The sequence below is a fragment of the Miscanthus floridulus genome, chromosome 16 (assembly GCF_019320115.1).
Source record: "Miscanthus floridulus cultivar M001 chromosome 16, ASM1932011v1, whole genome shotgun sequence".
NCBI lineage: Eukaryota > Viridiplantae > Streptophyta > Magnoliopsida > Poales > Poaceae > Miscanthus > Miscanthus floridulus.
In genome coordinates, this window is record NC_089595.1 from 54,888,459 (window position 1) to 54,960,547 (window position 72,089).

General features: G+C 45.3%; 2 protein-coding genes across 2 annotated transcripts; both read right to left on the reverse strand.

Annotated features, from left to right (window-relative positions):
* Positions 1-20,292: 20,292 nt before the first annotated feature.
* On the reverse strand, positions 20,293-21,480 carry LOC136510699 (uncharacterized). The gene has a single exon (XM_066505064.1). The coding sequence runs from the start codon at positions 21,478-21,480 to the stop codon at positions 20,293-20,295; it is 1,188 nt and encodes a 395-aa protein (XP_066361161.1).
* Positions 21,481-24,984: 3,504 nt separating this feature from the next.
* On the reverse strand, positions 24,985-29,189 carry LOC136513440 (CASP-like protein 4B4). Its single transcript, XM_066507444.1, has 3 exons — positions 28,878-29,189; positions 28,620-28,752; positions 24,985-25,404 (listed from the first exon to the last, which is right to left on the reverse strand). The coding sequence occupies exons 1-3, from the start codon at positions 29,123-29,125 to the stop codon at positions 25,213-25,215; spliced, it is 573 nt and encodes a 190-aa protein (XP_066363541.1). The 5' UTR covers positions 29,126-29,189; the 3' UTR covers positions 24,985-25,212.
* Between the last annotated feature and the right edge of the window lie 42,900 nt (positions 29,190-72,089).

A 72,089-nucleotide genomic window follows, 5' to 3' on the forward strand; every position in this document is an offset into this window, starting at 1 on the left:
GGTGATCTTGTAATACTTGAAGTAGTGGCGGAGCTTACGCGACGTATTTAGGATGGCATACAGCAACTTTTGGACTTGAGGATAATGAGTCTTGGGCTCGTTGAGAACCTTGCTGATGAAGTATACCGAATGTTGCACCTTATAGGCATGCTCGGCCTCCTCGCATTCGACATAGTGGCTGTGCTCACGACACGAGAAGTAGCGGTGATGTAGATTAGGAGAGTTTCATCTAGCCGTGGTGCTGTCATGATCGGAGGCTTTGTTAGGAATAACTTGAGCTGCTCAAAAGCTGTGTCTGCCTCCTCTAACCAAGAAAAGCGCTTGGAGGCCTTGAGGAGTTTGAAGAATGGTAGCCCTTTTTCGCCAAGGCGCGATATGAAGCGGCTTAAAGCAGCCATGCAACCTGTAAGCTTCTATATATTCTTGACGCATGTTGGTCGTTTCATGTTGGTGATGGTAGAGACCTTGTCGGGGTTGGGCTTGATGCCACGTGCGCTGATGATGTAGCCTAGGAGTATACCAGATGGAACTCCAAAGATGCACTTTGAAGGGTTCAGCTTCTATCGGTACCTTTTTAGGTTGGCGAATGTTTCCTCGAGGTTGGCGATAAGATTATCAGTGGTCTTAGACTTGATGACCACATCGTCAATGTAAGCTTCAATGTTGCAGCCGATCTATTGATCAAGGCACATCTAGATGACCCTTTGATAAGTTGCCCCGGTGTTCTTGAGTTCAAAGGACATGGTGGTGTAGCAGTACACACCTAAGGGTGTGATGAATGATGTCTTAATCTAGTCTTCTTCCATGAGGGAGATCTAGTGATAGTCGAAGTAACAATCGAGGAAGGAGAGCAGTTCACAGCAGGCGATGGAGTCTACAACATCATCTATACGAGGTAGACCAAAGGGGTCTTTAGGGCAGTGTTTGTTGAGATCAGTGTAATCAACACACATTCTCCATTCTTTATTCTTTTTTTGAACAAGAACAGGGTTTGCTAACCACTAGGATGATACACTTCTTTTATGAATCTGACCGCCAGGAGCCATTTTATTTCTACTCTAATCGCCTCCTTCTTATCTGGCATGAATCGGTGGAGTTTCTGTTTGATCGGTTTAGCGGTCGACGAGACATTCAAGGAGTGCTCGATCTTCTCCCACGGTACCCCTAGCATGTCTGTAGGTTTTTAGGCAAACACGTCGGTGTTGGCATGTAGGAAGGAGATGAGCGTGCTTTCCTATTTGGGGTTGAGGTGAGCCCCAATCTTCATGGTCTTGGAGGGGTCATCGAGGCCAAGGCCAACGTACTTGGTTTCCTTGGACTTGGCAGAGGCACAAGGAGGCTCTAGCAATGAGATCTCTAGGTCATCGGTGGGCACCGTCTTGGTGTCGGTGACCACACTAGCCATCTAGATGGAGAGGTCAGTGGCTTCGGTGAAGGGAAGACTCTCTATCTCGTAGGCGTAGGCGATGGAGAGGTTGGCCCGTAGGGCCAGAACTCCTATAGGCAAAGGCATCTTCAGCACCAGATACGTGTAGTGCAGTACAACAATGAACTTGGCCAGAGCTAGCCATCCAAGTATGGCGTGGTAGGTAGTGTTGAAGTCGGCGACATAGAAGTTGATATGCTTGATGCGGTAGTTGCTTGCCGTGTCGAACTATACTAGTAGGGTGATCTCTCCAAGCGGTTTGGATGCCCTGCTAGGTACCACACCCTAGAAGGTGGAGTCTGAGGGTGTGAGATCTGCTATCCTGAGGCCCAACTCCTTTAGGGCTCCGGCGAAGAGGAGATTTAGAGCTCTCCCACTATCAACGAGCACTTTTCTAAAAAGCACTTTTTGGACGGTTGCGTCGAGGATGAGGGGGAAATGCCCTGTGTAGGGGATGTCTGCCCACTGGTCAGCCCTACTGAAAGTGATTGGGACCTCAGACCATGGGCGATAGCTGGGGTTGATGGTGGCGTCTTCCGTAGTGACGGCGAGCACCCATCGGGCGGTGAGCTTTCGTTCTCTTCTGTTCTTGGTGGAGGCGAGGCCCCTGAAGATGGTGGCGACCACCTTGCCATGGTCCTAGAAGGCATTGTTATTGCCCCTAGGTGGTCGGTGGCCTCTGGCTCCATCGTTGGTGTCGTTGTCTAGCTTCTTGTCCTAGAACTCCTTAGCTAAGCCAAGGCAGTCCTTCATCTTATGTCTAGCATTCTTGTGGAGGGGACACGGGCCATCGAGGATCTTCTTATATTGCTTGTCGTAGTTACGCTTGGTGCAAGGTTCATTGATGGCGGTGATTTTGACTAGACTTGGGTCCTTCTAGTCGATCACGACTGCTGTCACGATGGTAACTGCGGTCGTCATAATGGCGGTCGTTGTGGCGTCGATCGTCGGGCGGTCGTCGTAGCGGCGTGTTGGGCGACGAGTACCCACATCCTCGTTGAAGCACACCTTGGCTTCCACGGTGTCGGTGTACTAGTTGGCAGTCGTGATCATCTTGCTAATCCCTATGGGTGACTTACGGTTGAACTTGGAGCGAAGCTTGTGGTGATGAAGTCCTCTGATGAAGGCGGTGATGACCTCTGCTCCCGTGATGTTGGGAATAGAATTCCTTATCTCGGAAAAGCGTCTGATGTAGCTACAGAGGATCTCAGATGGCTTCTGGTTGATGCGGTTGAGATCATGCTTGGTGCCCAACCGAGTACACATAGCCATATAATTGTTGGTGAAGACTTTTTTTAGCTCTTCCCAGGATCCGATGGAGTCCGGGGCAAGGCTCATGAACCAGTTCATGGCGGTTGGCGCGAGCATGATGAGAAGATAGTTTGCCATGACACTGGTGTCTCCTCCGGTGGCACGGACAGCAATGGCATAAGCCTATAGCCACTGTGCTGGGTTCATCCTTCCTCCGGCTCTACCGCGTCCCCTCAGATTTCCATCAGCATTGATTTCACCTTTGCATTAAATAGGGGAAGGTAGAGAGTTTTTTGTCCGAACCTTTCGCCTTTCCTTAGCTGCTGAGCCCCTTCTTTAAATAGGGCGGGGGAAGAGTTCTCATCCTACCTCCTCGCTAGCCTCTAAGCCGCCACCTCTTCTCCTTCCTTTCCACCGAATGCATCGGTTCCTAAGTAAGAGAGGGTAATGCTAGGGAGAGAAAAACTTATAGATCCACTTGTGAATCTAGAGCGTGATGTCGAGCTAGAGGTTATCCAACATAGATGAGATGGCACGGGTCGCCTGTGCTAAGGAGGGGTCACTGCTGCTAAAGCAGGAGGGGCACTGGAGGGTACTAAGCATCATCGACTTTGCCATCATTTATTGCGGCCTTCCTTCGGGGTGAGGCGCTTCCTGCCCCAACGCCGTTGTTAGGGTTGCGACTGATGATGATGGCGTAGTCCCTGGGTGTCCCAGTGGAGGCGCCGTTTGTAACACCTCTGGTGTTTTGACCTAGTACTAAAACTTGACATGTCATCATGTGCATTGCAAAGCATTCATAAAGTAGAAAATTTTGAATGCATTCACTAAATAAGCTTTATTTCATAAGTTGTTATTTTATGTGATGTGATTCAAAACTTTAAATAAAGATCATGACCACAAGGGTCAAATTTCATGCGATCATGTGAGGCCATGTGTCATTTGACTCAAATAACCCTAATGGGCCATGTTACTGGTCAAAAATCAAAGTTAAAATAAAAAGGTAAACAAATCAAATTTGAATTCAAATTTAAATCATAAAAGTCCTTTTTGCCCCTTTTGTCTAATTCAAAATCCATTTGGAATTTGGGGTTGTGACAAAAAGCAAAGTTGAAGCTTATTTTATAAGGATCAACTTTGGTATTCAAAGTTTTTCAAGTTTACATATAAAATTTGGAGTAATTTTGAAATGATTCAAATGCTCAAATGCACCCCAAATTCAAATTTCAAAATGGAGGCAGAATTTGAAGATGTTCCTTGAAGCAAAGTTGTAGAGTTTGAAAAGTTGAGCAACTTTCATTTTTGGAGATTTTCAACTTCTTTAGAAAATTTGTGAGTAATTTACCAAATAAACGCAGTGGCAATTCTATAAATACTTCAAAAATCAAAACCAAGCCGAGCGCCACCTCCCTGCTTGCCGCCGGTGCCACGCAGCTGCCACCGCCGATCAATTTTCACCGCTTTCTCGTGTGGTGACATGCAGCAAGCTCCATGGCGAGCTCGTGCGTGAGCTGTCGACGCCAGGCGCGTTCTTCCCGGCTATAAATAGGAGCACCGCCGTCGTTGTCCTCCGTTTTTCCCCTCTGCTCTGCTTTGCCACCGATCAGCTCCGCCACTCGCCGTAGCCACCGTCGAACCGCGTCCATCGTGCCCAGCTATACCAGCGTGATTGCCTCAACCTTGCGCTCCTCTTTGGCTTGCTCGCGTCGCTTGGGTTGGCCAGAATCGCCCGGCGCAACACGTTCTTCCCCAAGACCGGCCGGAGCTCCGCCACCATCGACCTCACCGTGGCCACGTCATTCCAGCGCGTCTCTGTCTTCACCAAGCACACCAGCGTGATCGTGGTGAGCTCCTAAGTGTGATGCTCGCTTTGCTTTATCCTCTACTGTGTCGTAGCCGAGGTTACACCGTGCGCCGTCATGCCCACACCGCCATGGCCGGCGTGGAGCTCCCTCTGGTGCGCCTACTGCCGTTCTGAGGGTTGGGAAGGATTCGTGGGGTGGCATAGGTGGTGCTGGTGCCGTCTATATTGTCGAAACCTCATCGTCGGTGTGTTTTGCTGGCCGGACCTGACAGTGCCGCCGTATGCTCTGTGTTGAGTCACTAACGAGCGGGACCGGCTGTCAGTGAGAGAGAGGGAGAGAACATTAAGGTTTTGATATTTTCTAAATTGTGAATAGTGCAGCAACTTTGGAAATTTATAGGAAATTAACTACAGCTCCAAAAATTCTAAAAAATTGTATGTAGCTTCTGTACATGTTCTAGTATGGTTTAAAAATATGAAACTTGAAATTTGAATAAATTTTTAATGTTCAAAAATTCAGTCCATTAATTGATAAATGCAATTTCCATGATTTTTGTAGGCCACTGTATAATTCCAAAAATTATGAAATTTGTTTTGGTACACTAATTTGTCATGAGGAAGCTTACATAAAATTTTTAGGTCATTTGGAATAAGTTCATTTTTGGGCTTATTTCCAAATTAATTCAAAAATAAATAAAAGCAAACCCTAAGTGTTAGATTAGTGTTTGATCTTGTTTTGGTCATGTTTTGTGACCAGTAGGGTTTCAAGTCACATGTGTGGTCCTTGATGGTAGAATTGCAAGTTGGTTTTGTTGGCTTGCAACTGTACCATGAAGGACAATTGTATTCGAGGTGTTGTTATATTTTAGGCACCATAAAAGCATCATGTTTACATTATCATCATGTTAAAGCATATGTTATCATTTCATGTAGAATCCAAGAGTGAACCGATCGTAGTTGAGCAAGTTGTTGAAGGATCCCCGGTTGCCTCGGGATTTGATATTTGTGGTATTGATCTAGAACCAGAGATCATCAATGAAGGCAAGCCCCAGTTTATGCATTAAACCATTACCTTGTTTACTTTAAAAAGTTTATCACCTATGTTACCTATTGCATTAAGTTGATTATTTCAAATGTTACCTACTTGATGCATTGCCTACCTTGTTAATTGTTTACCATCCTTGAAGATGTTTTCATTTACAAAGGCGTAGAATGCTTAGTATGCTTTATGGTAGGCTTTCAAAGTAAAAGTTTCGATACAATCAAAGATGGCATACTGGCCAAAGAAAGATAGATGATAGAATGAACTAGAGACTAGTCAGGTGACTTATCTTGAATGTTGGGTAATGTTGCTAACTTTGTCGCTTAAAGGCCACTCATTATGGATCTTCTGAACGAGACACTTTGTATTACTGGTCACATACTCTGGTAAGCCTACTTCGGCTAATCTGATACTAAGACGAATGCCCATGCACTGGGAGTGGAGAGATGGCGGGAGTAGCATGTACCCTCGTGGCTGGAATGTGGCTGGATTTGAGGTGTGCTATGCTCTCGGGTGGCGTGGAGATGGCTTAGTATAGGAGGATTCTGTAGTGAGGTTGATATATGCAAGATTAAGTTCTACATATGTCGTGTGATAAGGAATCCCTAGCTAGGACTTGAATCAATTCGAATTACCGGTGCTCCGCGGATATGGAGACTTGATTCATTATAGAAGCAATGCAGGACTGGTGAATTACTAAAACTTGAGAAAAGGAATGGAATGAGAATGTTTGGAACATGGGATATGAACACTTAGTTTGAGATAATGAACCAAGAAGACTTAGGGGTAAAACATGAAAATAGGATGAAGAATAGTAAGCTTTTGGCAAAGAACTTTTGAATCTTGCTACATCCTTACCTTGCCCCAACACCTGCATCTTTAAATTCCTTCACCCCCTTTTACGTCGGGTCAGTCTTGTTGAGTACTTTTGTACTCAGGGTTTGTTAACCCTTGTTGCAGGTGAGTAGCATGCGCAGGCTTGTTTTGGTCCCTACTGCATGTCTGTGTTTGAAGTCAATGACGATGAGGAATGATGAATGGCCTTTGGATAAGGCACTAGTTTGTATGATAAATAATGTTAATGTAATATTATCCCGCTACTATGGTTGTATGACACTTATGGTATTGTAAGTTTGAAAACAATTGGTTTGTAAACTATGTTATCTTAAGACTTTCGCTATCTTTTACTCTGATGTATATATTTGAATAAACTGTTATAATCTGCAATGTCTGTGATTGGGATCCTATTCGAAAAAGAATCGTGGATGATTCGGGTTTCCCGCGGACACCCGATAGACCTGTTAAGTTGTTGGAAGCTCGTGTATGCTATCAAAGGTCTGTTGAGACAACGATAGGTGCACGTGGGCTCGATTTCTTAGGAGGTTCTGCCACAGCTGGTATCAGAGCAGTTCCTATCTAAGATCATTGTAGGTTACTTTGGAAAACCTTCAAATTGATTTGGATCAAAGAAGGTAAACTTAATATTTTAGAGTTCAAATTTCTTTCTTCTTACCTTTAGTCTAGCCTCAATCCTATCTTATTTGAAAGTTCATGGCGGATAATATGATTATGTTTGTCCTATGTATTAAAAATCTAGTACTTATGATTATATAAATCTTTTGTACCTAGATTCGTAAGATCAATTCATGTGTCATGCTTGAACACCTTGCATAATAATTCCCCTTAAAAGTGGTTGGGTAAGTAATGTCAATCCCATTCCTGCTAACCTCCTTTATCCTTAAGCTATTCTTATAGTCCTACCCTAACTTCTTTAGGCTATGGCAAAGACCAAGATAACCACACGCAAGTCCACCGGACCTCACGGAGTCCCTCGTCACCAGTTGGCACTGCGTAACCGTGAGCTTGGTGAAGGAAGTTCTAGGACCTTAGGAGAAGAAGGATCTTCGAGCAATCCCACCAACATCGAGAACCTTACCATGGAGCTCAACACTCTTTGTCGAGCTCATGCCAAAGATCAAGAGAAGCTGGCAGAAATGCGAAGGGACGTCACCAAGAACACCAAGCTGCGGAATGAAGCCTAGACACGAGAGGATGCGGCCAATGAACGCGTCCATGAGTTGGAGTTCTACGTAGAAGACCTGGAGATGGACAATGCCATTCTTCATGAGAATGTCCACATGCTATACGCTCAACTTCATCCTCCTCATGGGGATGGTGAAGTTACAGATGAAGAAATGGTTGTAGATCTAGGAGAAGTCGAGAATGAAGAAGAGGAGGAGGATCCTGAGGAGTTAGTGTACTTTTCAGATGAAGATGAGGTTTCATCCAGTATAGGCACGGACACCGATGACTGAGAGCTCAGAGTAGTAATAGTTCCTTTACTGCTTTCCTAGTAAACTAGGGTTGTCTTGTGGGATACAAGACATGTAATTTAAATAAGTAACCCTTTGTAGCATGAAACCTTTTAACTGCTTTCAATAAATAATAATGTAAGTAAACGTGTTTATCTAACAGATGCCTCGTCCTATCACCCGAGCTGGTGCTAGTGGCTCGCATGACGATGATGATTACCCAAATCCTCCACCAATGCCTTCGACTCTGGCAGATGCCATAGCCACACTCGTTAATGCAACGGCAGAGAATGCTAGGTTGTTAAGGGAATTGGCGTAGAACCAATAGGCACCATACCCTAATCATGGTCGCTGTCATAATGGAAATGATGAGTCAACTTATGTTGATTTTACTAACACATGTCCACCTGTGTTCACTAAGGCAGAAGAGCCTTTAGAAGCTGATGATTGGCTTAGGACAATAGAGCAAAAGTTTGAGATGATTCACTGTACCGAGATTTAGAAACCAAGGTTTGTGGCACAGCAACTCCGAGGAGCTGCTGGTGCCTGGTGGGCAAATTTGGTAGCTATACAGCCCACTGGTCACCAAATCACTTGGACAGAGTTTAAGGATGCCTTCAGGGTACACTATATTCTAGATGGTGTGATGACCATGAAGTTAGAAGAGTTTTTTGCTCTTAAGCAAGGGGAGCACCCGGTGATGCACTATGTTGGGCGCTTCAATCACCTATCGCAGTATGCTATAGAGTACGTGAATACTGACAGGAAGAAGAAGAATCATTTTCTTAGAGGCCTGAACACTAAACTTTAGACCATGATGGCAACTTGTGGCAACGCAACTTATCATGAGACGGTCAACATTGCTATTGCTTCCGAGGAGAATTACTGCCAACACAAGGAGGCGAAGAAAAAGAGAATATCTGCTTCTGGATCATCAAGTGGAAAGCATCAAAAGATAGTCTACCATCCTCAGAATCATGGCCGTGCACTATTTCGCCCACAACAAGGCCAAGGCAGGCAGCAAATCTTTATTCGCCCTGCAATTAAAATGCCTTATCCTCATCAAGCACCATAGCAGAAAAATAATACAAACAATGCAAACCGCACTGCTACTCCCCAGAATCACAATTATCCATGTTATAATTGTGGTAAACCCAGACACTTTTCCCGAGAATATCCGTATCCTAGGAAGAACAATCCTGATGCACCTAAAGCCCCTGTTACTCAAGCTCAGAATTAGTACAAGGGCAATGCTCAGAACAGTCAGAAGGGTCAGGCTGGGAAGAAAACTAGAAGGGTCTTCTATACTCAGGTGGAATCTATTCTAGAAGGAGAACCACTAATGATGGGTATGTTTCCTATTGCTAAGCATCCTGTAATTACCTTATTTGATTCTGGTGCATCCTATACTTTCATCAATCGTACATTTGTTATGAAGCATGGGATAACTATTGGGGAAACAAAAGAACCCTATCATATACAGTCGCCCGGGGGATGAATCTATACAAGGGAGGTAGTTCAGCATGTACCTATTGATTTAGGAGGTTATGAGTTCCCTACCAATATGCTGATATTAAAGGATCAAGATATAGATGTGATCCTTGGTATGAACTGGTTAACCCAACACGGGGCTATCATAGATGTCCTGCGTAGAACCATAAGGGTAAATGCACCTGACAGCAAAACCTAACTTCTCATCCAACTTCCCTTTCCTAAGAGTATAGTAGAAATAGTCTGTGCAACTACTGTTGAAGAAGCCGAGAAAATTCTAGTGCTATGTGAATTTACGGATGTCTTTCCCGATGATCTGCATGGTCTGCCACTAGACCGAGATGTAGCGTTTAGAATTGATTTGAAATCAGGAACGACACCTATGTCCAGAAGAGCATATAGGATGCCACCCAAAGAACTAGCAGAATTAAAGATCCAACTACAAGAGTTGTTAGACAAGGGTTTCATTCAACCCAGTTCATCACCTTGGGGATGCCCTGCTATCTTCGTGAAGAAAAAGGACCAATCCTTAAGGTTATGTATTGACTACCGACCATTAAATGAAGTCACCATAAAGAACAAATACCCCTTACCCCAGATTGATTTGCTTTTTGATCAACTTGTGGGAGCTAAGGTGTTCTCAAAGATAGACTTGAGATCAGGCTATCACCAGATTAAGATCAGACGAGAAGATGTGCCGAAGACAACGTTTACTACCTGATATGGTCTATATGAGTACCTAGTCATGTCTTTTGGGCTGACCAATGCCCTGGCTCATTTCATGTATCTGATGAACTTAGTTTTCATGCTCGAGTTGGATAAGTTTGTAGTGGTGTTCATTGATGACATTGTTATCTATTCTAAGAGCAAAGAGGAACATACGGAACATCTCTGCATTGTTCTACAAAGATTAAGAGACCACGAATTATATGCCAAATTCAGTAAATGTGCATTTTGGTTGGAGGAAGTATAATTTCTGGGTCATGTGCTATTTGCTGAAGGTATAGCTGTTGATCCGAGTAAGGTAGAAGAAGTCCTTAACTGGAAAGAACCTACCAATGTTCATCAAGTTCATAGTTTTCTGGGGTTGGTAGGGTATTATCGTCGGTTCATCCCTGACTTCTCTAGAATTGCAAAGCCGATTACTGGACTGCTGAAAAATCAAACTAAGTTTGTATGGTCGACAGAATATGAAGTGGCCATTCAAACATTAAAGAAGTTGCTGACAACTACACCAGTATTAGCACAACCTGATATTGATAGGCTGTTTGATATCTATTGTGATGCATCTGGAATTGGTATTGGCTGTGTTCTTATGCAAGAAGACAGAGTCATAGCGTATGCTTCTAGACAACTCAAGAAGCATGAAAAACATTATCCTACCCATGATCTTGAATTAGCCACTGTTTTTCATGCACTCAAGGTTTGGCGACATTATTTATTGGGCAATATCTGTCATATCTATACAGATCACAAAAGTTTGAAATACATCTTCACTCAGTCAGAGTTGAATATGAGGCAAAGAAGATGGTTAGAACTTATCAAAGATTATGACTTAGAAGTGCATTATCATCCGGGCAAGGCTAATGTGGTTGCCGATGCCCTGAGTCGCAAGAGTCATTGCCATTGTCTGATTGTGAAACCTATGCAACAAACATTATGTCAAGAGATGGAGCATCTGAATTTACAAATCATAGAATAAGATTCCCTATCCAATATTGCAGTAGAGTCCACTATCAAAGATTAGATCATTGCTGCTCAACAGAAAAGTAAGGGTATATCCCATATCAAAGATAAAGTTAGATCTGGAAAACCAACATATTTCAAGATTGATGAATCAGATGTTGTATGGTTCAAGGATAGATTGGTAGTACCCAAAAATCTAGAGCTGCGAAAGTAGATTCTTGATGAAGCTCATTCTACAAGATACTCCATTCATCTAGGTAGCAACAAAATGTATCATGATCTGAGAAAGAGATATTGGTGGACCGAAATGAAAATAGAAATAGCTCAATATGTGTCCAAATGTGATATTTGTCAGAGAGTCAAAGCGGTTCACATGAGGACTGTAGGTCCATTACATTCATTGCCAGTTCCATCTTGGAAGTGGGAAGATATCTGTATGGACTTCATCGTGGGATAGCCCAGGACATCTATAGGCTACAATTCAATATGGGTTATTGTTGATCGCCTAACCAAGATAGCTCACTTCCTACCAGTCAAAGATAAATATCGAGCGGAACAGTATGCAAAGCTTTATCTTGATAGAATCTTCAGTCTGCATGGGGTGCCCAAGACCATTGTCTCTGACAGAGGGTCGTTGTTCATATCCAAGTTTTAGAAAACTTTACATGAGTCTTTGAGAACCAAACTTATCTGCAGTTCTGCTTATCATCCGCAAATAAATGGACAGACTGAAAGGGTAAATCAAATTCTTGAAGATATGTTAAGAGCATGTGTCCTTTCCTATGGTGCTAAATGGGATGAATGCCTTCCCTTAGCTGAATTCTCATATAACAATAGCCATCAAGAGAGCATTAAAATGGCACCATTCGAAGCATTGTATGGCCGTAGATGCCAGACACCTTTAAATTGGTCAGAAGCTGGAGAACGTTGGTTCTTTGGGCCAGATGTGGTCAAGGAAGCTGAAGAGAAAGTTAAGCTCATACAAACTAATATGAAGGTAGCTCAATCAAGATAGAAAAGCTATGCTGATAAGAGGAGATGACCGCTAGAATTCAAAGTGGGAGATCATGTCTACCTCAAGGTATCGCCGATGAAAGGAGTTCATCATTTTGGGATTCGGGGAAAGTTGGCGCCCCGTTATGTCGGTCCTTTTCAAATCCAACAACAATGTGGACCGGTCGCCTATCGCGTCAAGCTACCATATCACATGTCAGCTGTGCATGATATCTTCCATGTATCTCAGTTAAAGAAGTGTCTTCAAGTACCTGACCAAGTGATCGACTTTGGTGATGTAGAACTAGAACCTGATTTGACTTATGCTGAGTACCCCATTAGAGTCTTAGATCAAAAAGATCGAGTCACTCAAAGACGTACAATCAAGTTCTACAAAGTATAATGGAATCAACACACTGAAGATGAAGCTACTTGGGAGTCCGAGGATTACTTAGAAGAAAACTTTCCTAACTTCTTCGCTTCTATCTAGTTACAATACCTTGTCTATATTGTAACTTGTCTCGTTTGTCAATAGAATGGAAAACCCCCTCACTAGCCTTTTGAATAAAGTTATAATGTGTTAGCTTGACACATTTCCTTTTCCATTACTTAGCCTTAGGTTTTAAATCTTGGGACGAGATTTCTTTAAGGGGGAAGGGTTGTAACACCTCTGGTGTTTTGACCTAGCACTAAAACTTGACATGTCATCATGTGCATTGCAAAGCATTCATAAAGTAGAAAATTTTGAATGCATTCACTAAATAAGCTTTATTTCATAAGTTGTTATTTTATGTGATGTGATTCAAAACTTTAAATAAAGATCATGACCACAAGGGTCAAATTTCATGCGATCATGTGAGGCCATGTGTCATTTGACTCAAATAACCGTAATGGGCCATGTTACTGGTCAAAAATCAAAGTTAAAGTAAAAAGGTAAACAAATCAAATTTGAATTCAAATTCAAATCATAAAAGTCCTTTTTGCCCCTTTTGTCTAATTCAAAATCCATTTGGAATTTGGGGTTGTGACAAAAAGCAAAGTTGAAGCTTATTTTATAAGGATCAACTTTGGTATTCAAAGTTTTTCAAGTTTACATATAAAATTTGGAGTAATTTTGAAATGATTCAAATGCTCAAATGCAACCCAAATTCAAATTTCAAAATAGAGGCAGAATTTGAAAATGTTCCTTGAAGCAAAGTTGTAGAGTTTGAAAAGTTGAGCAACTTTCATTTTTGGAGATTTTCAACTTCTTTAGAAAATTTGTGAGTAATTTGCAAAATAAAGACAGTGGCAATTCTATAAATACTTCAAAAATCAAAACCAAGCCGAGCGCCACCTCCCTGCTTGCCGCCGGCGCCACGCAGCTACCGCCGCCGATCAATTTTTGCCGCTTTCTCGCATGGTGACACATAGCAAGCTCCATGGCGAGCTCGTGCGTGAGCTGTCGACGCCGGGCGCGTTCTTCCCGGCTATAAATAGGAGCACCGCCGTCGTTCACCGATCAGCTCCGCCGCTCGCTGTAGCCGCCGTCGAACCGCGTCCGTCGTGCCCAGCTACACCAGCGTTATCACCTCAACCTTACGCTCCTCTTCGGCTTGCTCGCATCGCTTGGGTTGGCCGGAATCGCCCGACGCAACATGTTCTTCCCCGTGATCGACCGGAGCTCCGCCACCATCGACCTCACCATGGCCACATCGTTCCAGCCCGTCTCCGTCTTCACCAAGCACATCGGCGTGATCGTGGTGAGCTCCTGAGCGTGATGCTCGCTTCGCTTTAGCCTCTACTGCATCGTAGCCGAGGTTACGCCGTGCGCCGTCGTGCCCACGCTACCATGGCCAGCGTGGAGCTCCCTTTGGTGCGCCTGCTGCCATTCTGAGGGTTAGGATGGATTCACGGGGTGGCATAGGTGGTGCTGGTGCAGTCTGTCTCGTCGGAACCCCACCGCCGGCGCGTTTTGCTGGCCGGACCTGATAGCACCGCGCGTATGCTCTGTGTTGAGTCACTGACGAGCGGGACCGGCTGTCAGTGAGAGAGAGGGAGAGAATAGTAAGGTTTTGATATTTTCTAAATTGTGAATAGTGCAACAACTTTGGAAATTTATAGGAAATTAACTACAACTCCAAAAATTCTAAAAAATTGTGTGTAGCTTCTGTACATATTCTAGTATGGTTTAAAAATATGAAACTTGAAATTTGAATAAATTTTTAATGTTCAAAAATTCAGTCCATTAATTGATAATTGCAATTTCCATGATTTTTGTAGGCCACTGTATAATTCCAAAAATTATGAAATTTGTTTTGGTACACTAATTTGTCATGAGGAAGCTTACATAAAATTTTTAGGTCATTTGGAATAAGTTAATTTTTGGGCTTATTTCCAAATTAATTCAAAAATAAATAAAAGCAAACCCTAAGTGTTAGATTAGTGTTTGATCTTGTTTTGGTCATGTTTTGTGACTAGTAGGGTTTCAAGTCACATGTGTGGTCCTTGATGGTAGAATTGCAAGTTGGTTTTGTTGGCTTGCAACTGTACCATGAAGGACAATTGTATTCGAGGTGTTGTTATATTTTATGCACCATAAAAGCATCATGTTTACATTATCATCATGTTAAAGCATATGTTATCATTTTGTGTAGAATCCGAGAGTGAACCGATCCTAGTTGAGCAAGTTGTTGAAGGATCCCCGGTTGCCTCGGGATTTGATATTTATGGTACTGATCTGGAACCCGAGATCGTCAACGAAGGCAAGCCCCGGTTTATGCATTAAACCATTACCTTGTTTACTTTGAAAAGTTTATCACCTATGTTACCTATTTCATTAAGTTGATTAATTCAAATGTTACCTACTTGATGCATTGCCTACCTTGTTAATTGTTTACCATCCTTGAAGATGTTTGCATTTACAAAGGCGTAGAATGCTTTGTATGCTTTATGGCAGGCTTTCAAAGTAAAAGTTTCGATACAATCAAAGATGGCATACTGGCCAAAGAAAGATAGATGATAGAATGAACTAGAGACTAGTCGGGTGACTTATCTTGAATGTTGGGTAATGTTGCCGACTATGTCGCTTAAAGGCCACTCATTATGGATCTTCTGAGCGAGACACTTTGTATTACTGGTCACATACTCTGGTAAGCCTACTTCGGCTAATCTGATACTAAGACAAATGCCCATGCACTAGGAGTGGAGAGATGGCGGGAGTAGCGTGTACCCTCGTGGTTGGAATGTGGCTAGATTTAAGGTGTGCTGTGCTCTCAGGTGGCGTGGAGACGGCTTAGTATAGGAGGATTCGGTAGTGAGGTTGATATATGCAAGATTAAGTTCTACATATGTCGTGTGATAAGGAATCCCCAGTTGGGACTTGAATCAATTCGAATTGCCGGTGCTCCGCGGATATAGAGACTCGATTCATTATAGAAGCAATGCAGGACTGGTGAATTACTAAAACTTGAGAAAAGAAATGGAATGAGAATGTTTGGAACATGGGATATGAACACTTAGTTTGAGATAATGAACCAAGAAGACTTAGGGGTAAAACATGAAAATAGGATGAAGAATAGTAAGCTTTTGGTAAAGAACTTTTGAATCTTGCTACATCCTTACCTTGCCCCAACACCTGCATCTTTAAAGTCCTTCACCCCCTTTTACGTCGGGTCAGTCTTGTTGAGTACTTTTGTACTCAGGGTTTGTTAACCCTTGTTGCAGGTGAGTTGCATGCGTAGGCTTGTTTTGGTCCCTGCTGCATGTCTGTGTTTGAAGTCAATGATGATGAGGAATGATGAATGGCCTTTGGACAAGGCACTAGTTTGTATGATAAATAATGTTAATGTAATATTATCCCGCTACTATGGTTGTATGACACTTATGGTATTGTAAGTTTGAAAACAACTGGTTTGTAAACTATGTTATCTTAAGACTTCCGCTATCTTTTACTCTGATGTATATATTTGAATAAACTGTTATAATCTGCAATGTCTGTGATTGGGATCCTGTTTGAAAAAGAATCGTGGATGATTCAGGTTTCCCGAGGACACCCGACAGACCTATTAAGTTGTTGGGAGCTCATGTACGCTATCAAAGGTCTATTGAGACAACAATAGATGCACGTGGGCCCGATTTCTTAGGAGGTTCTGCCACACCATTGTCGGGGTTGCGGCTGATGATGATGGCATAGTCCCTGGGTGCCCTGGCGGAGGGACACCGTAGTCACCGACATGGTGCTTGTCGTTGTAGATGACGACGCCTTTGAGGATCCCACAAAGTGGTAGGACGTCGCTGATGGGGAGTAGTGCGCGGCGGTCGTAGTAGACGAACTAGGCCGTGTACGTGCCTGGACATTGTCGATGGAGAGCGTGGCGCGGCGGCCATAGTAGTACTCGTAGCAAAGCTATATAGAGGCTATAATTGAATAAGTTTGTGGGGGAGCCCCCGAGTGAACAGTGCTTTTTGTAAAGAAATCACTTTGTAAGAGAGGTTTTTGTGCCCTCCGACCCTTCCCATGGCTCAAGTTGTAAAAAAACTAGGAGTGCGGGTGAACTAATTCTGATTACGCTGGTGAGCAAAGAAGTCGTAGCCGCTGAGATGTGGGATTCCCGCAGTCCTACTAGTTATACTCAGAATTTGCTCCCCAAATCCTAGCCCATAGGACTTGTTATGGGAAGAGTGGAAAACTTAGAGAATGTTGGAAGTGCTTGCAAGATAAACGTACTTGTATCATTTGTATCAGCCCCCGAATGAGGTCTAACCCCTCATAGTTTGCAGGGGTTGGATGTCACAAAAGATCAGGGATTTGTAAAGACAAGAACTGATAAGAAGAAGTATGCGTTTATTTAAGGGTAAAAACGACATAGCTGCTTGATGTTCTAGGCGTTGGTGAAGACCTCGCCATTGATGGTTTTCAACTTGTAGGCGCCTGGGTGGAGTACTTCCACAATGACATACGGCCCCTCCCAGGGTGGGGAGAGCTTGTGGCGGTCCTTGTTGCTCTGCACGAGGCAGAGGACAAGGTCCCCGACGTTAAAGGCTCGGTCCCGCACTCGTCGGCTGTGGTACCGTCACAACGCCTGCTGGTACTTGGCCAAACGAAGGAGGGCGATGTCGCGGGCTTCGTCTAGCTAGTCCATGGCGTCTTGGTGGGATGCTTTGGCCCCTGTTCGTCGTAGGCTCTGATTCTTGGTGCTCCGTAGTCAAGGTCCATCGGGAGAATGGCCTCGGAACCGTAGATCATGAAGAAAGGTGTGTAGCCAGTGGCCTAGCTAGGAGTTGTCCTTAGGCTCCAGAGCACCACCGGGAGCTCAGCGAGCCAGCATGCACCGAACTTGTTCAACCGGTTGAAGATCCTAGGCTTAAGGCCCTGCAGGAGCATGCCATTTGCACGCTCGACCTGCACGTTTGTCCGGGGGTGCGCGATAGCTACCCAATCGATCCAGATGTGTTGTTCATCGCAGAATCGAATGAATTTCCTACCGGTGAACTACGTGCCATTGTCTATGATGATGGAGTTTGGTACTCCAAAGCGATGGATGATGTCGAGGAAGAATAGTACAGCTTGCTCAGATTTGATTGTGGAGATTGGTCGAGCTTCGATCCATTTTGTAAACTTGTCTATGGTGACAAGCAGGTGGGTGAAACCCCCAGATGCCTTTTTGAGTGGCCCAACCAGGTCGAGCCCCTAGACCATGAAGGGCCATGTGATGGGGATCATCTGGAGTGCCTGAGCCAGGAGGTGAGTTTGTCGAGCGTAGTACTGACACCCTTTGCAGGTGCGTATGATTTGCTCGGCGTCGGTTACTGCAGTGGGCCAGTAGAAGCCTTATCGGTATGCATTTCCAACCAAGGTTCTTGGCGCGACATGGTGACCGTAGACCCCACTGTGGATGTCACTCAGTAAAAGCCTTCCTTGTTCACCAGGGATGCAGAGTTGCAAGATCCCGGTGTGGCTCCATCGGTAGAGTTCACCCTCTATAAGGACGAAGGACTTGGTGCGATGTGCAAGTCATCGAGCTTCTATCTTGTCCATTGGTAGTGTGTCGTGGAGGAGGTAGTCAAGGTAGGGTGTTCTCCAGTCGTCTAGGGGGTCAGGCTCTGTGGCCAGATCCTCTTCAAGCTCCATGACCTCGGGGTCAGACGGAACAGTCGGTGGGTCAGCCCTCGAGGCTGGATCAGATGGGCCGTCCTCGTCCCAATCTGACTCTTCATAGTGCATCAAGGGTTTATGTTGGTCACTAGCGAAGACGCCCATTGGCACTGGCTCTCAACCGGACGCCGCCTTCATGAGTGTGTCGGCCGCCTCATTGAGGCATCTCGGGATGTGGTTAAGTTCAAGGCCGTCGAACTTGTCCTCTAGCCATCAGACTTCTTGGCAGTATGTAGCCATCTTGGCGTCATGGCAGCTGGACTCCTTCATGACTTGGTTAACAACTAGCTGAGAGTCGCCCTGAATGTTGAGGCGTCAGATGCCTAGCTCGATGGCAATGCATAGGCCATTAACGAGTGCCTTGTATTCGGCCACATTATTTGATGAGGGGAAATGGAGCCGAACCATATACCTCATGCAGACCCCGAGGGTGATACGAAGACTAGCCCCACGCCAGCGCCCTTCTTCATTAGCGACTCGTCGAAATACATCATCCAGCACTCCTGGTCGACAACTGCCGGTGGCATCTGGACCTCGGTCCACTCTATGATGAAGTCAGCCAGCACCTGAGACTTGATCGCCATTCAGGGGGTATACCCGATGCCTTGATCCATTAGCTTGAGTGCCCATTTTGTGGTTCTTCCTATTGCATCATGGCTATGAACGACCTCGCTAAGTGGGAATGACGTTACTACTATCATAGGGTGTGACTCGAAGTAATGGCGTAGCTTTCTCTTGGTGATGAGGACGACGTATAGGAGCTTCTGGATTTGGGAGTAGCGGGTTTTGGAGTCGGATAATACCTCGCTGATGAAGTATACCAGGCACTGGACCTTGAGGGCGTGCCCCTCTTCTTCCCACTCTACTACCAGGGTAGTGCTAACCACTTGCGTGGTGGCCGCTATGTATAGCAAGAGGGATTCTCCTTCGCTTGGAGGGACTAGGACTAGGGGTTTTGTTAGAAGCAGCTTGGTCGTGTCAAGCGCCTCCTGGGCCTCAGCTATCCACTCGAAGCGGTCGGCTTTCTTCAGGAGCCAATAAAGGGGGAGTCCTCATTCGCCGAGGTGTGAGATGAATCGGTTGAGGGCGGCGAGGCACCTTGTGACCTGTTGAACCCCCTTTATGTTCTAGATCGGACCCATCCTTGTGATGGCTGAGATTTTCTCCAGGTTGGCTTCGATGCCACGCTCGGAGACAATGAAGCCGAGCAGCATGCCCCTTGGGACCCCAAAAACACATTTCTCAGGATTGAGTTTGATGCCATTTGCTCGAAGTTTCACAAAGGTTTTCTCGAGATCGGTAACAAGGTGGTCAGCCCGCTTGGACTTAACTACGATGTCGTCGATGTAGACCTCAACGGTCCGCCTAATGAGGTCCCCGAAGTAATTGAGCATACAGCGCTAGTAAGTGGCCCTAGCGTTCTTCAGACCGAATGGCATTGAGACATAGCAGTATGGTCCGAAGGGGGTGATAAAACACGTCGCGAGTTGGTCAGACTCTTTTATCACGATTTGGTGATAGCTGGAGTATGCGTCAAGGAAGTAGAGGGTTTCACACCCCGAGGTGGAATCGACTATTTGGTTGATGCGTGGTAAAGGAAATAGGTCTTTTGGGCACGCCTTGTTGAGACCAGTGTAGTTGACACACATCCTCCATTTCCCACTCTTTTTCATACAAGAACAGGATTTGCTAACCACTTTGGGTGGTGAACTTCCTTGATGAATCCAATGGCAAGTAGTTTTGCTATCTCTTCACCAATGGCCCTACGCTTTTCCTCATCGAAGCGGCGTAGGCGTTGCTTCACCAGTTTGGAGCCTGGGTGGATTTTAGGGTATGCACAGTGACCTCCCTTAGAATACCTGGCATATCCGAGGGTTTCCACACAAAGATGTCTTTGTTGTCACAGAGGAAGTCGACGAGCGTGCTTTCCTATTTGGAGGAGAGCGCGGTACCTATGCATACCATTTTACCCTCGGAACTACTGGGGTCCATGAGGACCTCTTTGGAGCCCTCTGCTGACTTGAACGATCCGGACAACCTCTTTGCGTCGGGCGTTTCTTCGATGACTTCTTCCCTAAGGGCAGCGAGTTCTCCGGAGGCGATGATTGCTGTGGCATGGCCGCAGCACTCAACTTCGCACTCGTAAGCCCGCTAGAAGGAGGTGCCGATGGTGATGACCCCGTGTGGGCCTAGCATCTTTAGCTTGAGGTACATGTAGTTGGGGACGGTCATGAACTTCGTGTAGCATGGTCGTCCCAAAATGGCATGGAAAGTTCTAGGGAACCCTACCACATCAAAGGTGAGGGTCTCAGTCCTGTAGTTGGACTGATCCCCAAAGGTAACAGGTAGATCGATCTGTCCGAGTGGTGTGGCCTGCTTTCCGGGGATGATGCCGTGGAAGGGCTCTCGGGCTGGGCGGAGGTGTGTTCGGTCAACGCCCATCACGTCGAGTGTCTTTGCGTACATGATGTTGAGGCCATTGCCTCCATCCATTAGAACTTTGGTGAGGCATTTTGGGCCGACGATCGGGTCGACGACAAGCGGATACCTTCCCGGATGTGGGATGGCATTCGGATGGTCGGTCCAATCGAAGGTTATGGCGGCCTCTAACCCCCGGAGGAAGAGTGGTGTGGCCGGCTGGGCCATGTAGACTTGGCGACGTGCGACCTTTTGACAACGTTTGGAGTCATAGGCCATTGAGCCTTCAAAGATCATGAGGTAGCCATCCGGCGTTGGAAAGTCGTCGTCCTTCTCCTCGGTGTCGTCGGCAGCGGGGGTAGGTTCCTTCTCCCGCTCCCCCTTATTGGCGCTCCTGACTAAGAACTTGCGCATGAGGCCATAGTCCTTGAACAGATGCTTTACGGGGAAGGCGTGGTTCGGGCATGGCCCCTCGAGCATTTTCTTGAAGTGGTTTGGCGTGCCCTCCATGGGCTTCCGACCACCCTTGCGGTCAGCAGCAGCAACGAGTGGGTCCTCGCGTCGTTGGTTCTTATTTTTCCTTTTGGCGGAATGGTTGGAGGTGCCTTCGTCGGCACCCTCCTCCCACCTTGCCTTGCTGTTGGAACAGTCGAAGATTGCTTTGACCACCTCTTCTCCTGAGGCGTGGCTGGTGGTGATGTCTAGAAGCTCCTTGGTGGTCCGTGGACCCTTACGTCCTAGCTTGTGGACCAGAGACTCACAGGTCGTCCTGGACAGGAAGGATCCTATCACATTGATGTTGGCAACGTTAGGGAGCTCATTGCACTGTCGGGAAAAGCACTGGATGTACCCACGGAGGGTTTGGCCGACCTTCTGGCGATAGTTTTTGAGGTCCCAGGGGTTTCCAGGACGTTTATACATGCCCTGGAAGTTCCCCACAAAGATCTCCCTTAAGTCCGCCCAACCTTGGATGGCATCGGATGGAAGGTGTTCCAACCACGCTCGTGCCGAATTAGCAAGGAACAGTGGAAGGTTGCAGATAATGAAATCGTCATTATCCACACCACCGGCTTGATAGGCAAGCCGATGGTCTTCAAGCCAAAGTTCAAGGTTTGTCTCCCTGGAGTACTTAGGGATGTTGGTAGGTGGTCGATACCTCGGTGGAAACACGGCGTTGAGGATGTGATAGCCAAAGGCCTGAGGGCCCAACAGGTCGAGGCTTGGGCTCCGGTCCTCGCCGCTGTCATAGCATCCACCGCATCAAGGATGATAGTTGCGACGGGCCCCTTCCTTCGGGTCGCTATGGGCGCGTCTATGGGCGTCGAGGGTGATGTGTGCGTCGCAGTTGTGGTCGAGACGTTGATGCACTGGGATCGCGATGCGCTGCACATCGCCTTGCGGCGCCTGGTGGATCGATGCATCCTTGGTAGGGCGCACCGAGGGGGTTCGCTGGCTGGTGTCGGGCTCGTGTCGCCGAGACATCGAGCTCTCTGCCTACTGTGCTGCCGCACGCTCAAGTAGCGTGTGAATCTCGCGGTGGACCCGGCGATCCTCGGGCGTCGCGGCCTCTGGAAGGCCATGAAGCAGGGCCATCGCGGTGGCGATGTTCTGGCTCACACGAGGAAAGCGGGGAAGGGTTTCATCGTCGGCAATGATCCTTTGGTTCACATCGCGGGCCATGACGCGTGCGTGTCCTCTATCTCCATGGCGTCTAATCTCCTCGTCGATCCTCTTGTATTCCCGGACAAGCTACTATTCGGTTTCATCTATTTCCCATTTTTAGGCTTCTAGCTGCTCCACCCCTACATGAGGTGGGGCTGCTGCCCCACCGTCGGCTCCATTGCCGAAGTTGCCCGCCGGGGTGACCTCCTCCTCGGAGGCACTTTCGACATGTCCCTCGGAGGTTACTGCCATGAAGCATTCCCAGGAGGGATGATGGCTCCCCCGACCGGAGTCAAAATCGGAGTCCGACCCCGGGCCCTCCGCGAGGAGGCCACGGAGGGATTCAGTAACGCTTTCGATCATCCCCACGAACTCGCTGTTCGCAGGAAACGGGATCACGCGCTGGGCCACAAGGTGGCTTACGGTTGCCGTGGTGTTGCGGAGACCAAACGGAAACGCCGTCGAGGCACGCCATGTGGAGCGTTCCGGAGAGAGGGTGATGCGGCGCGGGGCCTCTCTAGACAGCTGGGGTCCAAGGAAGACGCCCAGCTGGCCCTCAAGCCTCCGGTAGCTGAGGTTGGCGGATGGGGGAGACTGAACGGCTACGTGGGCCAGCGCCAACTCTCCTTCCAGTTTGATAATGAAGTCCAGGTCACCGAAACACACGTGTGCGCCCGGGACCTGGCTGATTGCGTGGTTAGCCATTCGAGGCCTGATTTGGAACGCGCAAAGGCCCCTACCTAGCGCGCCAACTGTCGGTGTTTCAAACAAACACCGACAAGTAAATTTATAATTGATGCGCGTTAGGCCCAGATGGTGCACTAAAGGACATGAGGATTATACTAGTTCGGGCAGAATGTCCCTACGTCCAGTTTGCTGCTGCTGCTCATGTTATTAGTACCAAAAATGGATCGTAGTAGGGGGTACAAAACAGTTGAGAGAGGGACGAGTCCCAAGTCTCTGATGGAATGATCAAAAAGGTTGCCGAGAGTTTGGTCGCTGCTCAGCTGTGTTTGTCGTGTTGTGTGTGTGTTCTACTTATCTGTCAAGAGTCGGTCCCCTTTGCTGGAGGAAGCACATCCCCTTTTATAGATGAAGGGGACGGCTTTACAAGTGAGAGGGAAAGGGTGCGTATGCTACCGAGCCTTGTTGTCCATGTTTACCAAGCCTTGTTGCCCATATCGGTGGATACCAGATAATGGTAGGCGCCTACAACACTGTTGATGCACTGTAGAATGTCAGGATGGCTACAGAGTACTGCTCCGCGTAGGGTATGGACTCTGGTATAGTGGTTTTGACTTATGTGCCTTGCCCTGCCTTTCTCCGCATGCCGCCTGGTTCCTATGAGCCCCGGTCGAAGGGACGTGGGGGTCAGAGTCAGAAGTAGCGCCTTGGGCAAGGCTTTTCGATCAGAGAGGACGTCCGGAGGCCGAAGCGAGTGCTCCGATCTGGTGGGCCCAAGGGGTCGCGGAGCGGGCGTCGCTCCTTTGGGACCACGGCGTGGTGACAGTATATCCGTCATTTGTAGAAGGCGCAAGTCTCTCCCTGGACCGTAGTGGTTGTCGTATGTCTATGTCGGGTTCCGTGTCTGAGGGCCAAAGACGACGCCTACAATACTGTTCAGACTCCGTAATGCCAGAATGGTCTAAAGCGCCTATCCCATCGTACCCTGGCGGTACTTTTCCTGCCGAGGCGCAGGGCATGGTCCTTGGTGCTGTGTTTGACCCAAATGTCAAGTCGTACTCTGTGCTCATCCTTATGATGGAGCAGGGCGTACTTGTAGGGCGAGGTGGAGTCTGCCCTCGGCCGTCGGGCGAGGCGGAGCCTAGCCCTCGGGGGTCAGACGAGGCGGACTCTGCCCTCGTCCGTCGGGCGAGGCGAAGCCTAGCCCTCGGGGGTCGGGCGAGGCGGAGTCTAGACCTCGAGGGTCAGGCGAGGCGGAATCTGGCCCTCGGGGGTCAGGCGAGGCGAAGTGTGACCCTTGGGGGTCGGGCGAGGCGGAGTTTGACCCTCGGGGGTCGGACGAGGCGAAACCAGTCTCACGTCGTTTTGAACAAGAGATGCAGTAACGTTCTTGTCTGATCGGGAGTGTCAACGTTCAATGGTTTATCAGTTCCACCTCATCGGGTCCCCCGGTATTAGGTCCCCGACAATACGCGTACAACCATTTAACATATGCAACATCCCGATCTACTTTTGCAACATCCATTTAAAACACTTGCAACATACCTTTGAAATATCTGAAGCACTTGAGACATACGCTTGCAACATGCATTTTCATCACATCGCAATATCTCCTTGCTGCTTGGGAGAATGGTGGCTCGTCGGCGTGTGGAGCTCGCCAGAGATAGCAGCGCGCACGGCGTTTGTAGGCGGCGGGCTGGTGGCAGAAGCTGCGTGACGCGACAGGGCCAGCGGCCAAGCGCCGAGAGTGAGAGAGGGCAGCCGCACACCGCGCTTATTGGTAGGGCTGACAGTCGAGTGCCGCGTGCGGGAGTGGAGCAAAGCGAGGCGTGCGGGAGCGTTTTCTTGGAAACGGACGAGAGGATAATGGAGAGGGTCGTTGGGCGAGCGACGCGTGCGAGGATGAGTGGAGCGAGGTGTCCGAACAGACGGACGGATGTCTTAATTGTATCATTATCGTTTGGGATTGCCGTGGCCGTGGTTTTTTCTCAGATGCATCGACTCACCCGCACTGAGATGCCCTTAAAAATAAACACCTTGTTAGTCATTTTTTCATGAAAACAAATTAATCCAACAATGTAGTGTAGCTATCTTCAATTCATTCATCTAAACACACACACACCAATACATACACCATCTACGTTCCAATTGGTGGCAAAGCTCTTAGACAGTCACAATGAACCAGACCTGTATATACAATGAAACCAAGGGTAAATGACGCACGTAATTCAGACTGTACACAACTGAGCCAACAAACATGTGAAGTACTACTATATATACGCAAGTGTCCGTGTACAGAGCCTCAGATCAGATGTATGTCTGCTTGGCGAGCTTGAAGCCGGAGATGATGGCGGAGAGCGCCAGGCAGACGAAGGCGAAGAAGGCCATGCTGATGGACGCCGCCGACGAGTCGGTGAACACATTGTCAGCGCCCTCGCGTATGCGGTTGGTGATCGGGATCGCAGCTGACAGCGCCGACATCATCAGGTAGGCGGTCACCTGGAGAATGGACAGAAACGGCCGAGCTGTGATTGTTGTTCAGGTCAGGTAAACGGCTGAATTACACAGCTCGATAAGCATGGTTTTAGCCTGAAAATTTTTGAACCCCCTGCTATGTAATACAACATATATGAGACATGTATCCCGTGATTATACATGGAAAGGAAATACTTACGACTCTCTCACCTATCCTCTCTTACGCACGTCCCTTCATGCTTTAATCTTCCAATACCTGTGGCTTCATGTTGTATGCCTTCATCCTCTTTACCTCACGGCTTCAGTGCGCACGTGGCATGAGCAGCCTGTCCCGTGACGACGATAGGTACGGGAGGCTGTGGCCGCTGGGTTTGCCAGGGCGCTAACTTGTTAGGGCGGACGACCTAGGTGGCGCACGGCGACAACTCTTCTCTTTCGGTGCCGGTGACGCAACGCACACTCTATGTGCAAGGATGCGTCATGCAGCCATGGTTTGGAGCCTTTCAACGCAGAAGAAGATAGGAAGCACAAAACATATCTTCTCTCGCTTGTTCTACAGCCGGGAGCCATATATTGATGAATTGGAAGATGAGCGGACAGAAGGGATGCCATGGGGCAGAAAACAGAGAAGTCACGAACTGGATACCTCTGCAATCGGAAGCCGGAATTATATATCTCTATCTATGGATTGGAACTTGGAAGGACAATGGACGTAAGGGATGCTAACTGGCAGGAAAGGAACTAATGGAGAAGTGGTGTTGCTTATTGCTTGACGCTGATGCATCTAACGCCGCTACCAATAATATTATTAAATGCTTGCTGCATGCCCACGGTCGGTGCCTTGCTTGCACTGCATGCCCACGAAATAACCGACGAACAATTGTTCAGTCCTGTAACACAAACGGAGATCCGAAGAGGTGCCTACGTAGTGACCGATGGTTGTGGGGCCTCTAGATGACGTGGTTTCACAAAATCCCAGAAAAATATTTTAGTGAGGCCTATTTAGGCCCAGTTTAGTTCTCTCCCAAAACGTTAAATTTTTCAAGATTTCCCGTCACATCGAATACGAAAATGCATGCATGAAGCATTAAATATAAATAAAAAATAAAACTAATTACACAGTTTAGACGAAATTTACGAGACGAATCTTTTAAGCCTAATTAGACTATGATTGGACACTAATTGTCAAATAACAACGAAAACGCTACAGTGTCGTTTTGCCAAATTTTTCGCAATCTAAACCGGGCCTTAGTATAGTAGATATGCAGTGACCGTCACGTCATCAAACCTCCGATAAAAAAATCATTTTCCCCAGCCCATAGCGTGGCCTGCAGGTTCAGATTACAAAAATCCTATGTGTCCTTTTTGTCTGCACTAGGAAAAGAAAACCTTGGGCATCAAGCTCATGTTTCCTGACATCTATATGTCGCTGTCAGTACATCTCATCTAGGCCTCGGTTAGATTGTAATTTTTTTTTTTTTTTTTTTTTTTTTGCAATCGGGACACTGTAGCATGTTTCGTTTGTATTTGACAAACTTTATTCAATCATGGACTAACTAGACTCAAAAGATTCGTCTCGTGATTTACAACCAAACTGTGCAATTAGTTATTTTTTTACCTATATTTAATGCTTCATGCATATGTCAAAAATTGATGTGATGAAGAGAGAGTGAAAAAACTTGAATTTTGAGGCAATCTAAACAAGGCCGTAGAGCATTCCCATTGCCTAGCATTGTGAAACGAAGAAAAGAGTGAATTTGGCGTGTGCAATGGCTGATGCCTTTCCTATCAGGGTACGTGTATGGAGTAATTCTGTCAAGAGCTGGATGTTCCGTGTGGACTTATGAAAGAGTGCATCTCATTAGTAAAGCTTGCTCAATACTTAAATACCGGAATAAAGTGATGTATTTACTGGAATGCGTCGAAATTCCAGTGGATAACTCCTAGTGAGAAAAAAAATTCTTTGTGCAATTGTCGCCGAAAACAATTGTGGTGCTATGCACCACAGAAATTTATTACCCAGACCTGAATGACCAATGCGTGATCTGCTGGTGATGCAGGATTTTGCAAACAAAATGTTTGACCACAGCTTGGAGCACCTCTGACATTCCGCATCGTGCAAGAAGTCATGACCCCGGATTATTATGTGGTTTTATATATGTGCATTCATGAATCATAAAAAAGGGAGCACTCAGGTTCTGGATTGTCGACGCATGTCACTGTCCCTAAGCTCTAGGTATAATTTCCCATAAACTCATCCAATGTGGTGACTTTCGTGTTGGTGCTTCGTATAGAAAATCTCAAGTGTCAAGTTCACCCTCCTGGCCTCCTCTGATATCTATGTGAATATGTTGCTATATGGTCCTCCTTATTTAGAGCACAACCACATCACTATCGAACAAATACTAGAATAGGAATTTGGCATGTTCAGACGGCTCGTGATATTCCTATGATATGTTTCACATAGGTTGGACACAGACCTACAGTGGAAGGAAATTGAACCAGCAGTTTGCCAATTGAAATTCAAGAAATTTAGGATGCATATGCATCCAGAGTCCTTAAAAATTTTCTTCAAAGATCATATCTGCCAACCAGATTTTTTTCTTTTTTTTTTCTATAATAGAAATGGCCTGTGCTTCAGAGGTACTATAGTATGCAATTTACAGCTTGTTCGGGAGGCCGTATCGTATCATGGATTATTTACTGCTGGCTGGTTTGCTGTGAGAGAAAAACACTGTTCTCAACTAGAAATTTACGATCGTTTACGAGCAAGCGAACAGGCTGTGCTGGAAGTGCCATATGGACTTTGGAAACACGTTTCGACAGCTTGCGCAATTATTAGTTAATTAGGTACTGAAATACTAGCCGAAGAGCAATAGAATTCCAGCGCATAACACCTACGCAACAATAGTGGTCCAACCATTATAACCCAAAAACAGTTGTCTTCACGAGGTGGGCAATACACAAGCTGCTCGTGGATCCTCATACTCTGCTACTGATGCACGACTTGTGCAAACAAAAAAGTTTCGCCGCGGCATTCAAGTACCTCTGGCTTTGTGTATCGTGCAAGAAACCCGTGATTCTGATTAACCCCCCAACGAGGTATGGCAATGCAATACAAGTTTGAATGTTTGATACAAATTAATTGCAGAATCCAAGGCTCATGGATTAGAGACGAATCGCCCAAGCAGGCAAGCAGAATTCAGAGCAGAGGTGTTGTAATGTGCAGGCAGAGGTACCTGATCCCCGGCGAAGTCGACGAGGAGGCCGGTCTTGGGCTGCAGGTCCTGGCCGCCGGTGAGGCGGACGCCATGCCGGAGGAGCTGCAGCGTCGTGTAGACGAAGGCCAGCAGACCGATGGCAACGATGTACCTGACAAGCAAACCGATGTCAATTCGTCGGACGGGAAGAATCGAGAAGCACACAAGTCCTTGCACGGGAGACCCAACGGCCAGACAGAGAAGGCAAAAGACAGAGACGGGAAGAGACGCGCTCACCTGTACTCCTCGTAGCGATCGAACTGCCTCCAGTCCCCGTGCTCGTTGCAGACCATGACGAGGAACGCCAGCAGGGAGAGCGCCCACGCCCCGGCGCGCAGCGCGGACCCCGACCGGTCCAGGAGGTCCTGGGTCCGCCACCGCCGCAGCACGGCGCCCACCGCGCCGGTTCTCCCGCCCGCAGCGTCGCCGCCCGCGCCCTCGGCCGGTGGTGCGGCCACGGGGACGGCCTTCTCGACGTCGGCCATGGCGGCTGCGCTGGTGTGGGGAGTGGTGCTCGCGGGACGGGCAAGGAAACGGAGATGGTTGGACGTGGGCCATGGCGGCAGCCATATATTGATGAAGCTGGCGGGTCGCGCAAGTCACCGCTCACCAGTGGCGTAGCTAGGGTTTAATGTAAGGGTGCTTCAACTAAATGTAATGAGCTAAATAATAGTGCTCTAAATACAATACGCATTATATTATAGAACACATATGCTGTAGTTTTAACATTAATCCATATTCTATGGTGGTCCATGGCATAACGTGCCACCTAGCTAGCTCCGCCTATGCCGCTCACCATGTTATTTTTGGCCGGCCGGCAGAGGATCTTCTGCGGCGCCATCTGTACGGCTGTGTGCGCTGGCTCATACTCAGCATCCACATGGGGCCAAAGACTTCTTATGTCAGTCTCAATGTAGAGTTTCAAAACACAATTACCAAGAGTGCTTCATCAAATTTACAACTGAGCAAAATAGATAAATAGTCGATCTCAGTGCACAGTTTCATAGCCTAGTGATATAGTACTATGATCAAATCTAGCATATGAAATATATAGCGTTGCAGTTTCATAATTCTTTGCTTATCTCGCATAGAATATCCTTGAGAGCGTATGAGAATTAAACATATCGGTCTCTATGGAGGTTTCATTGTGTTTTATTTTATCGGTAAACATGGTGGATGAGTTTTATCATAATAAAACTATTTCTCTTTCCTCATAAATACCATTCCAACTAAGCAAACTTGTTGATGTGTCATAGCTTTAGATGAGAATAAATTATGTGAACACCCCCATTGTGAGTGACCTTTACGCCATGCCTTTGGGTAAATTGTGGCTTGGGTTTGATGTAACTTGTCTTGTAGACATTGAGCTTCATAATAACCTAGTAAGTGGTAGATAACATCGCTAACGTACCAAATAAGTGGTCGACTAGTCTTTATATCAGAGATATCTCTATAGCTTCCTTTGGTTTTCTCATGTTTATGGATCCCTGCCTCTTCCTCTTCTGCTTCTGCGTGTTCATTAGCGATGGGAAGAGGGCGGGCCACCAATGTGCCATTTATAAATTACCAATACTAGTTTACCTCATGTTTATCTGGATGGGCTTTCAACGGTTCTCCATTAACCACCATTGCTCCCTTCCTACTGTCGTCACCATCGTCTTTGTTCTCCTAGGGGTGTCCATGTATCTATTTTGCCCATGAGGTACATTGAGAGATGTTATTTGATGAGGCTCTGGATGTTGGCTGGTACCTTTAGTTGTGACGTTCTAATCTAGGGACCCCAGTCCACCTTATATAGTCCAAAGAGTAGGGTTACATGGTTGGTTTCTTTTCTTACTAGAATTTATTTCCTAGTCCTATTACAATAAGGTTTCCCATATTTAGAAGAATACCCAGCGGTAGTTTTTTTTCTTATAATACAAAGCAAGTTAGGGCGAGTCCTACCCTATCTCTATATGTGGGACTATGTCTTCCTTGATGATACCCAGGGTCATATCGTTGCAAGCCCACGATCCTTCATACTTGAGCTACTTCTCTTCCTCTTCTTACTTGACTAGTTGCAACTTGAGTATGGGTGCTTTAGCATTCAAGTGCTTCAAGTGCCTTGGTGCTTGAGTGCTTTAAGTCATCGAGCCTAAATGCACGAGTGCTTTAGGCCATCAAGCTCGAGTACCCAAGTGCTTTGAGTTTTCTTGTCACTATGAGTGCACTAACTAGCCACATAATGGGTGTAGCCCTCGGACCTCCGCTCAATTTTGTAGAATTGAGTGGAGGGTCTTAATTTGATTTTCGAGTACCTTATGGTAGTGAAAGTGTGAGGGACTTATTCAGAAACCCTTATTATTCTGAGAGATTGTGGACCCTGAGTGATTCCATGGTTGGAGGTCATCCCTTATAGTGTGCATCAAGCATCAAGTGGTTTTCTAGTACCCGATCCTCAACTACCTTCGAGTCAAAAGTCGTCCCTCAAGGGGCATACCAAAGTTGAGGTGGTATCTAAACCACAAATGGAGTTTAGTCAACTTTCGACCCTCATGGGGACATACCAAAGTATAGGAAGTATCAAACCTCAACTAGCGTTGAGTTGGGATTCAGCCCTCAAGGAGTATGTTGAGTGGTTGTTGTTATTCCCATATTCGATTAGTCGGGGGCATACCAAAGTATAGGAAGTATCAATCCTCAACTAGCGTTGAGTTGGCATTCAGCCCTCATGGACTATGTTGAGTGGTTGTTGTTCCCATATTCGATTGGTCGACTCATAACAAAACTTGATTGGTGTCAGTGTATAGATATAGAGACTTTTCCCTGTGTGCCCTTATAAAAGATCGTAATTCCCTGTGTGTCCCTGAAAAAATTCAGCGGTCTTCAGCGCCACTACTCCAACTTTTTCGTGTCATCCATGCCACTTCCGTCAGTTTGGGCTCTAACGCCGTTAAACTGCAGGTGTGAAAAGACGAAAATGCCCTTAAGTTCAAATATGTTATTAATTTTTTTTGAGCATCTTAACGACTTCAAATGAAAAAACTCAAAACTAGAAAGTTGTAGATCTCGTCGAGATCTATAATTTTCATATAATTTTTTTTTTCATTTAATTTCGCAAAAAAAATATGATTTGATATGATTAATATATCTTAGAAAAATCATATTATTTTTTTTTGCGAAATCAGTGCGTGTTTGCGTGTACCCGCGCATCCAATCCAATCCTACGGCACCGTCGCCAGCTCATCCTGATTATCATGAGTTGCACTTTCACTTGTGATGCGTAGGTGCCCAGACGTCCAAGCAATCAATAGCACTTAGGAAGGCCTCCAACCTTCATGCTTGGCTGGCATTATGCGGGTTCAAAGCCTAGCGTGCAAGAGAACCTCTGCTTGTCCTCTCATCACCCACGTTCCAGTTCCAATCCAACGAGCAAGTCATCAGTCACCAGCATGGTTTGCCTACCACACATGCAAGACTGCAAGGTCACGCAAGGCTTCGTTTGCTAAATAAGCTAGCACCTAGCTAGTGACTACCATTTTGAAGGAAGCATGCATCAAAGCACCGTTGCACCAATGTTTTGCTTTCATCGGATCGCAAGGCGCAGTTTTTGCCTTATCGCACATAGGTATGAACGATAACTAATTAGCTATCACATTATTGCTATTTCCATCACCACTACCCCAAAAAAAACCCCTTCTAGCAGCGGCGCAGGCTGGGCATCTATCGACGATAGCGTAAATTATACAAAAAAGGGGTCCACGGTAGCAAACAAACAAATTGCGTAGTAGAATACAGATAGTTCATATTAGAGTCAAATTTACATAGCTTAGTGAAATTTCAGAATATCTCCTGTACAATTTAACTATGGGTTTCTTTCTTGGATTAGAGTCAAATCTTCATTCTTAGCCTTGTTCATTTCCAAATTTTTAGTATAGTAAATTTCAAGTTTTCAACAAAAGTGGAAACAAAATTAGCTTCCAGTTTCTTGAATTGAACTGCTGAAACTATAAAATAAAAGAAAACAAAATTAGACACTAGCAGTAGTGGAGTACATGCTAGCTTCTTTTCCTCCGAATTAATCACAGTACAAATACAGACATTCGTGCGCATAAGTAAACTCATCTCTATAAAGACACGACACGTCGACACCACACATACCCTACCCATATACCCTACCCATTTGAGCCCCTCCAAAGGATTAAGACTCACCCTTGTAAACGTACACACACATACCCCATCTCACTTAGCACCTCTGAAAGAGTGAGATTGAGCCAACAAATCTTGAGATTATTGACAAAGTGATTGTAGATGTATCATTGCCAACAAGCACGTCGCCTACCACTAAAAGAGGCGTCTTGTTGTCGACCGACACGCCACCTACAATTGAAAGAACAACGACGTTAAATCATGTAATAAATTGAATCTGAAATATATCCATAAAAATAGTGTCAAGTCGATGGCTTCAACCTAGATGGACAGGTTAATCCAACCAATTGAGTTATACTCGGTGCATGGAGTATGTGGTAGATGGCATGTGCCGCTTTGTTAGGTTGTTGCTTCCCCTCGAGGCCTCACCTTGGTTGCTCAACAACGGCGTCGTGGAGGACCGCGCGGTGGAGGACGACGGCGTCGTGCGTGGTAGGGACAGCGACAATGGTGTTCCTTGTGGCCGCGGGGGTGCACGGGGATGCACGGACGCCAGTGTTGAAGAAAAGAAGGGCAAGCTACACAGAATCCAGAGAAAAATGTGGCTGTTGAAAGCATCTAGGCCCCTAGTTGGGTTTCGGTGATTAATGACAACACGAGATTACTATAACTAACGTGTGTTTTACAGACGCAATTTAAGTTAGGTCATGGTAATGGCAATTGATTGGGCAATCATGGTGGTCATGCCCCTGACGATGGAAATCGTTTCGGTTTTCAAAGGATGGTCGACAAGGTTAAGGACGAACTAGTTCTAAGTGTCGTTTGGTGTTGGAGAGACACTTAGAGTAGTTTAGGACCTTGTTTTTCCATTGGCCATACTATTAAGAGGGGTATGGACTAGTAGCTTGACTTAGGTAAGTCTAGTGAGTTAGGGGGTGGCGCACACTTGTTAAATCTAGCACTTGGTAGCTCAGGAATTGCCCTAAGATAAATTAGAGCAAACTTCATTCACATAAGATTTCGAGTTGGAAGTGAATGAAGGGTCAAATGTTGACCGGACACTGATCTGGTTGTGACCGAACGTTGGAGGGTGAGTCCGGTCAGTTCATTTCATCAACTGAAGTCATTTGGTACTGACCAGACGCTGAATGAAAAGTGACCGGACGCTGGGTGCCTACGTCCGGTCAACTCCAGAGAGGTTCTAGACAGGGAATTTCTTGATCGGACGCGTCCGGTCGGTGCTAACCAGACGCTAGTCAGGATCCGATAACTGACTGGATGCTAAACAACGAAGTGACCGGACTCTAGGTACCAGCGTCCGGTCGACATCAGTAAGGTTCCAGAGAGCGTTTTTCTTGACCAGACGCGTCCGGTCGGTACTGACCGAACGCTGGTTAGAGTCCGGTCAGAGCATAACGTCTCTTTCTGACAAAGTGGCGGGGATAACTGACCGGAGCGTCCGGTCACCCTGATCGGAGCGTCCGGTCACCCTGCAGAGTGATGACTCAGCCTCCAAACATTATGTTTTGAATGAGGGGATATAAATACTTATTCCACTCGTCCAATGGAGGTCTCTTGCCCATTTATTCAGCTGAGAAACACCTTGAGAGTGCAAGGGAGAGCAAGAGCCTAGTGAGGTGATTGAGATTTGAGAATCCAAGATTAAGGTCCTCATTAGTGCAAGAAGAGTAGTAAGTGTGCATCCACCCTTCTCGTTAGGCTTGTCGTGGTCAAGTGAGAGTTTGTGCTTGTTACTATTGGTGATCGCCATCACCTATGAAAGCATCTAGGCCCCTAGTTGGGTTTCGGTGATTAATGATAATACGTGATTACTATGACTAACGTGTGTTTTACAGAGTCAATTAAGTTAGGTCATGGTAATGGAGATCGATTGGGCTATCATGGTGGTCATGCCCCTATAATGGAAATCATTTCGGTTTTCAAAGGATGAACGACAAGGTTAAGGATGGACTAGTTCTAAGTGTCGATTGGAGTTGAAGAGACACTTAGAGTAGTTTAGAACTTTGTTTTTCCTTTGGCCATACTATTAAGGGGGGTATGGATGGGTAGCTTGACCTAGGTGAGTCTAGTGGGTTAGCTGTGGTACACACTTGCTAAACCTAGCAGTAGATAGCTCCTAAAAAGTCCTTAGATCCATTGGAGCAAACTTTATTCACGTATGATCGAGAGTTGGAAGTGAATGGAGGGTCAAATGCTGACTGGACGCTGGCGTAGAATCCGGTCAGTTCATTTGATCAAGGTGAAGTCGTTTGAAAGTGACTGGATGCTAAGAGGTGAAGTGATCGGACGCTGAGGGCCAGCGTCCGGTCGACTCCAGTAAGGTTCCAGAGAGGGGAAATCACGACCGGACGTGTCCAGTCAGTTCTGACCGGACGCTGGCCAGCGTCCAATCACACTGTAAACACTAGAGTTCAGGGTGAACTGATCAGCGCATCCAGTCAACATGATCGGAGCGTCTGGTCACCCGCAGACGCACATAACGGTTCGTTTTTTAGCCCATGTTATAAATACTTCCTCCATTCATGTGTGGGGGTACTTTTGCTCATTTCAACAGCTGAGAAACATCCTTAAGAGTGCCAAGAAGAGCAAGGTCCTAGTGAGGTGATTGAGATTTGAGAATCCCAAAAAGAGTCCTCATTAGTGAGATCAAGAGTAGCAAAGTGTGCATCCACCCTTCTCATTAGGCTTGTCGTGGTCAAGTGAGAGTTCGTGCTTGTTACTCTTGGTGATCGCCATCACCTAGACGGCTTGGTGGTGATTGGGAGATTGGTGATCATCCGGCGGAGCTTGTGGATGATCCAACTCAAGTTGTGAGCGGTTGTGGGTGATTCACCGCGACGGAGTGTCGAAGAATCAACCCGTAGAGAGCACTTGATCCTTGCGTGAATCAAGGGGGAGCTACACCCTTGCGCGGGTGCTCCAACGAGGACTAGTGGGGAGTGGCAACTCTCTGATACCTCGGCAAAATATCGCCGCGTTCCTCCTTCTCTCTTTACTTTGAGCATTTACTTTGAGCAATTCAATTCTTGTCATTTATATTCCTAGAATTGTCATGCTAGAGTAGGATTGGAACTTAGAGTGCTAAACTTTTGTGCGTTAGATCAATAGAAACACTTTATAGGCACAAGGGGTTAATTGGGCTAACCGTAGAGTTTAATTATTGCAAAGAAATTTAGAATTAGCCTAATTCAACCCCCTCTTGGGCATCTTGATCCTTTCAATTGGTATCAGAGACTCGTGCTCATGTATTTAGACTTAACCGCCTATAGAAAGATGTCTCATGGGGATGGACCTCCTCCTATCTTTGAGGGGGATGATTTTCCATATTGGAAAATTCGCATGGAGGTGTACTTAGAAGCTCTAGATGTTGGAATACTTAGAGCCGCCTCACAGGGCTTCCCAAAACCTTGGGATGCTACTAACCTACAAGGCGATGTAGTGAATTATGAGAAATAGAATGTAAAGGCTCGAAACACCATATTTAGAGGCCTTTGCAAAGATGTGTTCAACCGGGTGAGGAACCACAAAGACGCCCATGCACTATGGTTGGACGTTTGTGCGCTCCATGAGGGAACAAAGAGTGAGTGTGAGGAACGCTATCATCTTGTCATGAAAAAGCTTAACTCTTTTGAGATGCTTCCTAAAGAATGTGCTAATGAAATGTATTCATGTTTGAATGTTCTTGTAGAGAAAGTCAATGGGCTTGGACTCACTCAAATGCAACCATCCGATGTTGTAAGAAAGATCTTGATTGTCCTCCCCATTGACAAATATGGGCATATTGTGACCATGCTTCATCAAGGTGATCTTTTCACCGCTACACCGACACAAATCTTGGGAAAGATCAATGCTCATGAGATGTACATGCACATCACACCTCAAGATGGCTCATCCTCTAACAAGAAGAAAGAAAAGGACTTAGCCTTCAAAGCTAGTCAAGAGAAGGGCAAAGCAAGGCTTGAGTATGAGAGCTCAAGTGATGATGAAGTTGATGATGCAAGCCTTGCTCTCATGGTGAGAAAAATCGCCAAGATGTTAAAGAAGCTCAACAAGAATGGCATCAAGTTTGATGGCAAGAAGAAAAAGTTCTTCACTAGCTCTAGAAGGAAGCCAATCTCCGAGATGGATTGCTACAATTGTGGAGAACTTGGTCATCTAGCTCACCAATGCACAAAGCCCAAGAAAGACAAGTTCAAGAACAAGAATAAGGGCAAGAAAGATGACTCAAGTGATGAAGATGAGAAGAAGAAAGACAAGCCATACAAGAAGAGAGATGGCAAGAAGAAGGACTTCCACAAGAAGAAGAAGAGTGGAAAGGCATATATCGTCAGTGATTGGCTCACGGACATTGATTCATCTAGTGGCTCATCCGATGATGATAGTGACAACGAGAAGGTGGCCGCCATTGTTATTAACTCTTCATCATCTTCACCACCACTATCGCCATCATCCTCTACACACCTATGCCTTATGGCCAAGGGTGAACGCAAGGTATCAAATGATGATGAGAGTAGTGATGATGAATATGCTAGTAATGATGATAGCAATAGTGATGATGATGAATATGAATCACCTTCTTATGATGATTTTGTTAAATTGCTAAATAAATACTCCAAGATCATTATAAAGACTAGAGCTAAGAATGACAAGCTAGAAGCTAAAAATGATTCTTTTTTAGCAAAATGTGATATAGCCGAAAAGGCTGAGCTTAGAGAAGCAAATGAAGCTATGTCATCCAAACTCAAGGAGCTCAAATCTTCTAAGAAAGAGCTTAAAGATAAACATGATAAACTTGAGAGGATGCATAAAGAGCTCATCACTAGCCATAATATGCTAAAAGATGAATATACTACTCTTAAGATTAATCATGATAATCTTGTTATTGCTCAAGAATATTTATCCAATGAGCCACATGATGCTACTAACAATGTTGTTAAGATTGATATAGCTACATTATGTGATGATTTGATCATTGAGAGCATTGAGCAAAGTTCTAGTAGCAAGGGCAAGCACATGGTTGAGGCCGATGATTATGATGAGTTTGTCAAGCTCAAGAATGACAATGAAAAGCTCAAGAAAGATCTTGAAGAGATCAAAGTCACAACACTATTGTGCTAGAAACTCTTGATCATGATGATGAGTTGATGCTTGAGAATGAGAAGCTCAAAGAAGAAAACAAGAAGCTCAAGGAAGAGAAAAACAATGATGCTCTTAAGGAAGAGAACAAGAAGCTCAAGTTGGAGAAAGAGCATCTCAAGATTGGATTGAGCAAGTTCACTAGAGGCAAGTATCTTCAAAGTGAGCTACTAATAAATACCGTCATGAAGATGGATAGAAGTGGCATTGGGTACATGGCAAACAAAGAGAAGAAGGCTCAAGCTCAACAACAACAAAAGTCAAAGCCAAAGCCAAAGAGATGCTTCGAGTGTGGACAAGAAGGTCACTTTGCCCATGAGTGCCAAACTCCACCACCACAACCCTTGCCCAAGCATGCTAGACCTTTTGCCTTCAATGCTCACTACATGCTTAGAAAAGATTCTAGTAGAAAGATGAAAGTCATGTTCTTAGGACCTCCCAACAAGAATAGGCCTAAGAAAATTTGGGTTGCAAAGTCACTTGTTGAGAAGGTGAAGGGCCCTCAACAAGTTTAGGTTTTTAAAGCTTGATCTCTTGTGTGTAGGTGAACTACAAGACCAGTGGAAGTCATTGGGTTATTGATAGTGGTTGCACATAATATATGACCAGTGATCCTTGTATGTTCACCTCACTAGATGAAGAAGTAGATGGATAAGAAAGAATCACATTTGGAGATAATTCAAAGGGCAAGGTTAAAGGATTGGGCAAAGTGGCTATATCAAATGATCATTCTATCTCAAATATGCTATATGTTGGTTCATTGAGCTTCAACTTGCTATCCGTTGGACAATTGTGTGATCTTGGCTTCCAATGCTTGTTCACCGAGAAGGAAGTTGTTGTATCTAAGAAGGATTATGATCAAGTGATATTCAAAGGATTTAGATACAACAACCTATATCTAGTGGATTTCACCTCTAAAGATGCAAATTTGAAGACTTGCCTAGTCACCAAAACAACACTTGGGTGGCTATGGCATAGAAGACTTACTCATGTTGGGATGAGCTCACTCAAGAAGCTAATGAAGAATGATTTGGTGAGAGAATTGAAGGACGTGAAGTTTGAGAAGGACAAGCTTTGTAGTGCATGTCAAGCTAGCAAGCAAGTTGCAAATACTTATCCAACCAAAGCTTTCATGTCAACCACAAGAGTGCTAGAACTCCTTCACATAGATTTATTTGGACCAACAACATACAAAAGTTTGGGAGGAAATCTCTATTGTCTTATGATTGTTGATGGCTACTCTAGATATACTTGGGTGTCCTTCCTTCATGACAAGACCGAAGTTGTATCATGTTTCAAAAAGTTTGTCAAAAGAGCACAAAATGAGTTTGAAGTGAAGCTCAAGAAGATTAGAAGTGACAATGGAAAGAAATTTGACAACAAAAACATAGAAGCATATTGTGATGAAGTTGGGATCAAGCATGAGGTCTCCGCAACATATACTCCTCAACAAAATGGTGTAGCTGAGAGAAAGAACCGGACATTGATCACTCTTGCAAGAACAATGCTAGATGAGTACAACACCCCTGAAGCTCTATGGGCAAAAGCTATCAACACTGCATGCTATGCATCCAACCGCCTATTCCTTCAAAAGTTCCTTGGCAAGACACCTTATGAGTTGCTCAATGGGAAGAAGCCGGACGTCTCTTTCTTTAGTGTGTTTGGTTGCAAATGCTACATCTATAAGAAGCGGCAACACCTAGGGAAGTTTCAAAGACGTTGTGATATTGGTTTTCTTATTGGTTACTCATCAAAGTCCAAAGCATATAGAGTATTTAATCATGCCACCGGCTTGGTTGATAAAACATATGATGTGGAATTTGATGAATCTAACGGCTCCCAAGGAGCACATGAGAATCTTGATGATGTAGGTGATGAACTATTGAGGGAGGCTATGAAGAACATTCTGGTTAGAGACATCAAGCCTAAAGATGATGAAGATGATGTACAAGTGATTCATCCACCTTCTTCATCAAGTGTGTCACAAGATGATGATAAAGATGGGAGAGTAGAAAATGAAGACACCCATGTTTCCCATGATCAAATGGTGGTACAAGTACAAGATATTGATGCTCCACAACCTCCTCCTCAAGTGGTCAATAGAAGAAATACACCTCTACTACAAGATCATCCACAAGATCTCATCATAGGGAGTCCATCAAAGGGTGTAATGACTCACCCTAAAAACTTGCTTCATTTATTGAACATCACTCTTTTGTCTCTTGTGTTGAACCTAAGAATGTAGAAGAAGCTCTTCAAGATTTGGATTGGATAAATGCCATGCATGAAGAGTTGAACAACTTCACTCGCAATGAAGTTTGGACTTGTAAGAAAAATGGACCCTTGGCCCATTTACTTTGAATTTTGGTGTTTGATGACCAACACAACCAAATTGGACTAATGAATTTACAAGTGATTGTTTTGAAGTTCAATAGGATGCAAGACGTGACTTGGACAAAGGCGATGTGATGATCCAATGATCAACACCATAAGCAAGACCCTAAAAGCATAAGAGAAGACCTAAGATATCAAGCAAAGTCCAAGAATGAAGATAGGAACCAAGCCATAAGCAAGATCGTGAAGAAACGAGCTCATAGAGGTAACCAGACGCTGGAGAAAAGTGATCGGACGCTATGATCAAGAGGCTCGACAATAGGCGTGACCGAATGCTGGCGACAGATCAACTAGACATAGGACAACAGAGTCGAGTATAGAGAGGTTCTAGAGCAGCGAAAATGCGACAGGATGCGTCCGGTGGCATGTGACCGGACGCTGGCAGTGTCCGATCAGTGGATCGTGGCTCCAATGGCTACTTTCTCAGTGGGGCTTATAAATAGACCCCCAACCAGCCATTTGAAGTGTGTGGAGCTGAGGAAGCATATCAAGGGTGTTGATACACCATTTTAGTGATCTCCACTTGCAAAGTTCTTAGTGATTCATTAGGTGATTAGCGTAGGTGCTTTGCGAAGTGCTTAGGTTGATTAGACCACCACTTATGCGCTTGCTCTAGGTTTAGGCCTAGTGTTTAGAGAGGTTTGCATACCTCTTACTACTCGGTGCTTGCGCATACCATTGTTGTACATCAGAGGGGCTTATAGTCTTACGAGATCACACCAACCGCGTTTGTGGCGTGGCCGCCACCGTGTACTGGAGGGAACAAGGCCCATGGCATTTCGGCCAGAAGCTTGATAGTGAAGATGGCAGGGAGCATCTAGGAGAGGCTTGCCAGAAGGCACGTCAGAGACCCACTTGCATGTGGGGAAGGCCCGAGGCTATCCACGGAGTTACCTGATCGGGAGCTTGGCCCTTGCGAGGGATTCCTTGCGAGGGGCTCCAACGAGGACTAGGGGGAAGCTTATGCGCTTCTCCATACCTCGGTAAAAATACCAGAGCCATCGACGGGAGTTTGCATACCTCTACCTTGCTCTTTAGCTTCCACATTTACATTGATTGTATTACTCCTTTTGCGGTAGAGATAGCAACACACTAGCAAAACTGTAGTTGCATATTTAGATAGTTTATCTTTTGCATAGGTTTTGCTAAGATTAGAAAAAGAGGCCATTGTTTAGAGTTAGATTTTTAAGTTGCCTAATTCACCCCCCTCTTAGGCATCATGGTCCCCTTCAATTGGTATCAGAGCCAGTTGGCTCAATTTGGACCTTTGGCTTAACCGTCGTTGAGCCAACGCTATTTAGAGTGGTTGGGATGGATACCTCTAGGCCTCCACACTTTGATGGCACTAACTTCCCATACTATAGAGCTAGAATGGCTTGCTACCTTGAGGAGGTTGATTTGGGAGTTTGGAGAGTCACTCGTGAAAGGATGAAACCCATTAAGAATCCCGATAAACCCACGAAGAATGACAAAAAGGAAATTCATTTCAATGCTAGAGCAAAAAATTGCTTGTTTGAATCTTTTAGCATGGATGTGTTTAACTAAGTGTTCACTTTAAATACGGTACATGAAATTTGGTTAAAACTTCAAGAGCTCCGTGATGGCACAAGTAATGTCCGTGAGCAAAAACATTGTCTAGTTAAACAAAATTATGATTCCTTCGAAATGAAAGATGATGAGCTTGTTCATGATATGTATTCTCGTTTGAATCTAATTATCAATGAGCTCCATTCTATAGGATTAACAAAGCTAGATGATGCGGACATCATAAGGAAGATCATCTCCATGCTACCACAAAAGAAATATGTAAGCATCATCACTATCCTTCACAATATGGAGGACTTGAGTACCATGACCTCGGCCATAGTCATTGGCAAGATAGTGGCATTTGAAATGTGACGCAAGATGGGTCAAGAAGAAGCCTCTTCATCAAGCAAAGGCAAAGCTCTTGCATGTGGCAAGAAAAAGAAGATGAAGGGTAAGCAAGTTGAGACAAGCTCAAGCTCAAGCTTCTCAAGTGAAGATGAAGAAGAAGATGATGATGATGATGATGAAGATTCAAGTGATGATCAATCTTCCTCCTCCACCTCCGACCTTGATGAAGAATCAATCAAACTAATCAACAAGGTGGAGAAGATGATCCAAAGGCTCAATGTCAAGGGTGTGCCCATCCAAATTCAAGATCTCATTTTCACCAATCAAAGAAATGAGCAAAGAAAGAGAGGATGCTATGGATGCGGTGAGTTGGGGCATTTGTGAAAGTTTGTCCAAACAAGCCCACACCCAAGATAAAGAAGAAGGTATGCAAGAATCAAGCCCTCACATCAATAAGGTCATGGGATGACTCTTCAAGTGAAGAAGAACACCATCACAAGAGGCGATGGCGCAAGCACTCATCATCAAGCTCTTCTCGTATGTGCCTTATGGCACGAGGTAACGAAAGCTCATCCTCTAGTAAAGTGATAGTGATGATGAAATGCCTTCTTATGATGAACTTGTGCAACAAAATCTTAATTATGCTAAAGTTTGCACTTGTCAACAAAAGAAGCTTGAAAAAATTAAAAGAAAAGTTAGATAGTTCACAAGAAGCATACAAAACTTTGCTTTGAACAATATGAGAATTTTGCTAATATCAATGTTGAACTATCTACTAAAATTGTGCAACTTAAAGCTAGTGCAACCACAAATGCATGCACAATCAATGATGAGCAACTTGTAAAGAAAAATGAAAGATTGAAAGAAAAGTTAGCTAGCTCACAAGATGTTTATAAAAGTTTGCTTGCTAAAATGGAAACCATGTGCAAACATTGTGATGAGCTAACTAATAAAGTTGCTAATCTTGAAGCCGTTAGTTCAACCCCCACCAAGGCATCTAAAAAGAAAAGTTATATCTTTAACATGTCTAAAAAGGATGCCTCTACTTCTTGTAATGATTTATGTTTAGACTTATCTTTGTGCAACCAAGTTTGTGTTGAGAAAGTTGTTGTAGATACATGCACACAAGAGGTTGCAAAGGAGAATGAGCAACTCAAGCAAGAAGTAGCTCACCTCACTAAGAACTTGACTCAAGAGAAAGGTAAGGCAAAGCAAGCCCAACTTCATCAAGATAACACTGTCGAGGGAGTGAAGAAGCTTGACGAAGGACAAACCATGGTTTGCTACGTGTGCCACAAGGAAGGTCACAAGTCCTATGAGTGCAAGGTGAAGAATGGGGGAGGAGCTAAGAAGAAAGAGAAGAAGCAAACAAGCAAGCTCTCCAACACCTACACCAACAAGGTGGACAAGAAGGCCTCCACACCATACTTGTTAAAGAAGAAGAAAAATGACAAGGTGGTGGCCATCAAGGTGAACAAGCAAGCCAACAATGGGTTCAAATGCTTTTGGGTGGCAAAGGAAATCATTTCCATCATGAAAAGCGCCAAGAAGGTTTGGATCCCTAAAGGGAAGTGAAAAGTCCAATGGACAACGGGGAATTTGGAGACTTGGCAAAAGTATGGATGCATTTCATGGTGTGCGTCATGATGGACAAAATTGTTGCCAAGTGGGTTAGTGAATACTATGGACCTAAATTCCCCTTCCCATGTTAGGTAACTAGATTCAATTTACTTCAATTGGTATTAGATTTAAATTTTCCTACAATTGGTATCTTTTAGCATCTAGTTACTCTTCATGCCTAGGTTTGCATTTGCATTTTTATATATTTTGTCATGCATACACTAGGTATTTCAGTATGGTAGGCTTGCTCGGTTTCATTCTTATTCCTTGGAGTAATTCTACATGGTTTAAAATTATTTAGGAGCACAGGCACATAGCTTGTCCTTCAATTGTTCATCTAATATGTGCCAAAGTCTAAATTGTAGATAATTTCTCCCTAAATATCGCCGTTCGAAAATAACCCTCACATTCATGTGATGTCATCTTTCATGTGGTATTTTTTATTCTAAAATCAATGTGCATGTTTCCTACAAGTATTTTATACTTGTGTGCACAAATTTAGGGGGAGGTTACTCTACAAGTTGGATGCTTTGAGACTAACACCTTTTCAAGCTTATCATGTGTGTAGTAGTCTCATTGCAAGGAAAATAGAGTCTCCAGAGTTAAGCATCATACTTCAAATATCCACCACCGATTACAAGCGGTAGAAATCAAAATTGATTTCTACATGTGGTATTTCTAAACCAATATCATCATGTTGATTTCATTTTGATATTTATATGCTTTCTCCGTGCATTATATAGATTAAATTCCCTTGTGCAATACTTTTCCAATTATGCATATGCTTTGCCTTCTATCATATGTATGCATATATTTAGGGGGAGCTTAATCTATATAATGTGAGAGTAAAATTTTGTGACCTATTCCACTCTACACACAAAGGATCACAAAGTTTGACCCTCCCTTGTGCTACTAATGTCTTCCTTTTTGGTGTTTGATTCCAAAGGGGGAGAATTTGGAGGATCAAAAGCAAGCACTAATTTGTAGGACCAAAAGCTAGATCACAATAATTTACAAGTGGTAATGGTCTATAAGTTATAATGGTCCGAGAAAGGGAGGATAGTAGATTATGGATTAGCCTATGTAATGGGGAGAATTTGTGGCTTAAATCCATAATACAACATGGGGATTTTTGCAAGGGCAAGATAAGTGTTCGAGTGGTATCTTCTAGTCTTTCAAGTAGTATCTTTTAGCATCATATAACCTTACCCTTGCATTGCATTCTAGCAAGTAGATAGTTTTTAAATTCCTAAATTTTTATTATTTGCTTGCTTTGGTCGTGTTGTCATCGATCACCAAAAAGGGGGAGATTGTAAGGAAAATGGACCCTTGGTCCATTTACTTTGGAATTTTGGTGTTTGATGACCAACACAACCAAATTGGACTAATGAATTTGCAAGTGATTGTTTTGAAGTTCAATAGGATGCAAGACAGTGACTTGGACAAAGGCGACAGTGATGATCCAATGATCAACACCATAAGCAAGACCCTAGAAGCATAAGAGAAGACCCAAGATATCAAGCAAAGTCCAAGAACTGAAGATAGGAACCAAGCCGTATGCAAGATCATAAAGAAATGAGCTCACAGAGGTGACCGGACGCTGGAGAAAAGTGACTGGATGCTACAATCAAGAGGCTCGGCAACAGGCGTGACCGGACGCTAGTGGCAGATCGACTAGACATAGGACAATAGTGTTCGGTCGAGTACAGAGAGGTTCTAGAGCGATGAAAATGCGACCGGATGCGTCCGGTGGCATGTGACCGGATGCTGGCCGCATCCGATCAGTGGATCACGGCTCCAACGGTCGGGATGACCGGACGCGTCCAGTCAAGACGTGATCAGCGTCCGGTCAGTAGCAGAAAAGCGTGATTTCATCCCAACGCCTACTTTCTCAGTGGGGCTTATAAATAGACCCCCAACCGGCCATTTGAAGTGTGTGGAGCTAAGGAAACATATCAAGGGTGTTGATACACCATTTTAGTGATCTCCACTTGCAAAGTGCTTAGTGATTCATTAGGTGATTAGCGTAGGTGCTTTGTGAAGTGCTTAGGTTGATTAGACCACCGCTTATGCGCTTGCTCTAGGTTTAGGCCTAGTGTTTAGTGAGGTTTGCATACCTCTTACCACTCGGTGCTTGTGCGCACCATTGTTATACATCGGAGGGGCTTGTAGTCTTGTGAGATCACACCAACCATGTTTGTGGTGTGGCCGCCACTGTGTATCAGAGGGAACAAGGCCCGCGGCGTTTCGGCCGGAAGCTTGATAGTGAAGACAGCAGGGAGCATCCGGGAGAGGCTTGTCAAAAGGCACGTCGGAGACCCACTTGTGTGTGGGGGAAGGCCCAAGGCTATCCACGGAGTTACCCGATCGGGAGCTTGGCCCTTGCGAGGGATTCCTTGCAAGGGGCTCCAACGAGGACTAGGGGGAACTTGCGCGCTTCTCCATACCTCGATAAAAATACCAGAGTCATCGATGGAAGTTTGCATATCTCTATCTTACTCTTTTGCTTTTGATTTACATTGATTGCATTACTCCTTTTGCGGTAGAGATAGCAACACACTAGCAAAACCGTAGTTGCACATTTAGATAGTTTATCTTTTGCATAGGTTTTGCTAAGATTAGAAAAAGAGGCTATAGTTTAGAGTTAGATTTTTAAGTTACCTAATTCACCCCCCCTCTTAGGCATCATAGTCCCCTTCAGGATTCTTGAAGAGTGACCACAAGGTGCAAGAGTCATTAGAACAAAGTGGGTGTTCTGCAATAAGTAAGATGATCAAGGCATTGTGCTGAGGAACAAGGCAAGACTAGTTGCAAAGGGGTTCTCTCAAGTTGAAGGGTTGGATTTTGGAGAGACCTTTGCACCGGTTGCAAGACTTGAAGCATTCGTATCCTCCTTGCATACGCATCACATCATGAAATGAAATTATATCAAATGGATGTAAAAAGTGCATTTTTAAATGGTTTCATAAATGAACTAGTCTATGTTGTTCAACCTCCCAGGTTTGAAGACCCTAGATGATGTAGACTAGGCCTGATCTTTCGAAAGGTATGATAGCGATGATTGGTGGAGACTCGACATTCACGATCTAGGCTTTGAACCAAGATTGATTTGGACCCCCGCAACTGTTACACCACTGCTCCGTTGGTTATCAACCACGCGAACACGATTGACCTCGCCGAGAAGGCTTTCCTGTAAGCGAATCAAGAACACAAGCAAGAACAGGATGAACGCAATCTAAAATTGCAAATAAATATGAGGCTTATAAAATCAAGAAGGAGTTCAAGTCTTTATTCGAAAGGACTAATCGTCATAGGTGAACAAGATCAAGAACTAGGGCCTGGGTTCACAGCAAGCGGCCTTGGCGGCGACAGTTGCAGTAAAACGATGTCTGTTTCACGAGGAAATCAAGAACTAAACAAAACCCAAACCCTAAGGAGAGCGATGGCTGCTATTTATATAGTCTTGGGCGTCACCCCCTAGACGCGTCCCCTAATGGGCCCAAACACGATACACGGTCCAACGGACCAAAAGACGGCGTCGCAGCACCCTGGCAGATTCTGGATGCTGACTTGTTTCAATGATTCTTGTTGATTCCGAAGGTCTTTTAACGTGAAACCACTTGGATTAGCTTCCTTATCAAATTAGCTTTCGAACCATATATGGATTGTCGAAAATAGAGTCCGGATGCGTCCTGAGTGACAAGTTTAAGGCAGACTGATCCTGGAGCCCGAACCGGACTCGAACTTGAGTTGGACTGGGCTTCCACCATGAAAAAGATGAATTGGATGCCCATGCTGGACCTCCTCCTCTACTTGGCTTGTATGCGATGAAGTAGAGATGTCCTCATCGTCCTCCCTTTCTTGAATTGAAGTCGTCCTCGACTGAAGTAGATCGTCTCCTCCATTGGATGACAACAACAATGGTTCCGGAAGAAGACGTTCATCTTGGCACCCCATCCTTCGCAAAGGCGGCTGCTATGGTGGCTTCCCTATTGGGAATTCATCCTCCTTCTCCTGTAAAAGGTTAGTACCAACAAGAGGCATAGCACTAGGAGTAGGACCAAGTGGACATATAGGCGATGTACAAGTTAGAGCATAACATGGTTCATCATGATCAACAAGAATATATTTAAGAGCAAATAAAAATTCTTTCATGTTACTTGATGGTTCATTTGTTGGTTTGCTAAAGTCTTTATCATGGCCTTTCTTTTTCTTTTCAGCAAATTCCTTTTCATATTGTACAATTTCAGCAGGTGATAAAGGAAGTAAAGCAATGGTCTTTCCTTTAAACATAAAAGTATATCTATTTTGCCTACCATGATGTACAACATTATTATCATATTGCCAAGGGCGGCCTAACAAAAGTGAACAAGCTTACATAGGTACGACATCAAAATTAGCATAATCATGGTATGACCCAATAGAAAATTGCACACGAGCAGATTGTGTTACCTTTGCCTTACCACTATTGTTGAACCACTAAACATGGTATGAATGTGGAAGAGCACATGTAGATAAACCAAGAGTCTTGACAAGCTCAGAATTTACCAAGTTATTGTTGCTCCCTCCATCAATTATAGCATGAACACGGAAATTATTGACAATGAGGAACATTTGAAACAAATTATGGCGTTGTAGCTTGTCTACTGGCTCAACTTGTGTACTCAAAACATGCTGAACAAGGATTGATTTGTAGTCTATAGTGCATGCCACACTATCAATTACCTCATCAGGATCTTCAGCACTATCCACAAATTTATCTGCATAAAGATCAGTTGCAAGTGCAAATTCATTCTCTTCATCACTAGCACTAGCATACCCACCATCATCAGTAGCAATATATGCACGTTTGCTGGGGCATTCTTTAGCAATATGTCCCATGCCCTTGCAGTGGTGGCACACAACTTTAGAAGAGCTGCTAGAGGAAGGTGTAGCAGATCCACTGGAAGAAGGTGTGATAGGAGAATTCTTCTTTATAGGTGCTGGTGGTGTCTACACATTAGAAAATTTACTCACCTCGGATGGACGTGAAGGAATGGATGGAGTCGTGGATGGAGTCATGGATCGCCTAGGTTGTCGTCCCTGTACTTCCCTTTCAGCTTTAATAGCATAATGATATAATTGGGAAAATCTAGTCCATTCTTTATAGTCAAGAACATCCTGTATTTCATGACATAAACCTCCAAAAAATCTAGAACACTTATCCATATCATCCTCTTGTATGTTACTACGTGCTAGACCAATTAAAAGCTCTTGATAATATTTCTCAATAGTTTTACTACCTTGATTTAAACATTGCAGTTTTAATCGCAGATCACGCTGATAGTATGGAGGAATAAATCTTGATTTCATTCGTCGTTTAAGTACAGTCCAGGTTTGAGGTATTTGAGCATTAGTTTCACTAGAATGTGTAAGGACCGATGATCAATTGGCAGATATCTTCACTAAACCGCTTGATGAGAATATATTTTGTCGGTTGAGGAATGAGCTCAATGTGCTTGATATTAGTAACTTCACTAAAAATGAGCTTGTGTTGTCCCTTGCATTGCATTATAATATACAATATGTTTAATTTTTGGTAATGCACTTAGGGCTTGTCTAACATGGTTAAGATAACTGCCGAAAAGCGTGTGAAGAAGCTTAACCTTGGATCAAACTTGACAAGCAACTAGAATTACTTTCAAGTATTTCATTGCATATGCATGTGTGTTGCTTTATCATTTCTTTTCGGTTATCTTTTGGGCACCCACTGTGTTTGCCCACAAGTAGGGAGAGCATTTGAAGCTTCTATTGATCATAAAACCCTATTGTGTGACCACATGTTGCTCCTCGCCCCTTTTATTACATATTTTCTTAAAAAGAATTATAGCCTAAGGCAAAATACTTTGAAAAATTTGAGGGTTTGAGAGAGGTCACTCACATCAGTCCCAATTGGTGCATATTTGGGTCTTATTGAAGTTGGAACTTGATTGGAAATAGGCAGTGCAAAGGAACATTGAAGATTCGCTGAAATATGGCGACCGGATGTTGCACCGGACTCTGCTCCCAGTGTCCGGTCAGTTCACAAGCGATGAACAGATGCAGTGTAGGAGTGAACGAACACTGAAACAGTGCTCATCCTACGTCTGGTGTGATGGAGACCCTACGTCCGGTCAAACGAAGAAGACAAACTCAGGATCGACCAGACACTGGCTCCATCCGATCAAGGGTAATCGGACGCATCCGGTCACAATTTGAGAGGTTTTGGACCTCTCTATTGTCGATCGAACTTCGGGTGGTAGCGTCCAGTCATTGCCACCGGTGCGTCCGGTCAGTGAAAATCGGGTGGATCCAGATTTCTTTCCCTTTCTTATCTGAAATGGGGGGCCACCATATATATCTATCTTCATACACCGCCTTGACCTAGCAGCGCCCGTGCCATCGCTCGCCGTAACACCGCCACACAACCACCCCTGCACCACCACTGTATCATGCCTGCGTTGCTCCGCAGTCGTGCCATCGCGCCCGCACTGCAGCATCGCCGCCGTGCCCATACCTTCCACACCAGTGCACACATCCTCTTCACGATATCATGCCCTAGTCACGCCTACGCCACCGCATTCACTCCATGCCTTAGCCATCACGCCGCCGTGTCCACACCCGCACAGCCTCGCTGGGTGCACCAGCGCCGCATGCCCGCACTATCGTGGCCCCTGCCATCATGCTCCACGCCGGTGCCTAGCTTGCCTACGCCGATGATTGCCCTAGCCACCATCCTCTGCCTCGCCATGCCTGCATTGCACTGCCACCGTGTCTCTTTGGCTGCCGCACCACTTTGCATCGATCAACCCTAACCCTAGGCGTTAGATTGCCCATCCCGATGGTGCCCCGTGATTCTCACCTTTGCTCGTTGGTCGCCGGATCGTCGGATTTCATCAGGTAGCAAGCCATCGCTTCCAATTTTGTATCTACTACTTGCTTCTTAGGGTTTCGCACCTCTAGATGAATATAATGATTATTTATATATCTTATCTATTCTATCATGCAGCGAGTCGGTGCTCTTGTGATTGTCTTTATAGTTGTCAGTAAACTTGGGGCCAAGCCCACGAGTAGGGATCGAGGCCAAGCCTTGCGTGTCTCAATTGGCATTGTCAATGGTAGTAATTCTCTTCAGCTACAGCAATGGCACATTGCAAGAATGCAGGAGGTGGTCCTAGCAATGAGGATCCAAGGTCTCTACCTCGCCTGACTGCTTAGGAAAAGGGAAAGGCCAAAAAGACTACAACAAAGAAGCAAAAGTTTGCTGATGTGGAAACAGAGAGATCAGCAGCAGTGGCAGCCACCATAGAGCGAGCAGGGAGAGGTGGAGCTAGGAGTGGTGTCCGTATTGCCAATCAGCTATCACCAGCTCAAAGGGCCACTGTCGAGAGGGTTGAGAGTCGTTATGGTAGTCCACCTGGGACTATCATGCTTGAAAGATGGCATGTCATTTTAGAGGAGAGTTAGCCTTAGGGGGAGACTATTGAGTAGCAGACATAACCAGCAGAGCAGATCAAGGAGACATAGTAGGTAGCACAGCCATAGCTTTGACGCTCTGGTCGTACACATACCTAGGTGTCAACGAGGCCTAAGACACAAAGGAGTGGCTCTCGTCCACCTCCTAGACCATAGGGTCCGCCTCTAGTGGTTCACCTTGACCTGAGGGCAGCAACAACCAGAAAGGTGTAGCAGCTCTGCTTTGTGCAGTTTGAGGACTAGTTTCCATAGAGGAGGGATCAACGTGCTTTAGAACACTTCTATATAGTGTTGTAGGAGGATTTCTATAATGCTTATCTGAACAGTGGAGTTGCCTTTAGATCTAAGAGAGTCTGCTCCTTAGAGTCACTTGTTGCAGCTGCAGATGAGCAGATTCGCCCTCACCTCTCATATCTACTAGGGTTGATAGATCTTCTTGGATGGACTGGCCGCTATGTTCCGTCATGGGTCCGTGAGTTCTACTCCTCTCTTTGGATTGACCCGAGGCATAGATTTATTCACTTTGCATTCAGAGGCCGTGACTACAAGCTCCAGAGCTCGAGGGTCAGAGAGATTATAAGGATTCCAGAGTCCCTTAGTCACATTCATGAGGTATGCTATGGTCAGACAGAGCCTCCGAGATGCCCTCACGGCAGACTTGTGCCACCTACAGACATCGTCAAACCTTGCTTCACATATCCGTTTAGAGAGGGGTCAAGCAGGACACCATGGGGTCTTACACCTATAGCTTGACTCCTTGATGCTATTATGAGGACTCTGCTTCCGAGGATGAGCTACTGCAAGGGTTTGACTTACATTCAGTTATGGCTATTGTATCACCTAGTGTCTCAAACTGCTATTGATATTTGGGATATGATACTATTAGAGATGGAGGACACACTTGTAGAGGGCTTTAGAGGTCACCGTCAGCTGCCTTATGCCCATTGGATCACTTTCTTGATTTGTAAGGCAGTCACACCGAAGTCTCCTAAGACGATGGCAGAGTATACTAGTGCTACTACTAAGTTTCTGCCATATAACATGACCTAGATGCTCCATCATAGTAGTGCGAGGACACCTCGCCAGCCGAGCCATCGCCCAGAGGTACTAGAGACAATAGCTGAATAAGATGAGATCATTAGAGGTATTGCTGTGATAGAGGAGGAGCTACTTGATGCACAGCAGGCGGATGTGATTGAGAGCGACCCGAGTGACAGCTCTGAGATGACTATTAGCCTATTCATAGATGGCTCCTCGACCATATGACAGAGAGGCCAGTGGCTCTAGCTCCGCTCCACCATAGCCACCGTAGACAGACCTAGCGCTTCTAGCTGTACTTGAGCAGATGAGGTAGGACCAGGCACGCTAGGCCCAGGAGACCACGGTTGCACTTGCTCAGGTTTAGGCTCGATAGGATGAGTTCTAGAGGCAGCAATAGGCCATGCAGCAGTAGCAACTCATGATTTAGCAGTAGTTACTTGGCTTCATGCAGCATGTATTCACTGCTATTGGAGTTGCACCTCAGCAATCCACACTTCAGATAGGCCAGCCTGCTACCACCACTGTAGCGACTCCAGCTGTACAACCTAGTGGGCTTCAAAGTTAGGGACCACTAGCTACTCAGTTTGCTTCACCTACAGAGTAGGTGTCCTAGTGGTTTGCTTCACCGATGGCAGCTTAGGGTCCTCACTTTACTCCTATAGTTACGGGTTTCACTCTACCTCAGAGTTCTTCAGTGCTAGTGATGGACACCCCAGTATCCAAGAGTCTCGGTGCTACCTTCAGTGAGCTCATAGGGCAGCCTACACCTCTAGAGTTATGAGTCCCTATCCTTACTATAGTTGCTCTAGTTACAGGGACTACCAAGACGCTCCCATCGTCTGGTGCATCATCCGAGCCACCTCAGACAGTTACTCCTATCCTTGAGGCTTCAGCGACAACGGCAGATGTGGCTCCACTTCCTACAGTGATACTTCTAGAGTCATAGGCTGTGCCAGTTACTAAGCAGACCCAGACCGCTTCACCTTCACTTCTAGCGATAGAGGGTCAGACCGCTCAGAGTTCAGGGTCAGAGGATGATGCTACTTAGTTCTAGATCTCTCACCATACCTCAGCGCCCGACTCGACTGCTCCTGTCCCACCGTCCGGCCATTAGGTGTTGGTGCTTGACGCCAAAGGAGGAGAGGGGTGAGTATGTCAGATCTAGGGGGAGCGTTACATCTAGGGGGAGCATATGATTCATTTCTTTTGGTTCTTTATGTGTGATACATTATGCATTCACGTTTACCTTCATGCATTGCATTACATACTTGAGATGGTGAGACTTGTGACATGTGTGCTCTCTACATTGATACTTATATATATGTCATGTCACTTGATTATGCTCATTTGCTTTGCTTCCGTGTTTTACTCCAATTCAAATGAGCTTTACTTCATGTACTCTTGCTTAATTCATATCTATTGAGTACACCATGTTGCTTGGGTCATATAAGCTTGTCTAACCCTTTTGTTATTATTGTCAAAAGCTTATATGAACCAAGCATGTGAAAACCTCACTCATCTCTTTTACATACTCGAGGTTGTGTTGTCATCAATCACCAAAAAGAGGGAGATTGAAAGCATCTAGGCCCCTAGTTAGGTTTTGGTGATTAATGACAATACGAGATTACTATGACTAACGTGTGTTTTGTAGAGGCAATTTAAGTTAGGTCATGGTAATAGCAATTGATTGGGCAATCATGGTGGTCATGCCCCTAATGATGGAAATCGTTTCGATTTTCAAAGGATGGACGACAAGGTTAAGGACAAACTAGTTCTAAGTGTCGTTTGGTGTTGGAGGGACACTTAGAGTAGTTTAGGACTTTGTTTCTCCTTTGGCCAAACTATTAAGGGGGGTATAGACTAGTAGCTTGACCTAGGTAAGTCTAGTGGGTTAGGTGTGGCGCACACTTATCAAATCTAGCACTAGGTAGCTCAGGAATAGCCCTAAGATCAATTGGAGCAAACTTTATTTACATAGGATTTTGAGTTGGAAGTGAATGAAGGGTCAAATGTTGGCCGGACGCTGGTCTGTTGTGACCGAACGCTAAAGGGTGAGTCCGGTCAGTTCATTTGATCAACTGAAGTCGTCTGGTACTGACCAGATGCTGAGTGAAAAGTGACCGAACACTAGGAGCCTACGTGCGGTCAACTCTAGAGAGGTTCCAGAGAGGGAATTTCTTGACCGAACGCATTCGGTTCGTGCTGATCGGACGCTAGTCAGGATCCGATAACTGACTGGACGCTGAACAACGAAGTGACCGGACTTTGGGTGCCAGCGTTCGATCGACATCAGTAAAGCTCCAAAGAGCGTTTTTCTTGACCGGACGCTGGTCATAGTCCGATCAGAGCATAATGGCTCTTTTCTGACACAGTGGCGAGGATAACTGACCAGAGCGTCCGGTCACCCCGTAGAGTGATGACTCAGCCTCCAAACGTTATGTTTTGAATGAGGGGGTATAAATACTTACTCCACTCATCCAAGGTAGGTCTCTTGCCCATTTGTTTAGCTGAGAAACACCTTGAGAGTGCAAGAGAGAGCAAGAGCCTAGTGAGGTGATGGAGATTTGAGGATCCAAGATTAAGGCACTCATTAGTGCAAGGAGAGTAGCAAGTGTGCATCCACCCTTCTCATTAGGCTTGTTGTGGTCAAGTGAGAGTTTGTGCTTGTTACTTTTGGTGATCGCCATCACCTAGATGGCTCGGTGGTGATTGGGAGTTTGGTGATCATCTGGCAGAGCTTGTGGATGACCCAACTCAAGTTGTGAGCGGTTGTGGGTGACTCACCGCGACGGTGTGTCGAAGAATCAGCCCATAAGAGCACTTGATCCTTGCGCGGATCAAGGGGGAGCTACACCCTTGCGCGGGTGCTCTAACGAGGACTAGTGGGGAGTGGCGACTCTCCGATACCTCAGCAAAACATCGCCACATTCCTTTCCCTCTCTTTACTTTAAGCATTTATATTTGAGCAATTCATTTCATGTCTTTATATTCCTAGAATTGCCATGCTAGAGTAGGATTGTAACTTAGGGTGCAAAACTTTTGTGCGGTAGAACAATAGAATCACATTCTAGGCACAAGGGATGAAATGGGCTAAGTGTAGGGTTTAATTATTACAAAGAATTTAGAATTAGCCCAATTCACCCACCCTCTTGGGCATCTTGATCCTTTTAGCTATTATCCTCAGTGGCAATTTATCAAATATGTAAGGGGCAGTGAGGGAGGCGCTCACCATGGAGAGTGGGGAAGACTGCACCTGAGGGCCTCTATGTGACGGTCGGTGTTGGGAGTTGCGGGCATGGTGCTGGCGGCACGAGCGGTATCGTGGAGGACCGCGGGGTGGAGGACGGTGGCATGGCGGATGACGTCGGCCATGGCAGGGATGACATCGATGGTGTTCCTCGTGACCGTGGGGCGCATGGGGATGCGCGAACGCTAGCATTGAAGAAGAGGAGGGCATGAGGGCTGTGAACGATGGCATGGGTTGCGGTGGTGCTCCATCGGCATCGAAGAAGAGGAGGGTGCGGGCAATTCAAATGATGAATGACTTAGAAATTTTGGGCACCCATGCCTGTTGTACAAATAGGTGGGCACATCACTACCAGTTTCTCTTCAAAACCGGCACGGATGAGGGCACATTAGTGCCAGTTTCTAGTCAAAACTAATACTGATCTATGTTTCCCTTTAAAAACATATTTAGGAGACTCTTGTTAAACTCAGATGTAGTGTAGTGGTAAGGCAGGAGACTTTGGACCTGGAGGTCCTAGGTTCGAACCTCAAAGATAGGTAGGATTAAGTCCACTCCAAACGGAGCTATTTCCTGATAATCCCTATAGTCTTCTTCGTCTATCACTCCTTCAACACCGACAATCTTCATTTTCCCTTGCATGACTACTTGTTATCTTTCTTTTGTCTTGTTGTCCCTACATAGAAGATTTGCATAACATCTTTTGCAAGAACGAAGGGGTCATATCTATATGTTGTCTTCGTTAGATCAACGGTAGTGAACCCATCATCGTCGATGGAGACTTTCTCGAGCCGGACCCATTGGCAGCAATAAAGAGCGACCTCCAATCAACTATAGTCTAGCTCCCACATCTCCTCTATGAAACCATATAGTACGTCATCTGCACGTTGCCATTTTCATCATGGGCATCGAAATGAACACCACTATTTTGGTAGGTGCTCTTCCATCTTGCTTTTTTTGTACAATGTAAATCCATTTATGCCATTCCATTGTACTTTAGCAATGTACTTGAAGGTCCGGGGGCTAAGAGATCAAGTGGAGAACCGTCGTTATTCCTAGCCTACGGCGTCGGAACTGGTCACCGCATTCCTCCTTACATTTTTTTATCAAGTCAAGCCTGCGACTGCCTCAAATGCTGAGTTTGCACTGCCTGTGCTCGTCAATTGGCCCCGTTCGGCTTACTTTTTATAATCTGGCTTATTTGGTTTTTTTAGCCGAAACAATGATCAACGAGAAGCCCCGAGAGATGCAGGCGCTCAATCCAAGGAACTCGACTTTGCGCAGGCTGCCAGCCCGCCACTCTCCGTGGAGACCGACGGCACCGCCACTAGCACGTCGTTAGGGGGCCGAAGCCGCTAGCAATTTAAACAGCCTGTTTTTTTTTACAACAGCAACATTTAATATATAACATTAAGGTACAGTACAACAGCATGGAAAAGAATTCTCAGTTTACAAAGCACGGTCAAATGAAAGCAACTGCTGATCTTCTTTTGAAGACATAGGAGATGTTTTCGTCGGAGGCGTAGGACCCATGAAGAGTGGTCACGATAGAAACATCAAGGGACCTCGTTCTCGCACTCTGATAGCACAATTGGCACTCCCCTTGACTGTCTAATCGGCCTGTGTCTTTAAAAATAAATAATCTTGAACCGTAGATAAGATGGAAGCTTCACCGAACTCAAGAAAATAGGTTCACAGCCATCAGTATCAAATCTGAGGATCAACAACAACTCGTGTTAATGGCCAACCCGAACACCGAAGGCTGCTATGCCACTTCCATATCTACAGATGAACGGAACAGCAGAATGACTAAGAACAAAGATTTGCTCTGCATGTGCGACACACCGGGCATCCTCAAAAAATCCTTCGTGGGAGGCACGTGGCTTCGTATCGTTGCTGGTTCGTGAAGAAGTACTGCTGGCTGATTTATGTGAGAGAAAAATACTGTTCCGGCTGCAAATTTATGATCGTTTACGACAAGCCACAGTCAAATGAACAGGCTGCAAGACCGCCTGCATGCCTTCCAGCTTGCCTCAGTGGGACCCGCAGCATAGGAGCCAGGCTCCACAGCGCGCCAGCAGGCCCCCACTGACTACTGTTCCAGAAGGTTGCTCGCGCATGAACCTCCCTCCAATACTTGCCGGCGGCGACAGCACCAGCTGGGGTCGCTGATCCGAAGATCAGGCGACCAGATCCGAAGGCCGATTGGCTGGATCCGTGCCCCTGGCGACTGGATCTGGTAACCTAGTCCGGACGGCACGACGGCCAGCGTAGGAAGCGGCGGTCCATCGCTGGTCGCCGGTGTGGAAGTGGTGGCCCACGAATAGCTCCGTTTGGACAAGCAGCAGCGCCCACTCGGGCGGGGCGCCGACGCCAAGCTCATCGATGTCGGTGAAGCCCCGAACTCCCCATCGCCGCGCCTCACGTCCGCTGCCACGCCTGGCACCGGCACAGGGACACATCAGTCGAGCTCGGGTCCAACGAAGGCGACAGGACCACCGCTTCCACGCGCAGTGGGTCGAGGACACCGGTGTCGTTGACGCTATTGGTAACCATGCTTCCACATTGGCTCGATTTGGAGGAGAGCAGCACCATGCAGCCCATACAACTATGGAGCAATTGGCCCCGTTCGGCTTGCTGAATCTAGACTGAAAAACACTATTTTGGCTGAAATATTGTGAGAGAAAAACACTGTTCCAGCTAAAAAAAGAAGCCGAATAAGCCGGATATGGGGTAAGCCAAACATGACCTACTTGCTCTGTCCCAAATTATAAGACATTGGCCCTATTCACTAGAATGTCGGTTTCCAATTTTGTTTACGCTGTCGTGCTTCTTGTAACGAGACCTACTTGCTCTGTCCCAAATTATAAGACATTGGCCCTATTCACTTGTCTTATAATTCGTATTTTTCAGCTTATTTTTTTAGCCAGAACAGTGTTTTTCTCTCACAACAAATCAGCCGGAACAGCGTTTCGGCTTGTTTTTTCAACGAAGCGAACGGGACCATTTTTTCATTTCTAAATTCATAGCTTTAATTACGTATCTATGCATATATTTAGATGGATAGCAAAAGTTATGAATCTAAAAAAGCCAAAACTTCTTATAATTGGAAATGAAAGAGTATAAAACTAGAAGATCAATATGTTACGGAGTACATTTTATAGAGGTAATTTATGATATTTTTTCCACGGGCGCCAAGTATATGTAATGAATAGAAATTATGCAGCCCAATCTCATAAAGCTATATTCATATTCACTTTCAAAATTTTAACTCTAAGTGTGAAACTTGGTCCTTTTTAATTTGCATATTTAAACAAGTGCAAAATAGGGAGTAAGCATATGAATAAGTGGTAAAAGATCAAACCGAGTTCTAGGAATTATGTGCATGCTCCTTCATGAGTTCATAATGTGCTTCAGCGCTTTTGTTCACAGTGGGGGTGTTGCACGTCCTCCACACTTCTTCGAGAATATACCTGGCTTTTATTCATACACAGAAATGGTGAAAAGAAAGGGGTCTCTTCTGATGAGGGACACCACAGAGTCAAAATTTATTGAATTACTATGTTACCCTAAAATTTAAAAAGGAACGAGAACAAGATTGAAATTTTTATATTGAATCATTAAATTGCAAAAATTAAATCAAGTCAACCAAGAAAAACTTTCAAACGTTGACCATTTGTCTTGAATGTGTTACCTTCATCATCTTGGAGTGTGACAGCGCCATGTGATCACCTTAAATGGCCCTTTCCATTTGCTTCGAAATTTTCCATGATCGAAGAGTTGTACCCTTGAATTGAATAGTACTTCCTCTGTCCCAAATTATAAGACATTTTGGCATTTCTAGATTTATAGCATTTGTTATGTATCTAGACATAACATATATCTAGGTGCTTAGCAAAAGCCATAAATCTAGAAAAACCAAAATGTTTTATAATTTGGAGCGGAGGGAGTAAAACATTATCTCTAGGCTTGGACTTCTTGTGCTTGATTCTCTTATCATGCCATCTTTTGGTTCTCTCTTTGTAAATCTTGGAGTTGTGATAAGTCTTTTCTCTCTATTCTTCAAGCTTAGACAGTTGCATCTCACTATTTTTGCCAGCTAGGTGGAGATCCATGTTTCATTTCTTGATTGCCCAATGGGCCCTAAATTCCAATTCAACAGGTAAATGGCATGTGTTTTCATATACAAGCTGATAGGGTAACATACCTATGGGTGTTTGATATTACCGTTCAGTATGTCCAAAGTGCATCATGAAGCTTGTACTTCCATTTCTTCCCCATCGAAAGCATCTATGCCTCTAGTTGGGTTTCGGTGATTAATGACGACACAAGATTACTATGACTAGCGTGTGTTTTGCAGAGTTAACTTGAATTAGGTCATGGTAATGATGATTGTTTGGGCAATTATGGTTTTCATGCCCCTATCGATGGAAATTGTTTCAGTTTTCAAAGGATGGATGACAAGGTTAAGGACGAACTAGTTCTAAGTGTCATTTGGCATTGGAGACACTTAGAGTGGTTTAGGACTTTGTTTTTCATTTGGCCATACTATTAAGGGGGGTATGAACTAGTAGCTTAACCTAGGTGAGTCTAATGGGTTAGGTGTGGTGTACACTTATCAAACTTAGCACTAGGTAGCTTAGGAATAACCCTAAGATCGATTGGAGTCAAATTCATTTACAAAGGATGTTGAATTGAAAGTGAATGGAGGGTCAAATGATTGACCGGACACTGATTTAGTGTTGATCGGACTCACAGGTGTTGCGTCCGGCCTGTGTTCAGCTAGCACAGCAGAAGCCGAGGAGAGACCAAATGTTGTGCATTGATTGGGACCGGACGTGCTGGTGCCGACCAACTATAGCAGCTAGGTCTCAGTGTTGATAAAGGATCGGACGCTAAATAGTGAATGACCGAACGCTTTGTTTGCAGCGTCCGGTCAACATCAGTAAGGTTCTAGAGAGGAAATTTGAGGACCGGACGCATCAGGTCCAGGAGGATCGAACGCTCCTCTACGTCCGGTCACTCCAACGGCCCTCTCTGATAGGGTGATGCCACGTAGCCATTGGCTACTGACCAGCGTGTCCGGTCACATGGACCTGTGTGTTCGGTCACCCCAAAAAATACTGAGCTGGACCCCAACCATTATGTTATGAATGGAGGGGATATACATATCCTACTCGTCCAATTGAGCTCTCTTGCCTATTTGCTCAGCTGAGAAACACCTTTGGAGTGCAAGGGAGAGCAAGAACCTGGTGGGGTGATTGAGATTTGATAATCCAAGATTAAGGACCTCATTAGTGCATAGGTAGTATCAAGTGTGCATCCACCTTTCTCATTAGGCTTGTCTTGGCCAAGTGAGAGTTTATGCTTGTTACTCTTGGTGATCGCCATCACCTAGATGGCTCGGTGGTGATTGGAAGCTTAGTGATCATCTGGTGGAGCTTGCGGATGACCCAAGTCATGGTGTGAGCGGTTGTGGGTGATTCACCACGATAGAGTGTTAAAGAATCAGCCCGTAGAGAGCACTTGATCCTTGTACGGATCAAGGGGGAGCTACACCCTTGCGTGGGTGCTCCAACGAGGACTAGTGGAGAGTGGTGACTCTCTGATACCTTAGAAAAATATCACCGTGTTCCTCTCTCTCTCTCTTTACTTTGAGCATTTACATTTGAGCAATTCAATTCATGTCTTTACATTCTTAGAATTGCCATGCTAGAGTAGAATTGGAACCTAGAGTGTAAAACTTTTGTGCGGTAGAACAATAGAAACACTTCTAGGCACAAGGGGGTGAAATGGGCTAAGTGTAGGGCTTAATTATTAAAAGAAATTTAGAATTAGCCCAATTCACCCCCCCCCCTCTTGGGTATCTTGATCCTTTCAGTTGGTATTGGAGCCTCATGCTCCTTAAATTAGGCTTAACCGTCTAAAGCAAGATATCCCACAGGGATGGACCCCCTCCTGTCTTTAAGGGAGATGATTTTTCTTATTGGAAAATTTACATGGAGACGTACCTAGAGGCTTTAGATGTTGGAGTGCTTGGAGCCGCCTCACAAGGTTTCCCAACACCTAGGGATCTCGCTAACCTTCAAGGTGATGAGGTTCACTTCGAGAAGTGAAATGCAAAGGCTAGAAACACTCTTTTTAGAGGCCTTTGCAAGGATGTCTTTAACTGTGTGCAGAATCACAAAGACGTCCATTCACTATGGTCGGATATTTGTGCGCTCCATGAGGGAACCAAGAGTGAGCGTGATGAACGCTATCACCTTGTAATGAAGAAGCTTAATTCATTTAAAATACTTCCTAGTGAAAGTGCTAATGAAATATATTCACACATAAATGTTCTTGTAGAGGAGGTCAATGGGCTTGGACTCACTCAAATACAACCATTCGATGTTGTGAGAAAGATCTTGAGTGTCCTCCCCATTAACAAGTATGGGCATATTGTGACGGTGCTTCATCAAGGTGATCTTTCCACCACTACGCCAACTCAAATATTGGGGAAGATCAATGCACATGAGATGTACATGCACATCACTCCACAAGATGGCTCTTCTTCTACCAAGAAGAAAGATTTGACATTCAAGGCTAGCCAAGAGAAGAGGGGCAAAGTAAAAGTTGGTCATGATAGCTCAAGTGATGATGAGATTGATGTGCAAGCTTTGCTCTCATGATGAGAGGGGCCGCCAAGATGCTCAAGAAGCTAAACAAGAATGGTGTCAAGTTTTATGGCAAGAAGAAGAAATTCTTCACTAGTAGTAGAAGGAAGTCCATCTCCAAAATGGATTGTTATAATTGTGGAGATCTTGGTCATCTAGCCCATCAATGCCCCAAACCCAAGAAAGACAAGTACAAGAAAAAGTACAAGGGCAAGAAAGATGACTCCAATGATGCCACCGATTTGGTTACTCATCAAAGTCCAAAGCATATTGAGTATTTAATCATGCCACCGATTTGGTTGAAGAAACATATGATGTGGAATTTGATGAATCTAACGGCTCCCAAGGAGCACATGAGAATCTTGATGATGTAGGTGATGAACTATTGAGGGAGGCTATGAAGAACATTCTGGTTAGAGACATCAAGCCTAAAGATGATGAAGATGATGTACAAGTGATTCATCCACCTTCTTCATCAAGTGTGTCACAAGATGATGATAAAGATGGGAGAGTAGAAAATAAAGATACTCATGTCTCCCATGATCAAATGGTGGCACAAGCCCAAGATGTTGATGCTCCACAACCTCCTCCTCAAGCGGTTGATAGAAGAAATTCACCCCTACTACAAGTACATCCACAAGATCTCATCATAGGGAGTCTTTCAAAGGGTGTAATGACTCACTCTCAAAAACTTGCTTCATTTATTGAACATCACTCGTTTGTTTCTTGTATTGAGCATAAGAATGTAGAAGAAGCTCTTTAAGATCCGGATTGGATAAATGCCATGCATGAAGAATTAAACAACTTCACCTATAATAAAGTTTGGACACTTGAAGAGCGACCACAAGATGCAAAAGTCATTAGAACAAAGTGGGTGTTTCGCAACAAGCAAGATAATCAAGGCATCGTTGTGAGGAACAAGGCAAGGCTAGTTACAAACGGGTTCTCTCAAGTTGAAGGGTTGGATTTTGGAGAGATCTTTGCACCGGTTGCAAGACTTGAAGCCATTCGTATCCTTCTTGCATATCCATTTCATCATGAAATCAAATTATATCAAATGGATGTTAAAAGTGCATTTTTAAATGGTTCATAAATGAACTAGTCTATGTTGATCAACCTCCTGGGTTCGAAGACCCTAGATATCCTAATCATGTTTATAGGTTGTCTAAGGCGCTATATGGGCTAAAGCAAGCCCCAAGAGCTTGGTATGAGCGCCTTCTGGATTTCCTCATTGAGAAGGGTTTCATCATTGGGATGGTCGACACCACACTATTCACCAAGAAGCTTGATGGAGATATCTTCATTTGTCAAGTATATGTTAATGATATCATATTTGGCATATCAAATGAAAACTATTGCAAAGAGTTTGGTGAATTGATGTCGAAGGAGTTCGAGATGTCTATGATTGGAGAGCTTACATTCTTTCTTGGTTTTCAAGTCAAGCAAATGAGAGAAGGGATCTTCATCTCTCAAGAAAAATATACAAAGGATCTTGTCAAGAGATTTAAAATGGATGAATGTAAGCCAATCAAGACACCAATGCCATCTAATAGACATCTTGACCTAGATGAGGGAGGTAAATCGGTTGATCAAACTCTCTACAGTTCTATAATTAGTAGCTTGTTATACTTGACCGCATCTAGGCCTGACATCATGTTTAGTGTGTGTATATGTGCTAGATTTCAAGCTAATCCTAAGGAGGCTCACGTGGTTGCCATTAAAAGAATCCTTAGGTATTTTAAGCACGCATCAAGCATTGGCCTTTGGTATGCCAAAGGAGCTAGATTCTAACTAGTTGGCTATTCCAATTCGGATTATGCCGGTTGCAAAATTGATAGAAAAAGCACATCCAGAAAGTGCCATTTACTTGGTAGATCACTAGTGTCTTGGACCTCTAAGAAGCAAAATAGTGTGCCCTTGTCCACCGCCAAGGCGGAGTACATTGCCGCGGGTGCTTGTTGTGCACAAATTCTTTACATAAAGCAAACTCTTCTAGACTATGGTGTAGTTCTAGAAAGAGTACCTCTCTTGTGTGATAATGAGAGTGCGGTAAAACTTGCTAATAACCCGGTTCAACACTCTCGCACCAAGCACATAGATATTCATCATCACTTTCTTAGAGATCATGTTGCTAAAAATGATATATCACTATAAGGTGTAAGGACCGAGGATCAATTGGTGGATATCTTTACAAAACTGCTAGATGAGGCTACGTTTTGTTGGTTGAGGAATAAGCTCAATGTGCTTGGTCTAAGTAACTTCACAAAAAAATGAGCTTGTGTTGTCCCTTGTATTGCATTGTAATATAAAACATGTTTAATTTTTAGTAATGCACTTAGGGCTTGTCTAACATGGTTAAGATAACCGCCAAAAAGCATGTGAAGAAGCTTAACCTTGGATCAAACTTGATAAGCAACTAGATTTTCTTTCAAGTATTGTATTGCATATGCATGTGTGTTGCTTTGTCGTTTCTTTTCAGTTATCTTTTGAGCATCCGCTGTGTTCGTCCACAAATAGGGAGAGCATTTGAAGCTCCTATTGGTTATAAACCCTATTGGATGGCCACATGTTGCTCCTTGCCTCTTTTGTTGCTTATTTTTCTAAAATGAATTATAGCCGAAGGCAAATTATTTTGAAAAATTTGAGGGTTTGAGAGAGGTCTCCCATATCTGTCCCAATTAGTGGTTATTTTGGTCTTATCGAAGTTGGGGCTTGATTGGGAGAAAGCATCGCGAGGAAAGGAGAGGAAACTGCTTTGGAAGATGGACCGGACGTAGGGACCAGACTCACCCATGGCAGCGTCAGGTCATTACATCAAGAGGAGATGCATGTGCTAAAGAAGATCGGACGATGAATAGTGTTCCATCCGCTTCCGGTGATAAGTTGAATCCACGTCCAGTCAGGGCAAGTTGGAACATAGGAATGACCACACTCAGAGCTTCGTCCGGTCTGGGGTAATCGGATGCGTCCGGTCACATTTTGAGTCTCTCTGTACCTCTTTGTACTCGACCGCACTCTCGGAAGCAGCGTCAGGTCATTTTCACCTGTGCATCTGGTCGCAACTATCAAAGCAAAATAGATATATATTTTCTCTATCTGATGCTAGGGGCCCACACATACTTTTCTACTTCTCCCTCATATGCCCACCCCATGCTCCTTCCTATTTTCATACACCGCTGCAACTCACCCGTGCGCTAACCGCTGTCGCAGCCGCCGTGCATTCTCTCTAGTGCTGCCATCTCATTCTCGCGCCATCACATCGCCTCCGCGCTGTGCCCATGCCGCACCGCCGCACCCATGCTGCGCTGCCACGCTCGCCTGAACCCTAGCGCCGCTGTAGCGTCACTCTGGTCGCCCTTCCGCACGCCCACTCTCCCCACGCTCGCGCCCCTCCATTGTCGCCGCGGTGCCCTAACCACAGCCACCTTGGGTCGTTGCCACCACCATCGTGGTCCTTCCATCGACCTCACCGTTGATTCTCTTGACTCCAGTGAATGCGTACGCCCATCCTCGTCGTTTCCTTGGCCGATTGAAATCATTCCCTAGTGACATTGTCGATTCCCATGTGGTGCCCCCCATGCTTGGTGTCTCATCCTTTTGCAGGTCCTAGACTTGATCTAAGGTAGCAAGCCATTCCATCTGTTCACTTACCTAATTGCTTGCTTCTTCTAAGGACCATTGCACCCCTAGTATATAATGTGGCTTATGTATACTTCCTACTCTATCTTGTGCAGCGAGTTTGGGCAGTGAGTTTGCATGTTAGTGTTTTAGTTGTAGATAAATTCGGGGCCAAGCCCGCGCGTACGGAATAGAGGCCAAGCCTCTTGAGTGTTAGATGGCAGTGATCTAGCGGGAGTGTCAGTGGTCAGCAGCAGTTGTATCTTTTGGCAGTGAGTTCTCTTAGTTTTAGTGGTTCCTTTTAGTGTCAGATATGGCTCATTGCAAGAACGTCGGGGGTGGTCCCAGCATTGATGATGAGAGGCGTCCTCCATGCCTAACAACACAGGAAAAGGGGAAAAGGCCAAAGAAGACCACTACAAAGAAGAAGCGTAAGAGAGGTGATATAGAGACAGAGAGCAGCAGCAGTGGCTGCCGCCGCAGAGCATGTTGAAAGAGGTGGCAGAGGCAGTGGTATTCGCATTGGCGATCAGTTGTCACCAGCTCAGAGGACCATAGTTGAGTAGCTTGAGGCTAGTCTTGGTAGTCCTCCTGGTACTATCTTGCTTGGAGGTCGACGTATTGCTCTAGAGGATACACCAGAGGGCACTCAAGTGGAGGAGGTTGAGTCTCAGGAGGAGATCGAACAGCACATAGAGCTAGCAGAGGAGGTAGAGCTGGCAGAGCAGCCACGACTTCGATGCTCTAGTTGCACTCACACCCAGGTGTCACCGAGGCCTCAGACACAGAGACGTGGCTCTCGTCCACCTCCTAGACCACAGGGTCCACCTTCAGTGGTACACTTGGACCTGAGGGCAGCCATAGCTAGGCTAGTGCAGCAGCTCCGTTTTATGGAGTTTGAGGAGTGGTTTCCGCCAAGGCAAGATGTGCGTGCTTTAGAATAGTTCTACACAGTGCTACAGGAGGATTTCTACAATGCCTACCTCAACAGTGGTGTGGCATTCAGATCATAGAGAGTTTGCTCGTTAGAGGCTATAGTTGCTATTGTAGGAGAGCAGATCTGTCCCCACCTCAACTACCTACCAGGTCTGGCAGATCTTCTAGGATGGACTGGTCGATATGTTCCGTCATGGGCCAGAGAGTTTTATGCTTCCTTGTGGATTGACCCGAGGCACATGTTCATTCACTTTGCCTTTAGAGGTTGTGACTATAGGCTATAGAGCCAGAGGGCAAGAGAGATATTGAGGATTCCAGAGTCTCCTATTTGGATTCACAAGATCTATTATGGAGAGACAGAGCCACCGAGACACCCACACGGTGGACTAGTACCACCTATAGACTTGGTCAGGGCTTGCTTCACTAAGCCATTTGGAGAGGGATCGAGCCGGACACCGCGTGGCCTTACACCTATAGCTCGTATCCTTGATGCAGTCATAAGGAGGTCTTTGCTCCTGAGGAGGGGCTACCGAGAGGAATTGACCCGTATTCAGCTTTGGCTAGTCCACCACTTGGTCTCCCAAATAGTGTTTGACATTTGGGATATGATGCTTTCAGAGATGGAGGATACCTTAGCAGAGGGTTTTAGAGGCCATTGTCAGGTGCCATATGCTCACTGGATCACATTTCTTGTTAGGCAGGCAGTTTCATAGATGTCCCTAGAGACTGGCTGAGTTGAGTGGTGCTACTATAGAGTTCCCATAGTACGATATGAGCCAGCTATTATGTCACAATCGTGGGAGGACTCCTAGCCAGCTGAGTCATAGACCAAAGGTGCCCAAAACTGTAGCTGAGCAGGATGAGGCCATTAGGGCCATTGCTGAGATAGAGCTGGAGTAGCTAGAGGCACAACAGGAGGACATGGTCGAGAGTGACCTGAGTGATAGCTTAGATGAGGACTACTAGCCTATCTTGCATATGCCACCACGTCCACCATAGCCACAGCCACCGCGGATAGACCTCGCCTTGCTGGCTATACTTGAGAGCATGCGGCAGACTAGGTTCATGAAGCATAGGAGACAATAGTTGCCATTGCTCAGGTGCAGGCACACTAGGATTAGTTCTAGCAGTAGCAGCAGGCCATGCAGCAGCAACAGTTAGTCATTCGGTAGCAACTTGTTGGGTTCATGTAGCATGTCTTTTCTGCCATAGGGATTGCTCCTCACTAGCCCACGTTGTAGCTTGGTCAGCCTGCTACTACTACCCTAGTGACTCCAGTTGTATAGCCTAGTGGGCTTCAGAGTTAGTGACAGCTGGTTGCATAGTTTGCCTCACCTACCGAGCAGATGTCTCAGTGGTTCGCTTCACCAGGGACAGAGCAGGCTCATCACTTCACTCCTATAGTCATGGGCTTCACTCCTACTCAGTCCACATCAGTGCTAGTGATGGACATCCTTGTCTCTAGGAGTTTGGGTGCTACTTTTAGTGAGCTCACAGGATAGCCTACACCGCTTGAGTTTTGAGTCCTTGCTCCTACCACAGCCACTCTGGTCACAGGGACTATTGAGACGATCCTGTCCTCTATTGTCAAACTTAGCACTAAGTAGCTCAGGAATAGCCCTAAGATCAATTGGAGTCAAATTCATTCACAAAGGATTTTGAATTGGATGTGAATGAATGGTCAAATGATAGACCAGACGGTGATTTAGTGTTGACCGGACTCATAGGTGTTGCGTCCGGTCCGTGTTCAGCGCGCACAACAGAAGCTGAGGAGAGACCAGACGCTACACATTGATTGGGACCGGACGCACTGGTGTCGACCACTGTAGCAGCTAGGTCTTAGTGTTGATAAAGGATCAGTCGCTGAATAGTGAATGACCACACGTTATGTTTGTAGTGTCCGGTCAACATCAGTAAGGTTCTAGAGAAGAAATTTGAGGATCGGCCGCATCAGGTCTAAGAGGATCGGACGCTCCTCTACGTCTGGTCACTCCAACAGCCCTCTCTGATAGGGTGACGCCATGTAGCCATTGGCTATTGACTGATGCGTCCGGTCACATGGACCTACATGTCCAGTCACCCCGAAAAATGTTGAGTTGAACCCCAACCGTTGTGTTTTGAATGGGGGTATAAATACATATCCTACTCGTCTAATTGAGCTCTCTTGCCCATTTGTTTAGCTAAGAAACACCTTTGGAGTGCAAGAGAGAGCAAAAGCCTACTAGGGTGATTGAAATTTTATAATCTAAGATTAAAGACCTCATTAGTGCATAGGAAGTAGCAAGTGTGCATCCACCTTTCTCATTAGGCTTGTCTTGGTCAAGTGAGAGTTTGTGCTTGTTACTCTTGGTGGTCACCATCACCTAGATGGCTCGGTGGTGATTGGAAGCTTGCTGATCATCCGGTGGAGCTTGTAGATGACTAAAGTCATGGTGTGAGCAGTTGTGGGCGATTCACCACGACAGAGTGTCAAAGAATCTACCCATAGAGAGCACTTGATCCTTGCACAGATCAAGGGGGTGCTACACCCTTGCGTGGGTGCTCCTACAAGGACTAGTGGGGAGTGACGACTCTCCGATACCTCAGAAAACATCGCCGTGTTCCTCTCTCTCTTTACTTTGAGCATTTATATTTGATCAATTCAATTCATGTCTTTACATGCTTAGAATTGCCATGCTAGAGTAGGATTAGAATCTAGGGTGCAAAACTTTTGTATGGTAGAACAATAGAAACACTTCTAGGCAAAGGGGATGAAATGGGCTAAGTGTAGGGCTTAATTATTGAAAGAAATTTAGAATTAGCCTAATTCACCCCCGCTCTTGGGCATCTTGATCCTTTCACCCATCTCATGCACAGTCAACTTGACCGCTTGTTGAGGGATGGTGTGGAGTTGTAATGTTGTGCTTGACTCCATATTTTGCCAGGAACTGTCGTAAGGTCTTGTCAATGAAATGCGGCCCTCCATCACTAATGACCAATCGAAGTGTTCCAAATCATGGGAATATCATGTTCCTTAACCCGATTAGAAATCGAGAGGGAGCATGATCGGGTAGCAATAATGTCAGATCTGTCTTAGGGGCGGGATCCTGATCCTTCTAGATCTAGAAAGAAACATTGAACTCATGCTCTCAACCGGCTCATGCATCTTCTCTGCATCATCACTAAAGTTGAAGTCGATGATACCCATCTAGAACACAATACGAATCTATATGCGAAAGGCTCCTACCTAGTGTGCCAACTATCAGAAGAGTTAGCTCTGACAATACATAGCAACTAACCACGTAAGATGAATCAGAAGGTAGCACACAAGACGTAGGATTTATGCTGGTTCGGGCATGTGGGGTGTCGTACGTCTAGTTTCAAGGAGGATCTTTGTATTTGTATGCTCGGTTATAGGGGTTGTTGCTCGTAGCTATGTAGTAGATGGGGTCAAAGACAATGAATTGTCCCGATCGCGAGGCCCCTACACCCCCTTATATAGCCTTAGGGAATAGGCATACAATGAGGGCGATCAGCTAGCAGATTGGATTCCTAGTTTGTTACATGGAATGCATTCTAAATTGATCCTATGCTATCGTCCAGATATGATGGCTTCGGATATTCTTGAGGTGCCTTGATCTTCAAGTTGGTAGACTCAATTGGACTTCACGGGCCTCCTTCACCATGGCCGCTAGCCCAATAGCTAGGCATAGTCGAATATACAAGCGGTGTGGGTGCCCCTATAACACCCTTGGTGTTACAAGCTTGCTTAGCACCAAGATTTAGGTCCGAGAAGGATTAGACTAACAAGTTTCTAGGTTTTAAAAATTTATAACGCACGTGAGGCGAAAAACAATTTCTATGAACAAGGATCAAACATAACTTGTATTTAGCACTTAAATAAAGTTGGAAGTGCAAACTTTGTAGATGACAATGCAACTTTAAGTTTTGGAAAATAGATGTTGTTAACTAATGTTTTGGGGAGCTCAAAAATCAAATCTAACGTTAAGATAAGCTCTTGTCGTTGTCGGAGCACACTTGAACTTATGTTTAAAAGTACCATTTTTGGCGAATTATATTGAGCAAACTGATTAAGTAGTGCGTAGATATTTGTTCTTATAAGTGGTATAAAGTATGGACTATTGCATGAGATATTTGTTAGTTGAAAGTAACAAGGTTTAGACCTTTTAAAAATTAAGGCGAAAGTGCTAGGGAATGTTAGTTCTAACTAAACCCTTGAATTCCCTAAGTCTGAAATGATAATAGACAATGCCATGTTGGCATTTAAATTCCAACAAAAATGATTAAGCCTTAGATCCATGTTCTTGCACTATTGGTTGCGTCAAAGTGTGTACTTGAGCATGGTGAAGGTTATAGCCATGTTGGGTGTCACGTTGTACTCGTAAAAATTGCCCAAAACTCCTTAGAACACGCCGTGGATCACGGTTCGGTGCTTTGTTCGTGGACTGGCATTCGGTGTGATGAGCTCATGTTGGCATGCTTCTATCCCCCTCTCTAGTCGCTCTCGGGACATGAGATTTGCTTTGCTAGCTAGTGGATATTGCTGGCTTTGGGTTAGAGTAATTGGTTGAACCTTAATCAAGTTAATCGATAGTTTTGATTCGCTTTAAAACTCATGCATGTCACCACTTACTCTTGTTCGGCATGAGCCGCGGTCACGGCCCACGCATGAGCGCTGCTGGTGCTGAGCTCCAACTATGGTCGGGCCACTACCGCTGGTCGGCTCAAGCGTCAGTCGATGCCTCACAACGTCCGTGTCCTGGTGTTGGCCGGTTCTGGCTAGCCACGGCCTGACTCCTGCTGTCGCTATGCCGCTAGGCTGGGTCGAGGCAGAGACGGAGTCACTGGGCTAATGTGGTGCTCCTCCCACCCTCCGTTTGACCTACCGAGTCAAGCTCTAGGACATGCGCCACTGTTGTCGCATTAAGGTCACAGTGGCGATGGCGACGCCTCTCTGCCTCGTTTGCCCCCGCTAGCCAATGTCGGCAAGCCAGCCTAGGCCTTGCTACTCCAATCCAAGCATGTCACGCCAAGCTCCTTTGTCTCGTCGCCTAGGTGCACGTGCTCAGGGTGCCACTAGCGCTCGGAGCCACTGTCTTAAGCTGCTCGAGTTCACTCGCATACCCCCCCCCCATGAAATAACCCGGCCAGAGTACCGCGCCGCCGCCCATCGATTCACCTAGCTCAGGGCATTTGCAACTCGGGTCTTTTCACCTGTAAGTGGCATAGGAAGCCAATTAGGTCCTCCATCTTCCTCATCCCTGGCCAAGCACTATGGACGGTCAA

Excerpts from the sequence above, each read along its gene's own strand:
- LOC136513440 (XM_066507444.1), bottom strand. The coding sequence starts at position 29,125 with ATGGCCGACGTCGAGAAGGCCGTCCCCGTGGCCGCACCACCGGCCGAG. Across the intron at positions 28,753-28,877 it reads GATCGCTACGAGGAGTACAG|GTACATCGTTGCCATCGGTC; the intron begins GTGAGCGCGTCT and ends TTTGCTTGTCAG. Across the intron at positions 25,405-28,619 it reads TCGACTTCGCCGGGGATCAG|GTGACCGCCTACCTGATGAT; the intron begins GTACCTCTGCCT and ends TCCATTCTCCAG.
- LOC136510699 (XM_066505064.1), bottom strand. The coding sequence starts at position 21,480 with ATGTATAAACGTCCTGGAAACCCCTGGGACCTCAAAAACTATCGCCAG.